The 57,545-nt window shown below is 41.4% G+C and overlaps 1 protein-coding gene across 1 annotated transcript; it reads left to right on the top strand.

The window, feature by feature from the left end:
• The first annotated feature begins 11,406 nt into the window (after positions 1-11,406).
• CLVS2 (clavesin 2) lies at positions 11,407-56,300 on the top strand. Its single transcript, XM_082216163.1, has 5 exons — positions 11,407-12,798; positions 18,127-18,301; positions 38,366-38,476; positions 45,012-45,232; positions 49,327-56,300. Exons 1-5 carry the CDS (start codon positions 12,410-12,412, stop codon positions 49,412-49,414), a joined length of 984 nt encoding a protein of 327 aa, XP_082072289.1. The 5' UTR covers positions 11,407-12,409; the 3' UTR covers positions 49,415-56,300.
• Positions 56,301-57,545: the final 1,245 nt, after the last annotated feature.

Here is a 57,545-nt window from a genome sequence, read left to right as displayed (position 1 = left end):
GGGAACAGGGCAAAGAGCAGATGTGTAGTTTGGGGGAAATGGCTTCACAGGCCAAATTGGATCTCCTGGTATGCCCACAGCTATAGATGCCTCGCCCCTAGTGCAGATTCTGCGCTAGATGGACCAATGGTTTCACTCAATATAGGAAGGTTTCTATATGTCCGCATTTTACTTTCATACACACACACACACACGCACACACACACACACAAAAAAAATACACACAGAGTGAGGGGGGGGGAGTATTCGATCCCCTGCTAAATTTGCCCGTTTGCCCTCTGACGAAGAAATGACCAGTCTATAATTTTAATGGTAGGTTTATTGTAGCTGTGAGAGACAGAATAACAACAATATATATGGAGTGTGTGTGCACGCACACATTTTTCCATGTATAAGACGCCCCCCTATTTTGGGGGACTCAAATTTAAGAAAATGGGGGAGATCTATCCGTGTATAAGATGCTCCCAAATTTTGGACATTATTTTTTTGGGGGGAAAACCTAGTCTTATACATGGAAAAATACGGTAATTCTTTTCTACAACAACATCAAGCTCATCCCCAAGTACATGTGTTTAATATCAAGACACCAGAATCAAACCATATTATGGTTTAAAATTCAAAACCACACATGCATAGAGTATTATTCTTAAAATTCATTGTTGGCAAACTGTGTTTTCTTTGTGTTTCACTCTAAGAATCAGGAATGCAGCTGCAGTTGTAAACTATGGAATGGTTGCAGGATTATGGGGAGAGAAGAGAAATATTAACTGGGTGCTTCACAACCTAAGTAAAACACATGACCACATAAAAAGAAGCATTAAGGCCAAAGTCTAAAATTACCTTGCTCTATCACTGATCAAGGCAGTAAGTCGTTTTCAAGGGAATACTTAAATTGTGTTGGTTTAAGCAAACTGACTGATGTTTTCACGTTCTAAAATACGGGGCTTATCTAGGCTGCCACCTTGCGGAACACATTAATCTCTTTTACATGTGGCTTTAATGTGTGTCTCATTTGTAAGATCTGCACAGGGCACAGCTGGTTAGAAGTGTAGTCCCTAATGAGTGTAGCCATAGCTCAGTGGGAGAGCATCTGAACGGCATGCAGAGTCCCCGGTTAAGTCCCTGACACAGCCAGGTAAGGCTGGGAAATATGCTTGCCTGAAATTCTAGAATGCCACCGTCAGTCAATGCAGACAAAACTGATTAGGTGTGATTCCTGTGTACATTACCAGGGTGTTTGTGTGTTGGACTAGATTACCCTTTCGGACCCTTCCAACTCTACAATTCTGTGAGCTAGATTGGAGGATTGGTGGCCAAGTTCTAATCCATTATGTGCAAAAACAGGAAGAAATAACAATGTGTGTACTTGCCACTCTGAGTACTTAGCTGACGCACAAGTGATGAGCTCTGACAATGCCTATAGACAACACATTTATCGAGAAGTTATCCTTATTTTATTTGCACATAGCTTATTTGGAGGTTAGACCATACCTGAGCTTTATTGAGCATTCACTCTGATTTGTTTGATGGGAGGTTACAGTATAGGACCGTAAGCATTCATCTTGATTTGCTTGCATGGTGTTTATACGTCCGTCCGTCCCACACTCTTCAATGCATTTTCAATGTACAGTGGTACTTCGGGTTACATACGCTTCAGGTTACATGTGCTTCAGGTTACAGACTCCGCTAAATTCATCATGCGAAAGGCTGGGCTGGATGAATCCCAAGCCGGAATTAAGATTGCCGGAAGAAATATCAACAACCTCAGATATGCAGATGACACAACCTTGATGGCAGAAAGTGAAGAGGAATTAAAGAACCTTTTAATGAGGGTGAAAGAGGAGAGCGCAAAATATGGTCTGAAGCTCAACATCAAAAAAACGAAGATCATGGCCACTGGGCCCATCACCTCCTGGCAAATAGATGGGGAAGAAATGGAGGCAGTGAGAGATTTTACTTTCTTGGGCTCCATGATCAGTGCAGATGGTGACAGCAGTCACGAAATTAAAAGACGCCTGCTCCTTGGGAGAAAGGCGATGGCAAACCTAGACAACATCTTAAAAAGCAGAGACATCACCTTGCCAACAAAGGTCCGTATAGTAAAAGCCATGGTTTTCCCAGTAGTGATGTATGGAAGTGAGAGCTGGACCATAAAGAAGGCTGATCGCCGAAGAATTGATGCTTTTGAATTATGGTGCTGGAGAAGACTCTTGAGAGTCCCATGGACTGCAAGAAGATCAAACCTCTCCATTCTGAAGGAAATCAGCCCTGAGTGCTCACTGGAAGGACAGATCGTGAAACTGAGGCTCCAATACTTTGGCCACCTCATGAGAAGAGAGGACTCCCTGGAAAAGACCCTGATGTTGGGAAAGATGGAGGGCACAAGGAGAAGGGGACGACAGAGAATGAGATGGTTGGATGGTGTTCTTGAAGCTACTAGCTTGAGTTTGATCAAACTGCGGGAGGCAGTGGAGGACAGAAGTGCCTGGCGTGCTCTGGTCCATGGGGTCACGAAGAGTCGGACACGACTAAACGACTAAACAACAACCCAGAAATAGTACCTTGGGTTAAGAACTTTGCTTCATGATGAGAACAGAAATTGTGCTCCGGCGGCATGGCAACAGCAGGAGGCCCCATTAGCTAAAGTGGTGCTTCAGGTTAAGAACAGTTTCAGGTTAAGAACGGACCTCCAGAACGAATTAAGTACTTAACCTAAGGTACCACTGTACTTCCCAGTCAGTTTCCGAACAGCAAAAGTAATTGTTGCACTAGGGCAGCAGAGTGCTTTAATTCACTCCAGTTATGCAAACCTATACATCCTGATTTGTTCTCAAATTCCTCCTGCAAAATACTGAGCCTGGTGATGCCCTTAAGGATATTGTGAATTTTATTAAACTGCTCCATGCTACCCCAATCTCTGACCAGCACAAGATTCCACGGGTACCAGACACTGACACAGAATTCCAGCAGAAACCAGCCTTGGCTCACTTTCTCTGCCTTTGCAGCCTGCAGCTTTTGCATCCAGCTTCTAGCTCAGACCACTCAACTCTGGCCTTTTGTCTTTCTAACTAACAGACAGTTGAGGGATGGAGGCTCACCTATTTGCCCACAAAGCCACCCCCTTTGTTCCCTTAAAGACTTATCTTTAGTGGGCCATTACCCGACTGGCTTGGCTATTCCAGCAATGGAATCCATGCTGGATCCCGGAATTAGAAGTGTGGTTCAGGCACACAACTCATAACAATACATTTTGTGGGCTTTATTTTCATCTTGCAGTAATTATTATTTTATGGCAAGCTGATTACTTACATTAAAAGGTGTAAATACTTCCCCTCCTCTTTTTCCTAGAAAATGAATAGGTGATCAAGGGGGAAAGAGTAAGAAATCACGAGTCCTGGGACCACTGCATTTTCAGTCATGATTCCTGAGACAGCTTCTGAACTGACTTACAAGAACAAAGTCATGTAGAGAACAGCACTGCAAAAACAGTGGCTTGGTTTTATTCTCCAGTATATTGTTTAATTTTATTTCTGGCTTGCATGCGTGATGACATATTGCTTCTTCCCCACTTTTAATGCTCCAAACACGGGAAAGAATAATCAGTACTTTTAATTGCTGAATTTAAAAACATCCAGATAACAAATGCCCCCTACTTATATAACATTTTGCAACTTCAAAGTGGTACGCAGATCTTAACTCATTAATCTCAAAATATCAGTGTGAGGAAGTTAATTAAATATTACTGTGCATATTTTAGAGATAGGGAAATGGATTTCAGGAGACCGGTAAGAGCCTCCAGCAAGGTCACAAAGCTATAATTCACAAAACTGCATCAACTGGAGTCCTTAAATTTGAGGTGTTGGGCAGTGAAAGCGCTCGTTCAGCTTCAACAGAGCAGAAATAGGTTTGTATTACAATTGGCGGAGACTAGTCCATTAGGGCAAATGAGGCACTACCCAACCAGTCTTAGTCTGCCCTCAATCAGCCTCTACCTGCCCACTTTCTTATTTATTACCTCCAGTCCAGGGAGTGGCCTTGGATTCTTCCTCCTTAGTCTCACTGTTGCCCATGTAGGGAGGAGGTCAGGGACAAAACCAGAATTAGTTGGCTCTGCCTGTCATTGGGTCTGGCACCACCTACTGTTGGCCTCCCAGCCTCCCACCCCACCAGTCCCAATGGTACTAGCCACCACTGATTGTACCAGCCAACGCAATAGGCTTTGCTTACCAAATTGGGCCGAGGAAAAGGCAACAATCCCCTTGCAATCAAAGAACTGTCACTGAATTTCTCGTTACAGATGGGTAGCCATGTTGGTCTGCCATAGTCAAAATAAAAAAATTCCTTCCTGTAGCACCTTAAAGACCAACTAAGTTAGTTCTTGGTATAAGCTTTCGTGTGCATGCACACTTCTTCTAACTTAGTTGGTCTTTAAGGTGCTACAGGAAGGAATTTTTTTATTTTGACTGAATTTCTCGAAATACTTGTTGTTGTTTTTAAAAAAGACACCAAGAATTGTGCTTGCTGCGGAGATCTGGGCTTCCAGAGTTTCGTGGGACACTATTTAACTGGCCATGGGTAGTGAAAAAGATAACTGTGGGCCAGGTAGCACACAGAAGGTGACCCATGTGAGGTTATAACATGAGGTCCCCTGAGACCTTGCATTCCTGAATACACAAGAGAACACAATTTCCTTTCAATGGCAAAAGATGTGTCTAAGCATATGAAAACATGCTGACAATGTTCCAATTTCCTGTCTTGCATTGCAAGAAGATGGCTTTACTGAAACTAATGTCAAACTGAAGAAAAGCATGTGAGTATGGGATTACCCTAGATATTTCCAGAAATTGTTCATAAAATGGAATGCTAAACCTAATACTGCAGAAAACTAGAATTGGATCAAAGGGAGGAGGGATTTAGGCTATGCTTGCAACAACAGATGAAAATGTGAACAATATTGTTCAAGCTAAAAGAACAGTTCAGGGCAACTCATTGCTAACAAAGGTAGAAACTGAATTTAGTCTTAAGAGTCTCTCTCTCTCTCTGGTGTTCTTTAGATCTACAAATTACAAGTATCATTTGGGATACATCGTCATTCTAATACTTTTTTTGAGGTACCTTCTGTGTGCTAAGCATGGATAAATCCCTTGGTTGTGACTGAGGAACCAAACTAGTTAATTCCAAACTATGAGTGCAATTATATGTACAGTGGTACTGCGGGTTACATATGCTTCAGGTTACATACACTTCAGGTTACAGACTCTGCTAACCCAGAAATATTACCTCAGGTTAAGAACTTTGCTTCAGGGTGAGAACAGAAATCATGCTTCGGCGGCGCGGCGTCAGCAGGACGCCCCATTAGCTAAAGTGGTGCTTCAGGTTAAGAACAGTTTCAGGTTAAGAACGGACCTCCTGAATGAATTAAGTAATGAATTAACCCGAGGTACCACTGTACTAGATATGACAACAGAGGAGATTGGGATTTGTCCTAAATCCTAGACTAGGGGTCAGCAAACTTTTTCATCAGGGGGCCAGTCCACTGTCCCTCAGACCTTGTGGGGGGGGCCAGACTATATTTTTAAAAAATAATAATGAACAAATTCCTATGCCCCACAAATAACCCAGAGATGCATTTTAAATGAAAGGACACATTCTATTCATGTAAAAACATACTGATTCCCAGACTGTCCGCAGGCCAGATTTAGAAGGTGATTGGGCCGGATCCAGCCCCCGGGCCTTAGTTTGCCTACCCATGTCCTAGGCCACCACCAGTGTAACATTACACCAGCCAACAAAAGATGTGGTAAGTCATAACTCTTTGGAACACGGAAGCTGCCTCATAGGGAGTCAGACCATTGACCCAGCTAGCTCAGTATTGTCTCCACTGACAGGCAGCACCTCTTTGGGGTTTCAGACTGGGGTCTCAGTCCTCCTGGAGACGCTGGGGATTGAACCTTGGAATTTCTGCATGCAAAGCAGATGCACTACCACTGAGCCTCAGCCCTCTCCTACTCTACGGAGAACCACCACCTGGTGTTCTGCAGACCCCCCGCTAAGCCAGGAACCTCTTTGCAAAGCCAGGCTTTCTCCTATATACCATGGGTAGGCAAAGTAAGGCCCGGGGGCCAGATTCAGCCCAATCACCTTCTAAATCCGGCCTGCGGATGGTGCAGGAATCAGCGTGTTTTTACATGAGTAGAATGTGTCCTTTTATTTAAAATGCATTTCTGGGTTATTTGTGAGGCATAGGAATTCGTTCATCCCCCCCCCCAATATAGTCCGGCTCCCCACAAGGTCTAACGGACAGTGGACCAGCCCCCTGCTGAAAAAGTTTGCTGACCCCTGCATTGCACAACCCCCAATATGTCTAGACCTGCCAGCATAACCGAGTATCCTCTCAAACAATATTTTAGAACAGGTGCTATTTTTCCATGTGTTTACTGGTGATGCATCGCAATGAATAATAGAGAAGCCAGCAGGCAGAGGGGCACCTCTGGCGCACTTTCCTCACCAGCAGCGCAAAACATAAATCAAATATTGATAGAGCTTTAGTTTTCAGTTTCACTTTCCACAACTGCAAAGTTCAATAGTTTCTCATTGTGCCTTTCAGCAAGATGTCAATACTGTATTACTAGAGGGCGGGAGGGAATTCCCAATTAACCTCTCTGAAAGCCTCTTCTACCCTAGAGCAGCCTCCATCCCCATAGCAAACTGTAGATGGTGCTGAGCCCCAACTTCCACCAGCTGCAGCTAAAGGTTGACTGCGGTGGGACTTGTAGTCCAAAACAGCTGCCTGAGAGCATTCATTTCCAAGCTAACTGCAACGAATGAACATTTCCTTTTTTGTTTAACACACACGGTGTTTTTATTCCCGCTTTCCTTGTGTAATATTTGGACTGTAACATTTGCTGTTATTCAGTGGAAACTTCACCGACTTTGTTAATATGGAATTAGGCCCATGGATTTTAGGCTAGTTAGCCTAATTGTTGTTGTTGTTGTTTAGTTGTTTAGTCATGTCCGACTCTTTGTGACCCCATGGACCAGAGCATGCCAGGCACTCCTGTCTTCCACTGCCTCCCACAGTTTGGTCAAACTCATGCTGGTAGCTTCAAGAACAGAGTCCAACCATCTCGTCCTCTGTCGTCCCCTTCTCATTGTGCCCTCCATCTTTCCCAACATCAGGGTCTTTTCCAGGGAGTCTTCTCTTCTCATGAGGTGTCCAAAGTATTGGAGCCTCAGCTTCACGATCTGTCCTTCCAGTGAGCACTCAGGGCTGATTTCCTTAAGAATGGATACGTTTGATCTTCTTGCAGTCCATGGGACTCTCAAGAGTCTCCTCCAGCACCATAATTCAAAAGCATCAATTCTTCGGTGATTAGCCTTCTTTATGGTCCAGCTCTCACTTCCATACATCACTACTGGCTAATATTGGACTCAATAAGGATTTTAAAGCTAAAATCACAAACTTACAGAATGGCATTTGCCAGCCTGGTAGTCTCATAGCCATGCGGGGGAAATTTTTTTATTTGTGGGGGAGGGGGGAATGAGGATCATGGCTGGGGATGGGAATGGATAACCATCCTCTCCCCATGTGCTGCAGTCCCAATAACAATCCCTCTTCCCACACCTGTAATTAAGTAAAGATGAAAACCAGCTGCATGGTATACACTAAGTATACCTTGTATAGTTAGCTTAAGAGGAGTTATCACAGAGGTGTACAAAATTATGCATGGTAGAGAATTTTTTCTTTCTCTCTCATAACAGAAGAACTTGCTGTTTATAATTTTATAAAGTTCAGAGACAAAACTGTCTTGCAATTCTTAAACTTGATGTTTAACTTGATCAGTTGATTTTCATATTTCTGGGTGGTTAGAGAACTGCAGGAGATGATTCTGACTCCAAAACAACCTTGTTATCAGCACTGCTCTGGGTGAAGAGATGCAGCAGCAAATATAAGGTAATTCTGAGTGGAAATATAGCCAAACAAATTGTACAAATCATCTAGTCAGACTGAGTCATCACATGCAGCCAACTTACTCTTGTGGTTCAGAATAACATAATAAGAATGTTTGCACATATAAAAGAATCAACCTTAAGAAATCAGATTCTGAGTGTGTGTGTGTGTGTGTGTGTGTGTGTGTAGGAGTCTTGCAAACAGAAATTAAAATTATATATCACTTCTATTCCTCCTTTTTTGCCATGCATGCCAAATCAGCAAATCAAGTAATGTTTACAGTGCTTCAGTTCTATAATTTAATGAAAGTCCTTGAGAATATCACATAAAGACTGGCATATTCTTTGGTTTCTTAATTCCATCTAGACCTTTTCTATGCACATACAGTGCATTTGGAGGAGCTTTGGGATCTGTCTTAGAAGGGGGAAAGGAATAAATATTCAATAAGTGAATTTTTGCTATGAAACTCATTCAAGTGATTAATCAAAATGATATGCTGAGACTCCCTGTTTATGGCTTCATATTTCAAGGGACAGAGTTAAATATCATGAAACAGTTTAGCATCTTGGCCACCAGACACAGAAATGACAGGCAGCTGCATCTGAATTATATTGCAGATGCACATGTAAAGGTCAGAGAAACCTGGTGACATTTGGAGATACATATTTACTGGAGACTATTTCCTTTGATACAGAACTAACATGTGTCCAGATTGAAAAACCTATTTGTTGTCTTATCCCACGATATAGGGGTTTCAGAAGGTGCAGATTCATCACACACACACACACACACACACACTCTTCTTATTTGTAGACAATATAGCATTTCTATAGATACTATGAACAGGTTGTTAGCAAAATGTGTTCTTCAAATTATTGGATTTGTCTGGGAAAGTGTGTATCTGCAATAAAAGTGGGAAAACCTGTTGGTACTAACAATCCCACATGGATGCTTTGAAAAATGTGCATGTGTGAAGAGCACCCGTCCCACAATAAACATCTGCCTGGAAACATCCTCCTGTGACAAGCCCTCAGTCTTCTTTGTGTACACAAAGTCTTGGTTTAGTAGCCGTATATCCATGTAAGAGAAAAACTGTACGTTGGGTATATACAGTATACAATCACAGGGATTTATGGAGTAGAAAGATGTGAATACTGTGAAGAACCCCTCAGGTGACATGCATCGCCTATGCACAGAAACACTGTCTGGTACCTTGTCAGGTGTACCTCACTGGAGGTTGGGGAACTATTGCCAAGGATGGGCAGATTTTGACCCTACAGTGAGTGCCCTGGAGTGTGTTACTTCTTCCCTGTAAGAGTTATTGGCAGATAACTAAAATGGGATAAATGAGTGAAATCCGGAACAACCATGCCAATATTATTGTAAGAAAGTAAGAAGAGCCTTGCTGCATCAGGCTAATAGCCCATCTAGTCCAGCATCCTGTTCTCACAAAGGTCAACCAGATGTCAGTGGGAAGCTTGCCCAAAGGAAGTGAGTTCAGCTGTGGCAGCAGAACACAGCCATTGTGACTAGTAGCCACTGGTGTCCACAAGCTTTGCGTGTGCCATTTCAAAAGATGTCTTTTTGCTGCCAAAAAATTATGACATGGTAAGAATGATTCAAGGAATACAGATGAGAGTCGCATCATCTGCTGTCAACTGCTGCTCACCTTTTTATGATCAAACCGATAACCTGATCCCTCCCTTGCCATTTATCACATATTACTGGAAGTTACTGAAGCAAAACCTTATTTAATAAGATGGAAGCACTACTGAAAACATTTTCTTATAGGGAAGATAAATCCATGGGAGAATACACACCGCTTTAGGCCAATTTCCAGTTATTGGTTTGGCTATGGCAGTCATGTTTATAGGATATAAAGCCACTTTTTCAGTATACAAAGATCTATGCAACAATCATCACGTACAGAGTCAAGGGCAACTATAGCATCATCTAGATTTCCCCCTCAAGTGGAGATTGAACTGTACCTGTCAATCAATGATCATCATATGGTTGGACACAACATGTTCAGCTGTGATTTGACACCTTGTAAGAAACCCCGCCCCCACAGTCCCCCGTGATGTGATGTGGTGGGTGCTGTTGTGACACCATGATGTCCCGGCATCGCATGTGTGAGCATTGTGCCTCCCTCCCTAAGCCGGATAGAAGCTTCCTGGCCTTTGGGAAGGAGGTCCACACTTTAATACTCTAATTGACCAGGAACATTTAGGGGACAAGCCTAAATATGTGCCTGGCCTAGAGAACCAAGAAACACTTCCAGGCACTTCCCACTACAGTACTTCCTATATAGCATCGAGCCCATTTTCCTGCCCTTGCCCTCGGGGTCGTGTCCTTTGACCTACATAGCTACGAATAATCTATCCTATATTTGGGGGCCTCGGGCCCCAGTTAGCGCCCCAAAGCAACCGCCCGAAGCAACTCATCCTGCGCCACTTTGCGCACAAAAGCGCAACAGGCAAGGCGCATTGGGGCGCAGGGGGCTTTCTTTTTCGGGTGCGTGTGTTTGTGATCTGGATTCTACGTTTCCGATTCCGAGCGTAGATCGGGGAGGGTTGGCCAAGCAGGTGCCGAGAGCGAGGCATGATGCGGGGCGGCTGGTGGGGCTGGGCTCTTCTTGGGAAAACGCCCCTCCTCCCCGCGCCCTTCCTTCAGCTTCCTCCTCCCAGCCAACAAAACCGAAGACTAGCGAGCGAGAGGAAGGGTCGTGCTGGGTAATAACAATGCGCGCGCGGGGGGCGGGGGCTGCATCGGGAGCCACTTGCCGCGGCGACAGCAGCAGCAGCAGCAGCGACGGCTGCCGCCCAGGGAGCCTTGATTGACGTCGACCTGCTCGCGAAGCGGCGCATCGAGCGCCAGGCAGAGCCAAACAGCAGCCGAAGCCACCGGCTGGCTCGCGCCAGAGGAGCACAAAGAGGCGGCAGCTCCATCTTTCCCAGCGGCAGCGAATCCGAAGAGGATCGCCGCCCGCCTCCGCGCCCTGTCTGCGGCCAGACGGCGCCGGCATCTGGGCAGGAGGGCGAGGAGGAGCAGGAGACCCACATGGGCATGTCCTTGGCTCGTCTGACCGCGCTCCTCGCCACTGCTTCCCATCGCAGGGAGCTGCCGTAGCTGATGGATGCCGGAAGGTGCCGCATTGCCTTGTGTGGCTTTGCAGCCTGCTTTGCTGGTGCGGATTACTTGGCTGTTCCCTTTTCGCCCCGGATGCCTTTCTCCTGGCGGATGGCTGTTCTGTTGCGAGGCGACTGAATCCTCTCTTGTCCTGCGACTCTGTCTGTCCTCGCGGGGAGCGGGGCGGGTGGTGGGGAGGAAAGGACCTGGAAGATATTTTTACCCCCTGCCTGAGAAGACCTGGGAGCGAGCGAGAGGGACATGCGACAGTCTTGCTGGTAGTGGATGAGATCACTGTGTACGTAGGAGGGGAACTGGGGTGGGTGGGGGGAGGGCGAATCCATCCCAAGCTCCATGGGCTAAAAGGGGTGGGGTGGGGGTGCAAATAAGAACCTCGGGTTTTTGTTTTTATTTTTTTTAAGAAGCACCCTTCAGCAGACCAGTTGCATGCCCTTAGCACCCTGTCACGCACTGACTTCTAAATCCACGAGGATCTGAGTTTCTTATTTTGCGGGAGGGAGGAAGTCCCTGGTGGAAACATTGCATTGCCACCTGATTTATTGATACAGCTCTTCTTTCTATCTCCATTGCACCAGTACCAAGGGTGAGATCACTGGTTTGCACAGAGGAGTGAGGTGGGAATATCTGAAGACAGTGGTGGTGGGGGGAGGGGGAGGAGAGAGATATCCAGTACTGATCGCCCCCAGCTTGGGGAAAGTCACAGTACAGCGGCTGTTTGGCCTTCCTCTCTGCCATCATGTTGCTTTAACAGTACCTGCTGATCAGGGAATCTGGTGATCCAGCCAACATGACTAGTTAACCCAAAGGACAATATTGTGTGGGAGGGAAGCAGGGAGCACCATTGCCGGAGCCAGGCTATAAAGAATACCAGCTCCATCTACTTGGGCCGTGCCAAAGCCATTATTTCTGTCAATCAACAAGCAATTGCAGTGGAAGGATAGCAATTGGGGGTTCGGTTATATGCAAGGTATAGTTATACTGCAGCTTCGAGCTGTTAGTGGGTGTGGGAAGGGTGGGCATTTGAGGGCGAGGAAGAAAAGCAGCAGCTGAGTGGAGTTACTGTGAACGGGCCACCGTGAGATGGAAAGGGGAAACAGGAGCTGAGCGGGTTGTGCACACTGCACGACATCAGGGTATTTGCTTCGGAGAGATTCATGCTGTGAGGCAAAGGAGCACCAAACTTGTCGGTTCTGGAAAGGGAAATAAGGAACCCCCCCTCTCTTTTTTTGGAAAGAAGAAGAACAGACTTTGTGGCATTAGGGGCTGTCTCCCTTTTTACTTAAGAGGAGTATTGGACAGAGTGGCACAATGACTCATTTGCAGGCAGGCCTGTCCCCAAAGACGCTGGAGAAAGCCCGGCTAGAACTGAACGAAAACCCAGACACCCTGCACCAGGACATCCAGGAGGTGCGGGACATGGTCATCACCCGGCCAGACATTGGCTTTCTCCGCACGGACGACGCGTTCATTCTCCGCTTCCTTCGGGCCAGGAAGTTCCAGCATTTCGAGGCGTTTCGCTTGTTGGCCCAATACTTTGAGTACCGCCAGCAGAACCTCGATATGTTCAAGAGCTTCAAAGCCACAGACCCAGGCATCAAGCAGGCACTCAAGGATGGCTTCCCAGGAGGACTGGCTAACCTTGATCACTACGGCAGGAAGATCCTGGTTCTGTTTGCTGCCAACTGGGACCAAAGCAGGTAAACATAAGAGTTTTGGTTGTGGGCAGCTGGGGTCAGGTGAGACACTTGCCATCGTGCTGCAATCTAGAAATGTCACCTCATCATAGCAAATTGAAATCCCGTTTTGCCCCAGTGATGAAATGATGATAATATTCCTTTCCCAGCCAGCAGAATGCTGGGCGTAAGGCATCTTGTTTTGTCCTGAGTTCTCCGTGTGGCAAATTGCAGTTTTGATGATCTGATCCAGATGTCCTGTCATAGTGGGGTGGTTTGATAGGTGTCCTTCAAATTCTTTCCAAACACAGAGCTCAGAGACAGGGAGAATCAACATTCTTAGGTTCACATTTGCATTGGGCCAGGTTGGGCCATAAAATGTAGGAGAGGGGAACAGATAAATGGAAACTTGTTCTTTTTCTTGGGATACTGTGGATCTTGGATCCTTCACTTGGAGGGCTGTCGGCTATGGCATTGTAGAGATCCTGCTCAGTAGGGGAAAAGGGATGGTCTTGATATCTTTCTGTGACAAGAGCTGTGATGCCTGTAAAGGAGCAAAAGTGTTGGCCGTTTGTCCTGACACTGACATATTTATCCAATGCAGTTTTGCCTGCTTCTGTGAAATAAGCAGTCACCTGGGACACAAACAGAGGATGACATTCAGGAGTGCTTATTTGCATGTCAACCATAGTCTCCTAGGTCCTGGTCCTACACTATTCAACCCATAATTACTCATAATTTGCCCCAGTTTGGAGGTAATTTTTAAAGTGTTTCCCTCTGGTCATCTCCCATGTTGTAGCAGCAAAGCCTGAACTTCTGCATCAACATGGGTTGCCCAGAAGATAGAGGTACTTCTTAAGACAACATTCCACTTCTCTTGGTGTCTGCATGATGGAAATTACCCATTGTGATATATAATTTCAGATGATACCAATGAAATGTGGGAGCCAATCATAGTGGGGCAGAAAATTTGAACTCTGACTTGTTAATTCTACCACTTTGGTTCAGTGGAAGATGATGGAACTCAGCTGAGATAAGTGCTGCACACATGCTGATAAAGCACTCTGTCACAATGTTATTGAGCCCACAAGGAGCACCCTATGCACTTGATCCAACCCTCTTGCAGGTACCTTGGAAAAGCAAGGACTTTATCTCGGAGGCAAACTCCATGACTCCTGCCAGTAAATCTATTTATCCTAAAATTTATCAGATGCCTTTCCAGGCAATGAACATGAGTTGCTTAAAATGTAGTGAAATGATAATGCAAATGCAAAAGCAGAGTAGTCCTAAAAATATCTTGTAGCAGGAAATTGAACATTCATCCCTAAAGAAATGCCTTTATTCTCATAAAATCCTGCAAGGCTCCATCAAGTCTCCAGAGCATGCAGACTTCCTGGCCCAGGCTGGTCCCAGTTTCCATTGGTGTGTGTGAGCACAGGCAAGGGACCAGCTGGATTCTCTGATGTGTTGGGGATGGATGTACTTTAGGGCAATGATGGGGAATCTGTGACCCTCTAAATGTTGCTGTACTGTACTCCCATCATCCCTGACAAGTGGCCACACTGTTTTGGGTTGATGGACCCTGGAGTCAAACAACATCTGTAGGGTCACAGGTTTCCCACTCCTCCTCTACAGTTAAAAGGGGATTGGCTATCAGGTCTAGCCAAGGCCTTTGCCCAAGGTTTTGGAGGGCAGGAATTACTAGGCATAAACAACCTTGAGTTACATGTTCTGTGCTGCGATTGTTCTCGTTTGCTCATTCTCTCATGTATATACTGAATGGATGGAGAAGGGAACAGACTTAGTGTGTGGCTCCATCTTCAACAGGAACAGTAAAACAACAAAATAGGCCTTATTATGGCATATGTTTTCATTGACAACAGCTGTATTAATCAGATGCAGGAACTGAACTGAGACGGTAGGAGGCATGAGGTGAAGTGTAGTAGAAAATAAATCATACTAACCTAGTTCTGAATTTTCATTCAAACCCTTCCATTTATCAAACTAACACATGTAATACAAATGATTGTACATAGAGGAGAGTGAACAATACATATCTTGTCAAAATGACAACAGAAACACAAGGAAGCCATATTTGCTTATAAGCACTTTGGGCGGGAGGCAGTTACACCCAGGAGTTGATGTTAAACACTGCCACCATCACAAGGTGATGGGGGGGGGGGTTAATTAAAAAGGTAAAGATGACATCATCAGGATGCTGGATTCTGTAGTGTCAGTTTTGAGCTTTTCCTGCAATTGCACATAACCATGAAATAGGCACAGCCCTGGTTAAAACCTGCTGAAGCATAATTTGTAAATTACCGGTAAGCCTTTCCAAAAGGAAATTCTACTCTGTCAATAGTTTATCATTTACGCTGGTACAACCCCATGCTGTATCAGTGTGAAAATAACAATAGCACAATCCTATATATCTTTGCTCAGAAGGAAGCCCATTTTGTGCATGTTGGGGATTACTCTCAGGTAAGTGTGCATAAGATTGCAGCCTCAGTATGTGCATTTACTTTTAAATATGTTTTGAGAGTTGGCAACGGTAAGAGTTAATTTTGCTTATAGCACACAAGTGCTACAACCACTTTACAGATGCGTAATTGTGTCTCTTTTCTTAAGGCATACAACATTTTAGAAATGGGATAAACAGTGGTTTTCTAACAGCATGCATAAATAGGGGGCATTAAGCACAGTTAAATTAATCATGGATCTCAGATTATCTTTAGAAATTAGTTATACACTACTGAGTACATAAATGTGACCCATGAGACACTATAAGAAAACTAAGTTTCAGTGAAGGCAGCTGGATATAAAACAGAATTTAATTTACTGGCATTCTAATGCAAATTTTCTCTATGTTACTGAAAGGCAATAGTTCCTAATTTGCTTTTTCAGCTCTTGACATTCTTTACTATTTACCGTATTTGAGAAAACTTGAGGATGGAGAAGGAAGAGGTTACTCTTACTTAAATTGTGTCTAATTTTGACTTACAGACACCCTACAGTGGCCTTTGGGAAATTACGCATAACTTCATATGTGGCAACATACATACTGCTTACTCTTAATCACTTGTTAAGCCATTGAAATGAGTTGGGTAAATATTTTATAGGCACTCCCAAAGTCAGCATGTTTGAATTAGCTCTGAAACAAACTCTGGGGCTGGGGGATCCTGAAGCATATTCTCCAAACTCAGTTTGTACACAGAAATCTGAATGCATGTTGACCCAGTCCTCCCCGCTCCACACACAGTCCTCTCATGGATAGTTTTTGATGTGGTGGTAGTTGTAAAAGCACTTCATTTCCTTCAGTGAGATTTACAGGATTGCAAATTTAAGTGTCCTTCAGAACTGAGCACTTGGGAATTTTTCAGAATTCAAACTCTGAAATGTTGGCAAATTTCAAATTTGAGCAAAACTTTGTTTCAGCTCTACTTCAAACATAACATTTAAGTCCTTAAGGTCTATTTCAGAATGGAGCATGTGTTGTGTTTCATCACTCAGGAGAATACGTTAATGTAATCTGTCACGAGCCTGTGATGAAACTTCAAGTTTACATTCATCCGCCTTACTGTGCTGTCAGCATAAATAACAATAAGGATGAGGTGAAATGTTGGATATTGCAAGTCTAGGGTGAATTTATGCAAATTGTTCCTTCTGTGGGAAGACTTCAATGCAGATGTCTTTCATCATAATTTGCTTGATGCTGCTGCTTTGAAAACAAAAGCTTACAATTTGTGATTCCTACAATGTATCATGAGGCTAATGGTTCAGATGTCTTAGCCAAGTCTGGAATCAAGACCTGGTATCCTAACACCAGTTGCTGGGTTTGTCGGCTGCCATTTACACTTTCCAGGACATTCTGGACTAACATAATGTTGGGCACTTCGGAGCATTGCTAGAAATTTAAATGCCAGCTCTCAACCATCCTTGCGACTGCCCATCCATTTTCAGATATGCCTGAGGGATCCAGCAACATGAGAAGGGAGACACAGAAGGCATTTTGCTCATGCATCTTCAAACCTAGCTTTGGCCCTGGTTTATCACTGAGCTTTTTTTTTTTTTTTTAATAAAAAATTGCTGCCTTAAATTGTGTCCTGTAGTGGATATTATTATTCATCAGTGGTGGTGCAAAATGAAGCTTCCTTATCTCAATGCCATGTAAGGCAAGGAGAAGGCCACTTAAGAAAACCAAGGTATCCCACAGAGATTGCATATTGACTGCTATTTTTAAGTACTTTTAATAGGTCTTTCTGGATGAACAGGTTCTTTAAATGCTCCGTTCTTTTTAAAGTTAATGGCTGCAAACCTGAAAACAGTTATGCTTCAAGAATCCAATTGAATTCTATGAGCTTTAAGCAACTCAACAGGGAGCAGGACTGCAGCCAATATTGCTACTCTTTCTTGCTAGCTAGCTAATGAAAATTCCACAGTAGGTAAATCATGGAGAGGCATAGAGAAACATACTGAAGGAACATAGCTCAGTGGTAGCGCACACACTTTGCATGCAAAGAATTCCAGATTCAATCCCTGGCATCTCCAAGTAGGTTGGGAAAGATTCCTTCCCCAAATCCTTGAGAACCACTGCCAGTCAGTATGGATGAGAAAGGGATGGGAAACCTCTGGATATTGTTTGCACCATCCCTGATAGTTGGCCAGCTGGCTGTGGCTGATGGGAGCAAAGTCCAATTGCATCTGGGGAGCCCTGGTTTCCAGACCCTTGAACCTAGTACTAAGCTAGGCCAATGGTCTGACTAGGTGTAAACACCTTCCTATGTGGATGAGGCTCAATGAGCCTGAACAAAGTGCTGGGCTTGCAGACTCTCCCCTCTCTTCCCCCTCTGCCTCCTCTGAAACTGGAGTAAGGAATTATGCTAAGTTTAGTTTCATATTTAAAAATTCTTGCCTTAGTGTTATGTACCAGCCAGGAATCCTAATTTAAAATACGGTATATTCTAGCCAGTTTACAAGAAGCCAACTTCAAAGCTTGGGCTATTATTAAGCTAGGCAAAGTTTGTTGCAAGCCAAGTAAAACTAAGATCAGACTCTTTAAAACTGAAACTATAAACTAAGAAGGGGGTTGGCAGTGTACAAACCTGACACTTCACTCGGACTCATTGAGACTCAGCCACATAGTTTCATGTTTCATACAAATACTGCTGTGTTGCAGTGTCACCCCAATCTTAAAGGTTTGTGTATTTATCTGACCACGTATAGTGAAACTGTGATTGCCATACTTTATCATGTGCAAAATGGATACTTTGACAGCAGATTGCAAATAATATCTTTTCTTCTAGCATCGGAATATTTTTAGCTAGCTTAATACCATCTTGTCTTTGTTGGCAGGTACACACTGGTGGATATTTTGCGTGCCATACTTCTTTCCTTAGAAGCCATGATTGAGGATCCTGAACTTCAAGTAAATGGATTTGTTTTGATTATAGACTGGAGCAACTTCACTTTCAAACAGGCTTCTAAACTGACACCAAGTATGCTTCGATTAGCCATAGAAGGCCTTCAGGTAAAAACTTTTTTAAAGCATTACTCGTATATCTCCTAATCTTCCCTCCTCCTCATCCCAACCCCCTGCCCCCAGTTGGTGTGGTTCCATGCTAAAAACAGAACAAGAAGAATATAAATTCAAACAATCCAGTAATTGAAATGTTAGGATATATATTCATTTCTCTCAGTTTGTGACCTAACTGAAGAATAATCAAGTGGTTGTTTATTTTACGGCTGAGAAACTGAGTCTCATATTTGATGGTTGCCTCAAATCAATCAGCTCTAAATTATTATTGAGGGAAGAGAAATAACAAAAACTCCCAAAGGAGGCAGAGTTGGATTCCTGATGTATGTTGTGTGTTGTCCAGCCAAAGCATGTCCAGCCAGCCATGTCCAGGATGTTGTGTGTTGTCCAGCCAAAGCAAGTTCCTCTTCAATAGTGGTATTAACTTTGGGATTCCCAAATGTGGAGTATAAGTTCATTCCCTATGAACTTATTTGGAGTCTTCCCTCTGTGTTGTGTCTGTCTCACCTTCACCTGGGGCACATACTACTTTGGATTGCAGCAGTTGACCTGTTGTGGGTGGGGAAGAGCATCTAAATGCAGGGAGGTGGAGTCAGTGGTGAAGCTTCAAGCTCCGGCGGGGGGGGGGGCAGAGAACAGGTGGGGGCGTGGCTGGCGTGCATCCTAGGGGTGTGGCATGCCATCCTGGGGGCGTGGCATGCCGCCTGTGGGGGTGTGTTGCCCAGCGTGGGGGGGAGGCCAGCCGCGATGGCCCCTCACCAGGATTGTTCCTCCGGAGGCGGTGCGCTCCCCCCGCACCCCTGTTCTTCTGCCAGTGGGTGGAGTAGATGGCATTTTGGCCTCTTCCTTCTGTAACTCATGTTTTTTCACTGATATCTTTTCTAATAATACAGAATAAGTTGGTTGTACTAGTTGCTATGTATCACATGTAAGAAAACTGAAATTAACAACCCCCCCCAACAAACCTATAATGTAATAGATGTGCTATATTAGGTTTCTGGTGTGTTGTGAGGAGAGAGACAGAACACATAACTGGATATCCATGCTTGTATTGAATGATTGCAGAATTAATTTTACACTAGCCACACTTTGGCCACCGCAGGACTATGGAGATGCATTTCTGAGATAGTGAAGATCTTACTTTCAGTATGCAAAATGTCATTCCTATGCAAACTTCCCACCTTGTCTGTTTCTAAGCATTGCTCAGCACATGAGTTGAGTGTGTCTGTGTATTGCACAGCCCTGCCAGCTGCCACCATGGCCTTGAGTAATGCACAGTGGCCCTGTTTCATGTGGTGAATAAATGCTTCACAGCATTTATTTGGGAGGTAGGAAATTTGCTACTGGGACATTGACCACTGTGGTGAAAGTAATGTCTAGATTGGCTAAAACATATCTTCATGTCCTCAGGACAGAGTTCTGAGGTGGCCTCAGTAGTTCACAAACCACATGGAGAGCTTATTGTTTGTAGTTTCAGGCTATACAGTAAACTGGCTGTCACCACACACCCAATTCTCTCAATTTTCTACCATGTTTAGGAGTAGGGTGATTCTTGGCCTGAGGGCAACAGAAAATGAGTTCATTAGTGTGGTTAGAGGCACCACAGCACAATGTTTTCAGAGGCCACTATGCAGTAAATGGTTGTGTGATTCAACCCTGTATCTTGAGAGTTTGCTGATACCTTAATGCTTAATGGAGGTTGCTGTGAGCTTTTTCTTAGCCATTAACTACATACTTGATTAAAGTTATCTATAGGTTAAAGTGCTTCTCTTGCAATGTTAAATCATTGAATCATGGTACATAAGTGCTTTATGTTGTATTTAATAAATGCAAAACTATCTTCATTAAAGCAAATGTTTATCTAAGAGGGAACTGAATTTTTATATCCAAATATTGAGGTTTTTTGCCTCATTTCTTACTGCAGTCGGTTCTGCTTTTACTCGAGGAAATGCTTTCATTCCCTTACATTTCAAGCTCTGAAATGTTTTTATGACTCCTATAAAGCAAATGAGCAACCATCTCTATGAGCTTTTATGTGCTCTGATATTGCAGTCAATTTTAGCAGGGCCTGCCAGAATTTTCATCGTTCTTCTGTAGAGTTATGATCTAAGGCCACTTTCCCATGTCGATTCTACGCCCAATATATATCAGGCTAATGAAATGGATTCACATGTCCCTGGACTTGACACAAGACTGTTAGATAAATGCCAGGTTGGTTGAAGAAATGAACATTTCTTTAGGGCTGGGGCAAAAATGACTCATTTCTCACCCTCACCCTGAGTACAGAAAGTCACTTTCCATTTCTGGAAACTTTAGACACACTTATTTGTTCTTCTGGACACCATTTTCCTGCTTCTGTGCCCGCTCTAGTCCTCTTCAGGTCTTCTAGCTTCTGCATAGAAGAACATAGGAGCAGGGCTGCACTCAGTAGCCCTGCCTCTAACATGATGCAAACTGAGAAGCCAGTCTGCTGACATTCACACACACAGAGAGTAGATGTCTGTGGGAAAAGTGCCCCCCATGCATACAGCTGGATGTACAAACATCTACAGATGTTCTCACTGTTTGCACAGATGTTGGGAGAGGGCCTTCCCAGAACACATGATATTAGGAGGGAGATACTACTTGGTCTGTTCCTGCTCCTGTGTCACTGCATGAATGAGCTAGAATGCCTGAAGGGGGCTACTGTATTTTGCCCTGTTTGCCCACCCGGTTGTTTAATCTGGTTGGTGGTGGTAAGCCATGTGACATCGCCATAGTATTCTGACATGATGATGCCACAGACACATTGAAACAAAATCACCCGAGCCCATAAGTTTAAATGACATTGTGAGAAAATCAGAAAGGAAATAGTGTTCTGGAAACAACCAGAAGACCGAAAGGAACAGCATGGAAACAATGGAAATGTTCAGTTGGAACTTATCCGCAGTTGGAACTTAAATCTGCCTCTTATGTATGTTGTTTTCCTCTTCCATTCCACATGAGCTGTGGTTACTCTTCCCTTGAAAATGCCCACCCTTGGAGTAGATAAAGACATCCCACAGATTTTTCAAACAAAAACTAATCTAAGGAGGTAGACTTAATTATAGAGCAATCCATTACATGTCTACTCAGAAGAAGTTAGTCCCATTGTGTTTACTGTGGCTTGTTCCCAGATAAGTGGCTATAGGATTGCAGCCTTCAGTGCCCTTCTCCTGACACCTCACATGTGGATTTGTTTGGGGGTATTATACTTCCTTGAGATACATTGGAATTTGGCTTGGGGGCCGTCAGTTGTTCTACAAATCATCTGTTTGTTTATGTTCCTATTTATCAATGTTAAAGCATTCTTGTACACTGCAATATTAATTTAGCAGCACCCACCAAAACATTTTAAGGAACCATTCAGGACTCATGATGACTGCCCTGAATGGGCTAAAGTGTTGTGTTGGGAGGCCACTTGCTGAATCTGAATGAAAACCTTCAGGTGACAGTCAGAAAAAAAGAACATTTATAAACTGGTTCCTTTCCTTTTCTTGTCATATGATGTGCACATCAGAAACTGGTCTATCTGAGTTACAAAGCAGGTTAAAAAAGGACAGATGGGAGATACTGAAAAAGGAGCATAACCAATAAGTACACACGGCGTACTTGCTGTCTTGATAAACAGCTACGCTATTTAATCAGTGGAATTGTATTTGCTTTGGCTTACAAGACTTTGCCGAGATCACATGGCAGCTGAGGAAGAAAAAAAAACCTAGCACTCTAGTAAATTAATTGCTTTTATAGAAAAAGAAAAAGAAAAAGAAAAAAGAGATGGGTGGATGGGCTACTCCAATAGACTAGCACAGGCTGTTTAACACTAAGTACACCTGTATACCAAATCAGCCTGCTTAAAGATAGCCAACATTTTGTACTCCAGACGTTGCACTACAACTCCCATTATCTCTGATTGTTGTCCATATTGGCTGGGGCTGATGGGAGTTGGAGTCCATCTGGAGGTCACCAAATTGCCAGTCATTGTTCAGCAGTGACCAGATGGTGTTGGGTGGAGAGCAGTCTACAATAGCTCCTTAAGCTGCAGTTCTAACCCCACTGACCTGGAAGTGAGGTCCGTTGAGGACTTCTGATTGTGCACATGAGGACTGAACTGTTATTCCAAAAAATGGTTGGAATGCATACTGAGTGATTCTTTGGTGACCTTTTTTCCTGCAAGGTACAGAAGCACCTTGGTTGTGTGAGAGAGTTAATGGATAAATACATGGATATGAGTCCTCCAGGATGCCCTTTTGTCTTGTCTCACTTTCTGGACCCACATGCATGATTTCCCTCTGGATGTCATTAGGCAATATTTAGTCCACCTCTACCTGATTACGTTGTATGGATGACATTTGAATTCCAGAAACAGTTCATGAGTTGAAAAATAATTTAATACAAGTGAAATAGTAGAGTTTGGTGCTCTTCTTTGAAGGACAGCTTCTTGTTTCATGGTTCTTCATTTTCATTGCTTAGCTCAGAAAAATCTTGCTCTTGGTGTAGAATGGTAAGCAGTGTCATTAATCTGATCAATTTTGGTAGTCGAGCTGCATAGAAAGCCAGATTCTGAGTGTTGTGATAAAGAAATGTGGGGATTTGAACCCTGTTCTCTCGAAAACAACAGGCATGTTGGTCAGAGGTGAAGACTGAGGGCCACATTTTCTTCTAGGCTGTCTTATACCAGTGCTGGGCAAGGTGAGAAGTCAACGTGAATAGATGCAAGAGGTCAAGTGTTGGGCTTACGCTATGCTCAGTGCTATGGAGCTTGTAGAGTTGAGTCAGTATGGGAAAACTCATTCATTGTGTCTCCTTCTGCATCATAGGGATTATAATAAAGTGCATTTTCATGTAAAAACCTACCACAAGACTCTGAAGCAGTGCTTTTGTAAAAAAAGAAAGAAAAGTGTATCAAATTGTATTGAAGCTTTGTAGGTAACCTGGATTGGAAGTGTGGCGGCTCTACTGTTGAAACAAAAATCACACTGGAGCTTGTTTGTTTGTAGCAAATAGTTTTCAAATAGTGTAAAAGTCTTAAGCACTTACTGCTGCCTGAGCAGGGGACAATGAAGCCAGACAGATCTGATGTTGAGGAGTTCCACATTGTTGCAGTGGTCGTTACACAGGATTGGGCTCCCAAATCCCCTCTTGCCCAGCTCCCCTGCCTTCAGGGGTTGGTGAAGGAGGTCTTCTTGTCTGCACAGTGGTACCTCAAGTTACAAACGCTTTGGGTTACAAACTCCGCTAACCCGGAAGTAGTTACCTCGGGTTGCAAACTTTGCCCCAGGATGAGAATAGAAATCGCGCGCCGGCAGTATGCTGGCAGCGGGAGGCCCCATTAGCGAAAGTGCGCCTCAGGTTAAGAATGGTTTCGGGTTAAGAACGGACCTCTGGAACAAATTAAGTTTGTAACCCGAGGTACCACTGTATTATTAATGCACCCAACGGCTAACAAGCCTAGTGTTTAAAAATATGTCCCTGTTTCCTTTCCCCTTTTAATGTTATTACATGTAATTGGCTTTCACACATCGCTGAGCATTTCCAAGGAAGTCTGCTAATTAATTAAAGCAAAAATTACTTAATAGGGATCCTTTTAAGAACATACAGCTCTTCCTTGCATGAAAATATTGTGATGTTAATTAACACTTCCATAATTTCACACGCATAGGAGAAGCTCTGTGTGTCATGGCGCTTCCTGTTGTCAGTATAACCGAGTGAAGAACAGGGACTTGACACCATGATCCCTGTTCCCCCCTGCCCCACACTTCCAACACCCTAGCTACTGGGAATACTAGAATTTTCTTCCTGTTCTCAGGAACCTTTTTCAGCCCAAGGGCCACATTCCCTTCCATGCAACCTTCCGGGGGCTACATGCCAGTGGTGGGCAGGGCCAGGGGCAAAAGTGGGCAGAGCAACAAATGGGAATGTGATTTTTGTTTCTTCACACACTTGCACACCCCTCCCTATCCTGCAACCAGGCGAGCAAGAAGTGTTCCAGCTGCAGAAAACAGGGCACTCAAAGAGGATACAAAAGCATAGCCAGTAAGGGGTGTGGCATGGGAACAAGGGTGTGGCCTGGAAAGAATCCCAAGGGCCAGACAGAGAGGCTTGGAGGGCCACATTTGGCCCCTGGGCCTGAAGTTCCCCATCATCCCTGATCTGCTTCCATATTCCCCTTTCCTGCATACAAGCATAATAACTTATCCCCACTTCTCCTCTCTCTCAGTGCTGAGTGCTTGGCATCTCCCACAGGGCCAGTATTTAGTAGTTATATTCCCAGGGACTGATGGGTTATTTGAGAATTGTCCAGCATCATACTGATTCCTAGGTACCTCTGTGCATCTTGACAAGATTCATTTATACTTCCCCCTCACCCCTGACACCTGCTTTCCCGCCATTATGTTGTCCAGATAAGTTTGATATTGGAAAGCCTCCTTAGAGAATAGCATTCAGCATGGTGCTTTGGTTCACGGATGGCTGGGACAAGGGGGCAGCCAGGCCTGTTCTGTGCTCTCTCTCTTTCTCCTTCAACTGGTTTTGCTGAGCTTACTGGCTTGTCGCTCACATTATGTCACAGAATCAAAGGATAGAGATGAGCTAGGAGGTCAACACACTGAATGGATTTCTGTGAAGGTAGCAGTGTAGTAAAAGGTGTTTGTGTGCATGATCTATCTATCTATCTATCATCTATCTATATCTATCATCTATATCTATCTATCTATATCTATCTATCTATCTATCTATCTATCTATCTATATCTATCTATCATCTATCTATCTATCATCTCTATCTATCTATCATCTATCTATCATCTATCTATCATCTATCTATCATCTATCTATCTATCTATCATCTATCTATCTATCATCTATCTATCTATCTATCTATCTATCTATCTATCTATCTGTCTGTCTGTCTATCTATTATCTATCTATCTATCTATCATCTATCTATCTATCATCATCATCTATCTATCATCTATCTATCTATCATCTATCTATCTGTCTGTCTGTCTGTCTATCTATCTATTATCTATTATCTATCTATCATCTATCTATCTATCTATCATCTATCTATCATCTATCTATCATCTATCTATCTATCTATCATCTATCTATCATCTATCTATCTATCATCTATCTATCTATCTATCTACCTATCATCTATCTATCTCAAATGGAAAGGATAGTCAGAGTGCCACATAATTAACATGTCTGTGTCAAGGTGATATTTAACTATTTGAGGCAAAGTAAAATGAGGGGGAGAGAAAAGGATATCCACTTCTGGTTGCCATCCTTCTAATAGAGCAATCCTAACTGAACACAATGGGATTTTCTTCTGAGCAAACATGCATAGAATTGCACACTGTGGATGTGTAAATAAATCATGTGATAGGACTACTTTTAAAAAAAAAAATCACTTCAAATGAGGGAAGGGAAAATAGGGGATGTTCTAGGTGTTATAAATTGATCGTGGGTGGACTCTCCAGACAGAATCATTGTTTTTTACATCTTTGTTTGGAAACACATGTTGGGGGGGGACTTGCTCTCTTTAAGGGCAAATTTAATGTTACACAAAGGCAGAAGGCAAATGCCAGAAGTTCTTTTAAAAATTATTATTATTCCATCTCTTTGGAAGTATCCTACAGCGAAACTAGAGAAATGCTAATGCTGCAATTTAAATTTGAGTCACAGAAAATGTATTAAAAAAATAGAGCAAGTTTGTTTTTAAGAAGCTAAGCTTTCCAGTGTTGTCATTTGGTGAAGTCCTTTCTGGGATCTGCTGCAACAGATTAAAAACCAAAACCAAAGTAGGCACAGTGGTACAATACTGCAGCTCTTCATTTGTATGCTGACAGATGGGAGAATGTATTGTTCATGCCTGAGAGGGACAAGGAAGGGCTGTCTGAGTTTGCACTTACAGTAGCTTTCTCTACATTTTGAGCCTTTTTTGTGTAAATATAGTTCTATCTATTCCCCAAAATGATTTTGTAAAAGGCTGGCATAGGCAATGGGAAATAATCTGTATTTTATCTCAGCTATTCAATTTGTATTCATGTTTGTCTAAGGTAAACCTTCATTGCTTTTACTTGCTGGGTTTTGATATGATAAGGTATATAATTTTGAAAAGGGTTCCTGCATCTTTATCTTTGTCCAGTGACAACCTATCATCAAACACATCCATCCATGAACTCCCATTTCTTTTCAAGTCTATTGAATGGAAAGGGAAGTAATCATCACTCTTGTCAATGAGCAATTAATTACTATTGCTTGTTCTCCTGTAATGGCATAAAAAACCATGCTTATGACATTAACGGCTGTTATTCAAGCCAGGCTAATTAGCAGTTCTGGTCTAAGGTAATGTTGAGTTGCAACGAAAATCATGTCAGAGTAATGCTGGAAATATTGTCAGTTATCAGCATAGTTCTCTGTATACTTGGGTGCCAAGCAGTTCCTCGCTTAAGCTGACAGTTACCATGGTGAGCCTTGATCAGTTAGTATGCAAACATGCATTAAATTGTGGTACAGGAGAATAAACACAGATCTTAGATGCTTAAAGTGGGAGACGAATAGTTGTGAACTATGTGAACAAAACTGCTCCATTTATTTTCTTTATTTCTAACTCATAATGTTTCCAAAGGGCAGCCAGTAGGTTCTTAAGATACATTAGAAAACTTGAAAATAGACAATTAAAAAAAGTAATCTGCCATTCAAACAACCCCCTGCTCTTTCCTGACTGCTAAATGACTGATCAAATTAGGCTTCATGTTGGTTCTAGAGCAGATTTTGGTTGGATTTTCTTAGCCATCTGAAGAAAAAGAGTCACCTAATGAACTTTCCACAATTGGATTTGCTGCTCTGGGGGCACCACACAGAGACCTCTCTCAATTGACAGTAAAGTTTGTAACCAATTGTAGGGAAGGAAATGATTTTTTAATTTTTTTTAGTTCCTCCAAATCAAGCAAGCAAGCAGGTCAGAATTGTTGTAGCTTTGACCTAAAAGGCAACGTTCAGGCATATTGATTTCTAAAAAGAAAAACTGGAATCTGGAGAAAATGAGTGATAGGTTTCAAAGTTTGGTTTGATTTTCTTTGAAAAATACGAAGGACGGCAACATTCAATTTGTTCTGTTAGGGTTTATAGATGGGGGCTTGGCCTGCTGTCAGAAACTATGCAGCAATCAGACAATGCACTATTGGGGTTTTATTGCTATTTTCCTCTTCTGCTTTTCAGGAAATGGGGAGGAGGAGGACAGGTACACTGAATTGTTTTCTGGCCTGTTGGCAACCTTACTACAATTACATGGTGGGGGTGGTTGCAGATTAGCCAGTCGAATAGATTGCAGATGGACTTGGTGGAGCAGAAATTATATAAATCTGTAGCAGGGAAATGACTTTGTAGAGCTATGACTTCAGTGCTTAAGAAGCTGAGCAGAAATGTAGTGGTAGCAACAGAATCCAGGAAATATGCATAGATTAGGTGACACCTGGAAATAAGATTTCATTGTTGAGAAAATAGCTAAGGGTTGTATCCAATGCTACAGCTGCACTTGCTCAACAGACCTCGGCTTGTACAACAGAATCTTCCTGTCGTCCCTCTCCTCTGCATTTCCTTTCCTCTCAAAATCTTCTCCAGAGCGTAGGCAGACCCTTCAGAACCTGTTTTGGGGGCACACAGAGAGAGGAGAGAAAGAGAGAGTCCTGTTGTGCAAAGAGAACTATGCATGTTCAGCACTGGACACAATTCTTAAGTACTTGCTTGTTGTTTTAGAGTACAACCGTATGCATACCTACTCATAAGTAAGGCCTTTTATATTCAGTCGGGCTTGCTTCCAGGTAAAAGTCTTCGGCTACAATCCTGTACCCCACTGCTTCTTTTTCTGAGAATATATTTATTTGTTGGTGCTGTTAAACATAGGTGGTTGTACAACAACTCAGCATTTTATTGTTTCCCTCTAATATCCATTCACCTCGAAACATGGCCATGAAGGACACAATAAATCCCTCTTTTTCCTCCATAGGAATGATGGATTTTCTTTTGCTTTCACTCACATTATGATGACAAAAAGCCTCAATAATTTTTATTGCTTTGTGTAGGAGAGTAGCACTGAAGGAAACCTTTATGTAAGTGTAACAGAAGAATTATTTAATGACCGTATTATTTATTTACTAATATCTTGTGGACCCAGTCTAAGCTTTCAGCTCTTAGACTCTGCGTTCAAATGTTATGATTCCTACAAGAGGGTTTTTCTGTGTGTGACATATATATGATGTAGTTTATATAAGGGCATGTTAACCTGTCAGCATCCTCAATTTAACAACTGCTGCTTTGAAAAACGACATAGTTTTTAAAGAGCTATATATCTACATTTATTTCTGTGAATAAAAACAAGCTGAAGGAGCTTTGTTCTATCCAGTATTTAGTTCTATTTTTGAGTTGCAGAACCCATTCAAAGACCTGTTGAGGTATTCTGTGTGTGGACACACACACAAACACATGAGACACACAGAGAGAGAACTTTGTGTACAAATTACTGAGTATAATTATTATAAATTATGTTTATATTTATACTTTTTGTTCTGCCACAGGACACTTTTTATATGCATGTTATATGCATTATGAAAACCATCCATGTCCATTTGGGGATGAACACTTTTAAGCCCAGATATTGGTGCTTTTGGTCAACCCCCACCCATATCTGTATAAAACCTTCATGATTAGAGTAAATTTAAAACTTGTCTAAATGCAAGATATTTCAATCCTCTTTAGTTCCAGTACAGACATCCAAATGAGGATGGTAATTATTTTCAAAAATCATTAAGAATCCATAGAGTCATTGCTTTCAGATATGGTGCCAAGACAATGTTTAGGCTTGGCAGTCTCCAAACATTTCCTCAGAGCTTCTTTGTTCATACAATATCTAGCAGTCATGTTTGCACCACCTACACTAATGCTGCAATGGGGGTTTCCTGCAGGAAACATATATAGCAGGGATGAGGAAGCTGTGGTGCTCCAGATATCGGTGGTCTACTGCTGCAGTCACCTGTGATCATTGTTTGAGGCTGGCGGGAGTTGGAGTCAACACCTGGAAGGTCACAGGTTCCTTGTCCAAGATACATAGTGTGCAGGGCAGGTGTGCATCTCTAAATATTAAAGAACACACATTAGGAAGCCATGATTTGATCTTGCTCCCTTACACACGTCCACCATGCTCATTCAATTCATCCATCCAATCAACCTATTCAAGCCCTGAACAGGGTTCAAGATGATCACCATTAGATCTATGTGAGCTGGCATGTAGCATTAGCCTGAGGTTCTTTCATGTCAGTTACTTTGTGACTTTCATCAAACTTAACAAATTGAAATGACAACAACTGAGAAAACCTGAAAATTTTGTTTATTGATTGACCACTGGGCTTTCCACAACTACTCTTTGGGTGTCTCCAAGCGATAGATTTGTCCCTTAAAAAACTTGCCCTCACTAATGGGCAATATATTAATGTGATTAGATTTTCCTGTGATGGTCTGATTTGTGAATGAAGTTTCCAAAGCCAAGCAATCCTATGATAATGAACAGTGCATGACGCTCATATTGTGTGAATGAGCTTGAAGAAACTAAACATAATTAAGTGAACGTTCAGCATCTGGAATAGTTCAGGGTGAATTCATACTTGCACTTTCCAACAGCAGTAAATTAGTCCAGCATTAAAGTACCTTACTCTGGACTTTCCACACAGCCAAATCAGTAGGGAGCTGGCTAGCAATATAGACAGTAATGAGGTGAAACATAACATTGTTGGAGTTACTGCTGGAATAAAGTGGTGCTGTTTGATTGCATAGATGCAAACACACAACCCTTGGTGCTTTTCCACCTTTCCTTCCAAACAAGTTTCAGTATATATTTCCACAATAGAGGGTGATTTCTTTTGAATGTCAGAAGAGCTATATGGTGTGCATTTGTTAATATTTATTATTTATCAGGCATTTAGACAGTAGATTGGAACAGCTACTAATCTCTGTAATTCTGTATTTAAACAGCAGGCGATAACAGCTCCAGAACAACCATTAAAACCTGTCTAATCAATAGTGTGCAACTTTCTGAATGTTTACTGATTTAAAGCCAATAAACTGCTGGGACAGCATTCTGTGCATTTTAAATTCAGGCGTGCAGCTGCAGATACGATCTTCAGACAAAATCTGTGCTGTTCAAATTGCTGTCAGCAGTTAGAATGGGCCACTCTGAATGCATCAGGGAGTTCAGTGTGCCAGGAAAGTTGTTGCAGGATCACTAGGCTAATGGACATGGCCTGTTTGTGTCTTCTGGGCATGCAGTTACCATCCAGCAGCCTTTAGATATCAGTCTGTCTTAGTTCTGTGATTGGTGCATTTCAGCACCTCCAGGGCTCTGGACAGAGCAAGCATGGCTTGGAGTCAATAAGTGACTGCTGAAAATGAGCAGAATGCTTGTGAATTCTAGTAAACAGTTTCTACAAATCTTCCCCAAACCTAGACCCTTATATCTATTTCTTCTGGAATTTGAATGAGGGCAAGAAATTCTGAGTAAACTTCCTTCCTTGTGGGGCCCAGATTGATTCATGGAATTTCAGTTTTTGTCCATCTAATGGTTAGACTAAGGATGCTAACATCATTAAGATTATAGACTCATGTAGCTGGAAGAGAATGAATCACCCCAGGACAGTACTTTCACCAGCTCTCTATAATTCAGCCTTGTTGATCAAGGTGACAGCATGTCACATATAGGGGAAAAGGTGAAAATAAACGTGGCCGGAAATAATGCTAGCTTATCACATCTTTTGTGCACAGGCCATGGAATATGGTAGATTTCAATCAACTTGACCTTTCTGAAGATTTCAAAAGAAGTACGCATATCTGGGGCATAGCCAGCATTTCACTTCAATTTATTAATTGTGATAAGTCACTGCTGAATTTACAGTTCTTGACCCATTGTTCATTCCATTAAGCAAATGCAACCATTCCTAGTTGCCGTAAAAAAAGAAAGGAAAAAAGTACACAGCAGGTTTTCTTACAACTCCAGGATGCAAAGAAAGATTACTTTGTTTATGTGAAGCTAAGGGAGGAATTTTAGACCAAAGAAAATAGCTCAAGCTGGAATCTAAGCTGAATTTTAAAGATACTTTTTGAGGGTTACTTTTCCAAAAATTTCAATCCAAAACTATTGAGAGCCTTTTAGAATTTTGTTACTGGTTTTAACAAGGTGCCACAGAATGCTGTATGATCTCATTCTACTTCAGTTTTAGATGCGTCATGGAAGTAGAAATGTGTTGCGCTGTTGCTTCTTAGAAGAAGCCTAGACAAGGGACATTATTTTTTAATTCTATTAAATCAGAACATTGCATTGTTTTGAATTGCCAACATTAAGTGGAGTAAAAAGATAATACTGCATTTGCAGCTTACAGTGCACTTTTGCTGAAACTACTTCTAGATATGCCCCTACAAGCTGGAGGATAGTTCTTGTACTGTGTACTTGGCAAACATTAGTTTGACAGTAAATTATTTCAGGAAACTCCAGCAGTAGGTAGCTTTTGTTTCTCCTTGGATATTTGAAAGGGATGGCTCAAGTGAGTTGGGAGTGGATCAGTACCCTGTACAATTGCTAGTAGATACTACTAGCATCAATTCTTTACTAAGTATGGTGTGCAGAATTGCAACCATAAATGGATTTTATGTGCCTTCGGTGCAGAAGGGAAATATTAACTTTATACAGTCCTTATTCTGTCACCTTAAATTTATATCAAATGACTAATAAACACCAAATAAAACATGTCAATTTACTCAAGTCTTGATAGTTTGGGGCAAAAATATATATCACTGCTTTAAATCCCCCTTTATATAAGAAGACAGTTTCAGCCAACATTGCCTTAGATTCAGCACTTTGTCTGGCATTTGCTCTGAATACACCCTGCTGCCGCCAACCATGTGACCTTGCACCTGTTATTGACTCACTCAAGTGTTTGATTGCTGGCTCCTTTTGTCTGTGTATCTGTACAGAGGTGTGAAAATGACTTTTTTTGTGACATGATCTCTAGGCTGTCTCAGCACCTGCATCCTCTGTCAATGGCAGATCGGCATAAGCAGAGTCAATTTGCATCAAGCAAGAGCAGTTTTGATTGTGCCTCTGCTTGTCATATGGCCTCACTGACGGAGGCTGCCTGCAGCTGGTGAGAATATGCCTCTTTTCTCCAAGGGCGGCTCTTGACTGCTCAGTGAAAAGATGGCAATTCTCATTCTGGGATTAAAGCCTCATCCCCTGGGAATGCTGATGCCGCAGATGCCATTTATTTAAGAGGAGCTTGAGCTCGCAGATCCCTTTAAGGAGCACTCTGGTGCAAATCTTTTTGTTGCACACTTGGCATTGATCTAGCTCCGGTAATGTTATTTATTTTAAGGCATTCTGTGCCATCTTCCTGTCAGACATGACATTCAAGGCAGCTTATAGTTTCATAAAAGCAGAATGAATTTTTCAAAAAGCAACAACCCTGAAAACCACTGTAAGAACAGAGGGTCATGCCTAGCATGGGCATGCACACAGGATGTGTCGGGTGTGCAGTAGCAACTGGAAGGCACCATTTATCTATTTATATACTGTGCCTCAGCCCTGCGTGTTTAGCAAAATACATACCAGCTCCATTCACATTCGGATGTTCATCTGTGCCCCACTGAAATGATGTGCATCTCCTATCCAGAACCACCCCTTTAACTGCCTGGAGATCATGTCACAATTTTTATGTAGGGTGGCGTAGAGATTAGGACTAGATGTTGCATTTTTTGTTTGCCTTTCCCATTAATGATACTGCTTTAAACAGCTGCTCCTAGATTCTTATCTGATGCTTCCAATTTATTTTGTGGCCTGAAGTATTTGCTCTGTTCTCCTTCTCCTCAGCATCTGCAGTTTTGCTGTAATTCATTATCTGGGTTGTATCCAACTAAGTCATACTCACATAGACCCACTGAAATGAATGCACTTACATTAATCATGCCCACTGACTTCAATGGGTCTTCCCTTATCTCACCAAATTCACAGCATTTCCTTGACTTCTGCCACCTCTTACCATTTCTTGCATCGTCTTTGGGGTATTAACTTTTCTTACTTCAGAACCAAGAGAAAAATTCTAAGGAACTTCATAAAGAAAGCACAAATGTTCTTCCATCTTGAAATGGATGGAATGCCCCTAGCTTTTGTCTTCTAGCAGGTCAGTCGAAGATAGTTGCCCTTGCAGATCCTGAAGAGCTTCAGCTGTCATCTCCAACACCTCATTTATCTGAGCACTTCTTTCAACTGACATCATGCTTTCTGTGATGATCGGGTTGGCTTGCTCTCCTAATACAGACGTTGCTTCTCTGCTAACTCTGCTCTTTGTCCTGGACTCTGATGGCTCCCCACCCCCAGTAATAGACTCCCCAGTCCTCCCTGCCCCTGAGCCTACTCGCTTGATGTCATTGGCAGGCTGGATGCAAAGGAGTGGTGGGAGGTACCAGCTGGGGAACCTCCAAGGGAACCCACAGGGGAAGAAGGCTCAGAGCCAGGGGATTGGTGGTGGGACAAAAATGGTCACTGTTGCATGCTGACAGCTTCTAGGGGCCACAGATGAGAGCTGAGTAGAGACCAAGGCAGACAAACTACCCCAGAAGGAGCATGGCATGTACCTCCACCAGAGGTACTACCCCTACCCCATAAACCCCTGCAATATTATCTTACATACTCTGTCCTGGAGTCTATTGGGTGTTTCCCTCCTTGCAGAAGCAATACTGCTTTCACTGCTGAGAGCAAAATCTGCAGAGACTTGTGCTTCCTATTTATCTCTCTGTAAACAAGTGAGGTTCCTGTCTTGCTGCTCTTACTTCCTGCCAAGTGTCATCCTGGCCTTTATGCCCATTCATAATTGCCTCTTTGGCGAGTATCGCAGCGAACAATGATTTTGGTAGATGCCTTCTGTGGGGGTTCTCTTAGCTTGCTCTGAAGGGCTTTCCCAAGGGTTGCCCCCTCTTATATGGTTTCTTGCCACTTCATGTTGCTCTTGCCTCTAAGCAGAACCGTTTTTCTCATCTGTTGTATTTACTTTAAAATGATTCCCAGAAAGCTTAGCCCTTCAATTATCAGGGCTTGGGGGGCATTCCTTTGGTTGGGTCCTCAGGCTACCAGCCTTTGCCAACTTGTAGTGATGGGAGTTCTCACCCAAAACATGCAGAGGGCATCAGGTTTGTGAACCTTGAGCTGACGAGCTTTTTCTTATAAAAGGAGACACATGAAAGGCATACCCACAGAAACATCAGGAGGTGTGGATAAATCTAGTTAGTTTATTCAGAAGACTTCATTTTGAACAAAGGTGAGGTTAAAAAAATTAGCAGTTTTTTTATGCAGATCTATCAATATCATGAAGCACACGAATCAGCTTTCCAACTTATAAAATCTCATTCATCAGTAATGAAATGTGTGATCCATAGCTAATGAAATGTGTAGCAACAGCTGTACACCTGAGGGGATTGTAGAACAGGAACAGATCTGACACCTCCAACTAAACTCCTAGATTCTGGATTTTTCCATTTCTTTCATTGATATGTTCCCCTCCCCTGCCAGTCGGAAGGCATCAGCTGTATGTTATGTCATTCTAGGGTCATGTCAACCACAGATCAACTTTATATTGTAAAATAACAGGGGGAGAAGTGTGCTCTCATCCTGGGAATATGCAGTGACGAGCTATACGGCATTTTAGCTTGGGGATTTAGTGGACCCGTATTTAAAAGTTCACGCAGCTGAATGAGAGTTTCTGATTTGGAACTGCAATGCGCACAGGAACGTAACTCCAGAGAAATGATCTGTTGGTCAGTTTCATGAGTCATCATCGTGGATTCCTCAAGCCGTCTCTGAGTTGAAAACAATTCGGGAACACTGCTGGAGTCTACACCGTCATCATCACCAGTGTGATTTTGTATCCACAGCTTTTAGTATCGATAGAAAACAGAAAATCCAATAAACTAGCCATTAAGCTGCCATAGGAACAAAAGATACAGGTACTCCGGGTTTTATTCAAAGTACCACATTGCTTTCAGGAGAAAGGAAAAGAAAAACCACATGTGAAAATTAGCACTTGTAGACTGATGACCCTTACTGCATCAAACAGCTGATTCTGCTGTTTTATACTCTCACCAGGTAGCTTTTCCTGTTTTGCTGACCATGCATTCTGCAACTCAGATGTTCTGTAGGGAGAGAGAGAGAGAGAGAGAGGTGGATGATTCAAGAAGATAATAAAAGTCACATTTTAAACTTCTGCTGAAAATAAAAAAGCAAGACATTCCTAGGAATCAAGGAAAATTTCACATTTAAGTGTGTCTGCTCCACATTTAGAAAGTGGGTGAAGGGTTTATATATGAGGGCTCCCATGTGAGGAAGGGCAATATATAATGAAATCATGAAATCATCATCAGAAGATGTTGAGCTGAAAAGGAAACATTTGAATCTCTTAGCAGGAAGTTTAGGAAAAAGTTCATTGTTCCTTTGCACAATGACTTGTATAATTTCCTTAAGAGCTAGCGAAGTACAACTAGAATATTGCATGCAGATGTGGTAAATAAGGTTCTAATCTTTTACACACAATATAATTTGTTCTGCACCTGCAAGGAATAGATCTTTTAGTGTATATTTGTATATAATAGATATTCATGTATACTGTATTTGATATCTATGTATACATGTTTTTAGTATATTTGCGTATGATAGCTCTTTATATATATTCGTTTAAAAGTCTGTTAATTTTATTTATATTTTGATAATTTTATGTCTACTTGTTTTTGAAGTCTGTTGATTTTACCAGTGTTTTACTTAAGAGACACAAGGCATTCTTTTTTTATTAACCGGTCAACAAATCTTGCTTTTAAAATAATCCCACTTTGCCAGGAACAACACTACCTCTTAGTCTGGTCTACCTCACTGTGTTGTTGTGAAAATAAATCAGACTTTTTTTACACACACTGATGTGGTTATTATAGTGGTAGCCTAAACATCTTCATTTGGATGTAAGACCCACTGAGTTTAATGCAGCTTCCTCCTGATTAGTTTAGGATTGCAGTCTTGCTAGGAGAATGTGACATAAATAAATAAAGTTTAATAGCATATCCCAGGAGTTGCACATAGCAGTAATGTATGGAAATGCACATTGGGTTGAGGGGCAGTATATAGTCGTGTCTCCCCACTTATGTGGGGGTTACGTTCCCAGGTACCATGCAGAATTGTGTATAGTGCGAACACCATCTGAAAAGCCTGTAAACACCCTCTAAACTCCTGAAAACTATTGAAAAAGCCTTTAAAAACCAGCAGCACTTACCAGACTGGCATGAATGGTGGCAAAGATGTCTGTTAGCCTTCCTCATCACTGGAGGACGATGTGAAAATAATGACAAAGGGGGTAGACCCCAGTACCCCAAAGTGGGATTGCAGTTGCAAAGGTTCCTGGGATTGCTAGCTGTTTTCTTGCTGTTTTCAGGCTGTTTTTGCCCTTTCCATGCCTTTTTTTGCAGTTTAAACCTATTTATTTACTTATTTCCTGGCTTTGCATGTATTTGCTGTTGCACGTAAGTCAAACATGTGTCGGGGTGTGTGTGCCTGTACTGAAGCGTAAATCTTTAAATAACTGAATTTATTACTTGGAACCTGCCAGAAAGGATATTCTTGATCATCAAAGCTCTGCTGAAACTTACGAAATCACAGCATTTCTCTTGCTGCTTAAAATTAATACAAAAACTACAATATGTTGACAGAAGGATGTGCTTTAAGTGATAACTTGGAAAGATGTTGTAGACAGAGTCTATGATTCTACAGAGAGGGTGGATAATTGTGTGCACAGGGAGAGGTGTATACATGGCCTGAGAGAAAAAAAAGTGAGAGGGATAGATGGACTGGAACGTAGATAGAAAGGTTCACCTAGGTTACGTTTTCAAGATTTTCTTTTTTCTTTTGCAACAATGAGGCCTTGGAACTTGCATTTTAATATGAAAACCCAACATTCCAGGGTTTTAACAAAATCATTAGAAACCTGCCTCTCTGTACACAGATTCTGTGAGCTGCCAAGTAATGCAGCAGAGTCAAGTATTGCTTGTAAAATTGGTTTGCACGGTTACATTTTCAATTCTTTCATGTTTCTTTAATAGCCGCCTGTAGAGAAACAGCCAAAACCAATTTAGAAAGCAGTTCAGCAGAGAAGCTTTCTCCCTACATTTCTTATAGAAAAATCTCTCTGAGTGTGCAGCATAGACAGAGGTTCATAAATATTCTACAGTCACATTTAAAGAATACATAATGTAGTTTCAGCTTTATGATGTATTGTGAGTACTGAGTAAGTATTTACCTGTAAATCCCTCATCTCTTTTAATAATCTATAACATAGGAAAGCAAATATATAATTGTTAGACCGAGGAATGGGACAAACTACTGTGTTAATTTATTGAAACATTTATAGGTTCCCCCTCCCCAATCAAAGACTCACAAGGCAGCTAACAACATATATAAAACAAGAATAGTGTTCATTCATAAAAGATAAACGAAAGTGAATTTGGGTACATGGATGGGGAAAACAACTTTAGATGGCAAATCTTGTATCTAGAATGAACATATTTGAACTGCTACCTAGCAGGCCAAATTGCCATCTCTTTATCTGAAAGATTGAGAAAGAGTTACTGACAGGAAATTGGGCATCTTGGTTATTGCTATCCTGAAATGAAAAATTGGAATTCCATTCTTTAAATATCACCTTACTTTTGTTCTTTGCCTTTTATGTTTAAAACAACGTGGCTACATTTTAGGATAAAGAATTCAAATGCCTTGCATTAAATGACTTAGGTGTGATAATTGCCAATAGAATATTGGATTTGGAGTGAAAAGGTCTGGATTCAGATTCGCATTCAAGCATGATTGCACTAGCCGAAATCTCAGCCAAACCTACTGTACAAGGTTGTGTGAGGGTACACTTTGCGATGAGTCCACTAACCATCTTTTATATATATTATATCCTAGGACAGTTTTCCAGCTCGCTTCGGAGGAATTCATTTTGTAAATCAACCATGGTACATCCATGCCCTCTATACAGTTATACGGCCATTTTTGAAGGAAAAGACAAGGAAAAGGGTATTTTTCTCTTGTTTGTTTGCATGGTTTTGCAAAATTGTTCTTTGTTTCTAGATTGATCACTTTGATTGGCAAACAACACAAGCAGCAGAGGCAGTGCCCCTGGTATTGAAATAAATTCCTTATGAAACACATTCACTCATTCTAAAACTATGTTTGTTTCATCATGCAATGCGCCAATGGGGAATGGCTTCTGTTGTTCTCTTAAGAGTTTTAACTTCCAAGATATTAGGAAGCTTTGCAAAATCGTAATTCAGTAATCATATTTTTTAAAGAGTAAGAACAATTGTAAATATATTTTATGTAAGAGATGAAACATTGATACTAATAGACTTTAGCATCCAGATGATAACAGAGACTAAATAAATTCACCTTCAAACACTGTTCCTTGATCAATCAAAGCTAGCCCCGATTTTATAAGTTTTACAGTGCTTTAAAATGTTCTGAACCTAATGCATTAAGCATAGTTTAAAAATGTTGTGTGTAAGTTAATAAAGAAGCTGTCATGAAATGGGACATAATCAAATTGCCTGTGTTTTAATTTATGGGGAGGTACATTTTCACAAATCTTGGTTATGTTGGGTGCAGCTGCATAATGCTATAAGTAGCCAAAATGTGAAGCATTGGAGTAAAATACTCCCAGGAAGCATCCCATCAATAACTGGACTATAGTATTTGTACCAGCTGATACTTCTGTTTTTTTTTTATAATAATTTTTATTACATTTTTCCAAATTACAAAAAGAACAGAAGGAAAAGCAGAATAGAAGAAAAAAAGGAAAAAGAACAGAAAATCACATCCATTTCAACAGCTTATTTCAAATTTCCATTGGACTTCCCCACATCTCCCGCATAATGCATTCTTGATAATAAAGTCATCAGCAAATTATACCCTTATTTCGTGTGTTTCTTTATATTTTCAGTTGCAATTTAAGTTTAGATCTCTTATTCTCCATTTACTCTAAAAATATCATTTTTACCCATTTAAACTTTGATTCTTTCACAAATGTTAGCAATTTCATAGATAATTAAATTTCATTGCTGGGGCTAACGTTCCAAATCATACGACGTCTTATGTTTCATACAGCTTATAATACTTTTGCAAATAGTCTTTAAATTTTTTCCAGTCCTCCTCCATTGCCTCTTCTCCCAGGTCTCGGATTCTTGCAGTCATCTCGGCCAGTTCCATGTAGTTCATCAATTGCGTCTGCCACTCCTCCAGTGTGGGCAAATCTTGGGTCTTCCAATGCTTGGCGATAAGAATTCTTGCTGCAGTTGTAGCATACATAAAAAAAGTTCTATCCTTTTTTAACACCTTCTGGCCGACAATGCCCAGAAGGAAGGCCTCTGGTTTCTTGGGAAAGGTGTACTTAAACACCTTTTTTAACTCGTTATAGATCATTTCCCAAAAGGCCTTCAATCTTGGACAAGTCCACCAGAGGTGAAAGAATGTCCCTTCAGCCTCCTTGCATTTCCAACATTTATTATCAGACAAATGGTATATCTTAGCGAGCTTGACTGGGGTCATGTACCACCTGTATACCATTTTCATAATGTTTTCTTTCAAGGCATTACATGCCGTAAACTTCATACCGGTGGTCCATAACCTTTCCCAGTCCTCAGACATAATATTGTAACCAATGTCTTGAGCCCATTTTATCATGGCTGATTTAACTGTTTCATCCTGAGTGTTCCATTTAAGCAGCAAGTTGTACATTCTTGATATTACCTTGGTCTTTGGTTCTAACAACTCTGTCTCAAGTTTCGATTTTTCCACCTGGAATCCTATTTTTTTATCTAGCTTAAAAACCTCATTAATTTGGGCATAATGTAGCCAATTTTGCACCTTATCCTTTAATTTTTCAAAGCTCTGCAACCTCCAATTACCTCCAATGTTTTCTATTATTTCCCAATATTTCGGCCAATATGCCTCCATATTGGATGTTTTCCGAGCTTTGGCCTCTATTGGTGAAATCCACCTCGGGGTTTTACTTTCCAATAAGTCTTTGTATTTTTTCCAGACCATAAATATTGCTTTTCTGACAATATGGTTTTTAAACATTCCATGTGTTTTCCCCTTGTCATACCACAAATACGCATGCCAACCTAACGAATTATTAAAGCCTTCCAGATCTAGGACATCAGTGTTTTCCAATAAAATCCAATCTTTCATCCAGCAGAAGGCCGCAGCTTCATAGTATAACCTTAAGTCCGGCAGGGCAAACCCCCCTCTCTCCTTTGCATCAGTTAGTATTTTAAACTTTATTCGGGGCTTTTTGCCCTGCCAGACAAATTTAGAAATGTCCTTCTGCCACTTTCCGAAACAATCCACTCTGTCCACAATCTGCAAGGCCTGGAACAAAAACAACATTTTTGGCAAAACGTTCATTTTTATAGCTGCAATTCGGCCTAACAAGGATAGTTTCAATCTTGACCAAATTTCTAGATCTTTTTTAACTTCTGACCAACATTTTTCATAATTATCTTTAAATAAATTCAAATTCTTGGAGGACAGATTGACCCCCAGGTATTTCACTTTTTTAACAATGTTTAGTTCTGTTTCCTTCTGAAACCCCTCTGTTTCAGTAACCGTCAAGTTTTTCCCTAACACCTTAGTTTTTTGTTTGTTCAGCTTAAAGCCCGCCACCCGACCAAATTTCTGAATCAATTCCAAAACTCTTTTTGTACTAGGTTCTGGCTCCTGTAATGTTAAAACCAAGTCATCTGCAAATACTTTCAGTTTATATTGTTTCGCTCCGACCCGTATTCCTTGTACCTGCCGATCCTCCCTTATCATATTCAGCAAAACCTCCAGGACTGAAATAAACAACAGAGGGGATAGGGGGCACCCCTGGCGTGTTCCTTTTTCAATATGAAGTTCTTCTGTCACCACATTGTTCACTATCAACTTAGCTTTTTGTTCTGAATAGATTGCCTCTATTCCATTCTCAAACCCCCTTCCCACTCCCATCCCTTCCAAGTTTTTCTTCATAAATTTCCAAGAAATGTTGTCAAAGGCCTTCTCCGCATCAATAAAAATTAACACTGCTTTGGTGTTAATATTTGTTTGTAAAAGTTCCAAAATATCGATAATGTTCCTGGTATTATCATACAAATGTCTACCTGGGAGAAAGCCTGCTTGGTCCTTATGGATCACTTCATTTAGTACTTTTTTAAATCTGTTAGCCAAAACATCCGCAAATATTTTGTAATCCACGTTTAGGAGTGAGATGGGGCGGTAGTTCTTGAGTTGAGTCTTTTCAGTTTCCACTTTAGGTATCAATGTGATGAATGCTTCTTTCCACGTATCTGGTGCCCTCCCTCCCCCCATAATCTGGTTGCAAACCTCCATTAATGGTTGTATCAAATAGTCTTTTAAAATCCTGTAGTACTTGGAGGTGAGTCCATCAGGGCCCGGAGATTTGCCTAGTTGCATATTCTGAATGGCATCCTCGATTTCCTGTTGTGTTATTTTACAATTCAAGATTGATCTCTTCTCTTGAGATAATTTTGGTAGGCCGTTATCTTTCAAGAATTGTTCTATCTCAGTTGCTTCCTCGGATTCTTGTGTGTACAGTTTTTTAAAGTATTTCTGGAAACACCTTCTAATTTCTCCCGGTTTCTGAATGTTTTTCCCTTCAACTTCTAAGTTGGTGACATAATTTAATTTTTGTCTCTTTTTCAACTGCCAAGCGAGCAGTTTCCCACATTTGTTCGCAGATTCAAAAGATCTTTGTTTCATTTGTTTGATTTTCCATTCCACTTCTTGGTTAATCAATTTCGCATATTGTGACTGGTGAAATTTGATTTCTCTTAAAGTCTCTTTTGATTTTGGATTCACTCTTAATTTTTTCTCTCCATCACTTATCTTCTCCAATATCTTGTCTTTTTTACTATTCCAAAGTTTTTTCTTGATTGTATTCTGTTGTATCAGAAACCCTCTCATAACAGCTTTGCTTGCGTCCCAGATAATTCTTTTTTCCACCGAGGTGTTCAAGTTAATTTCAAAATAATCCTTTAAAGTTTTTTGGGCCTTCTTTACGATCTCTTGATCTCTTAACAGGTTGTCATTCATTTTCCATCTGAAGGAGTCGGCAGTAGTAAATCTCATTTCCATTTTCAAAGCGTTATGGTCGGAGCAAGTCTTTGGGCAGATTTCTATTTTTGTAGTCTTAGGTGCCAGCCCTCTAGTTGCCCAGATTTGGTCGATTCTTGTCCATGACAGGTGGGCCTCAGAAAAGAAAGTTCCTTCTTTACCTAGGGGGTTTCTCGTCCTCCATAAATCAATTAGGTCCATATTGTCAGTTAGTTCAAAGAAAGTTTTTGGTAGTCTTCCATCTTTAGTCAGATTCTGATTCTGTGACTTATCCATCAAAGTAGAGACGACCCCATTCATATCTCCCATCATAATGATGTTGGAATAGTCCAGATAGTCCAGTAGTGTCTCATGCAGCTTCTTATAAAATTCTGATTTCCCCTCATTTGGTGCATAGATTCCTAATATCAAAACTTTTTCTCCTTGGGTCGAAATTTCAATAGCCAGGATTCTTCCTTGTTCATCTTTCAGCCGAATTCACAATTTGTAATCCAATCTCAAATAAATCCTACTCATGAGTAGTTGATTTGTAATCCAATGTGAAGGAAGAAAGGTCGGCGCTCATCGGTAACAGCCGCGCGGCTTCACTCCCGCAGAAAGAGCGATGAATCCACAGCACCGCTTCCCCTCCGCGCTTCCGGAGCCCCTTACGGGGTCCCTTCTTCGTTTTGGGGGTCGCTCTCGGTGCCCGCCGGATCCCACGGCCACGAGCTCACTCTGCTCGTGGTTTAACTTAATGGGTCGTCGCTTCGCCGTAGCGAACAACCCTTTCCTGCGGAGCCCCTCTTTGCTGCGCAAAGAGGACCGCCATTACTCGTTTCGCGCCGCCTCCGGAAGTCCTGTACCAGCTGATACTTCTGAATATCATCTCTGCAGTTGATATTCAGAAGTATCAGCTGGTACAGAATACTATGTTGACTAGTCAAAGTTATAAAGTCATGAATGTCTCATGTTAACTTAACATTAGACAAAAATACGACACCTGTGTTTTAACATATGGTGATGTATATTTTCACAAGAGTCATAAATGGAAATCTGACCTGCTGGTTTAAAAGAGAAATGGTGGTTGGACTCTGGGGCATTGATTACTGCAGCACTCTGTGTTTTCATTGCCCATTTTCATCAGTCCAGAGTACCAATTTGTTTGATGTGGACACGAATCAAACTCCGGGAAAGTACACCAGCAGGAAAACCCACTCATACTGTATGTGTTAGGGCTTTTTTTCATCCTTTCCCCAAGAACAACTCTTGCACCACATTTATACGCTGCCTTTGAAATCCATAGGAGATTCAAAAGCAGCTTGAAATGACATGCTAAGTAGCACTATTCTTTGAAGGGAAAGAAAAGAAAGTTCCACTGTACAGGCTGGAGCCCTTGAGGGTACATGCAAAGGCTAGCTAGATGGCAGCTACTAACTATCTAGAAGCAAAATACGGTGTCCTGCTGTAGTCAGAGCAAGTGGAATTTGATGAAGGAAGAAGAAATAAATTCCATGACACACATCACAGATCCCGCTCAGTAGGATATTTAAAAAGACCCTGGCGGGGTGCTGTGGTTTATCTTAGATTTCTGACAAGCAGAGATGCTGCGTTATCCAACTCATTCTGGGTTTTTCTCTCCAAAAACACTGTAGTGTTTCTCGGTCATATGTCAATTTTTTTTTTTTAGTCTGGAAAATATGCTTGGGGATATTTGGGGGCACTTATGAACCTATGATTGCCTATTCTTTTAATATAAACACACACACACACACACACACACACACACACACACTGAAAAGCCATCTTGCTGGATATATTTGCATTCTCCCTTCAGCTTCTGCCACAAAGTGTCAGCTGCATGAAACTTATTCCGGCATGAGATGCACTGGAAGTGGTCCGAATTTTAAAATTCTGCCCAGCGGGTTTGTATCCAGTGCTGTGTGACTGGAAGTCCACTTGTACCAAGAAGTATTTTTGCAACCATTTGCTTGCACTAGCTACTTCAACCTAATTTTGGCAATCCTCCTTCCCTTTTGTACCCTCCTGCCCCACACCTCAGGCCATACTTGAGAATGCCTGCCCTTGGAGAAGCTTTTCAGTGGGCAGAAGAGGCTACAATGGGGAAGAGGTGTGTGAACTTTTAATTGCACTGGGTACAATCCAGTACGCATGATTTCTAATAAATTAGAAACCTTTAAGTGGTCCTAAAATTCAACATTCCTTAGAGTTTAGCAGAACATATACATACACATCACACACATACATTTATTAGCTAGGATCCATAGAATGAGATGCATGCACTAGTGGGATTTTTTCTTCTTCTTTTCCTCGTTGAACATCAGACATCCCCAACATAGCTGCTTTTTGAAAACCCTTCATGGATTTGCCTTGTGTCAGGAAAGACTGATATCCGCTGAAGGTGCTGGCTTGTAATGTCTTTGATTCATCCTTTTAACAGATATTTCTCCATGGAAATAACCTCAACAGCCTGCACCAGCTAATCCACCCTGAGATTCTGCCTTCTGAATTTGGTGGAATGCTGCCGCCTTACGATATGGGCACGTGGGCAAGAACGCTGCTTGATCACGAATACGACGACGACAGCGAATACAGTGCGGACTCGTACAACACTTCTGTAAAAGAAGTCGAAAAGGACCTGTCTCCCAAATCCATGAAGCGGTAAGTTAGTCTGGCCTGTTGAAGCAGAAAAGAAGGGTGTAGACAAAATGATACCCTCCAGATTTTTGGGTGGACTACAATTCCTGACCATTGACAATGCTTGGATAGGGCTGATGGGAGTCAGAGTCCACAAAGTTCTAAAGGGCATGTCAGTAGCTATCTCTCATGTAGTTGATTTTCTAGACTGAATGACTTCTGCTGAGGGCCAGGACAGTAACATATGATTTCCTAGGAACATAGGAAGCTGCCATGACTCAGTCATAGTGTTGGTCCCTTTAGCCCATCACTGTTGATACTGTCTGGCAGCAGGTTTCCAAACAGTATTCTTTATCCACTTGGAGATATCAGGAATTTTATCTGAGATTTTTGGCATGCAAAGCATGAGCTGTGGTGCTTCCCCTATGTAATTTAGCCATTCCATTAAACTGTAATGCATATTGATGCAGTAACATTCGTTGTTTTGTATTAATGCATTTTGAAGTGGAAAAAGAAAACTCCACTCAAGGCAGCTTGCAACATAGAACATTACATTTTCATTAATGATGTAAAATACAAAGAGAGAGGGTCAGCAGTTTTAAAAGATCGTAAAAATATTGTCTGCCTCATATAATAAAAGCCTGCCGGAACAGAAAGTAGTGATGAACAGGGACCAAATGCACTTCATTGATTTGATTGACTATGTATTTCTATGCAACCTTCCATTCAAAGGAGTCCCAACATGGCTTACCAACAATAAAGAACAGCCACAGCTATAGGCTACAATTACAATGTCTGGGCAATTTAGAGCTGACCCCACCAAGGCATATAACACCATTAACAAATCAACAATCACATGATCATAGGTAATTAGAAAACAATTATAAAACAGCAGCTAAAATACAGGCTAAACATTCACCCTCTGCACATACTGCCTCAATAATCATTTACTCTACTGATTGAAATACAAATACAAGAGGACATTGATTCAATAGAAATACCTACAAACAGAACCATACTGCAGCAAATGCCTTGTCTCCTACGCACTGATCACAAAGGGGTGTGTTTGTGGCAGCAGCCCCTCTATTGTTCCCCGAAGTCAAGCTCTCAGCAAGAGATTGGGATAAGCCCCCTCACAAGCAATCTCAATCCCAGCAACAAACAAAAGCAGTGATATCCTATTACAGATCTATAGGTGGGCTGTCCAGTAATTGGCAGCGGACACACCTCATCTCTCTTCCCAGTAGCCACAGCTCATCAGTGTCCAGGCTGCTAGAGCTGCCAGTGAACTGGGTGGGTGGATGGAATTAGTTCCCTTCCCCCCTTCCCTTTGCTCGTACTACCTGGTAGTCTGACAGCCAGTCAGAATTCTCTCCATCCACGTTTCATGCTCCAGCTGCTCACCACTAAGGAATTCCTCTTTTGCCCCACACAGCTGTGCTTCCACACTTAGCAGGGCACAGAGGATGGCCTCTCCTTCTGATCTAAGGGAGCAGGCGGGATGGTTTGAAGTTATTGCAAGTCATGGCACTTTCATACCAGCCCTGCAGAGTGTTGTGTGATTCCACATGTGGAGGACAACCCATTGGGACACAGATATCAGATATTATCATGGGGGAGCCAAGTGAATTCCCCCTTCAGGCATTATGCTGGAAGAACAAAAGCTATGGAATTGAAACACAAATCCAGCAAAGCAAGTCCAACGAGATATGCCCAGCTTGTCAGACATTGCTCATACAGCTGTGCAAGCCACGCTGTGTGCTACGGAGTTCAGAAATTTAGGTGCCAGAGAAATAACCTGTCAATAACAGGTTAGACAGTATTGTTAGGAACTACATATGTGACTACATTATTATGCTGAGATCTGAAGCCATCCAATTCTGCAACGTCAGTAACAAATATTAAATTACATTTGAAGGGAGGACTTTAGAGAAAAAACAGCCTTGCATTTCCAGTGACTGCAGTTTCTTTCGGATGAAAAAAATGTTAATGGAATGTAGCTGCATGAACTCTGAAGCTTTGTTCTCTGCTAGTTGACCAGCTTTGCTGAAGGAAACTGTCCTTGCTCAGTGATAATAGGGTGACATGTTTCCCTTTGTTTTGTCAGAAATATTAGTGCAGGCTGGTTGCCAGTCCATTTAAGTTCAAGTGCAAGGGGTGCCATGTGTCACTATCCCAAAGTATCTGTTTGAATCCTTTCTTCCTAAGCCCACAGCCTGAGCTCATCCACCCACTCATGTTTTTAATATCCTCCTTGGGCATTTCCAAGCCATCCACCAGAGATCTGCAAACAATTTGTTTCATTAGTCAAGTAGATTAAGCTTTTCTCTTGCACCTCGGCTAGTGGTCAAGTTAATCCCAAGAAGCTGGCGCATGTATTGCTTCAGCCAAGAATCACTCTGCTCCATGGCTTTGGGGTAAATACTGTTTTGGGTGCCTGCTAATGCTCCTCTTGAAAAGGCTAAGTAGGGCCTCTAGGTAGCATGCAGTGCCAGTTTCAGAGCATTATTAGCCAGATGGTGTGTTGGAAATATTTCACTGCCAGCAGCTTGCAGCTGGCAAGACTTTGTATGCAATCTAATCCCCTTTCCTCAGTAACAGGACGTTTTTACCTTACTGCTAGCACAAATGCATGGAAATCCTTGCTTGACTTCAGTAATAGCTAGTAAACCTATTTTTTCGTAAGATTCATTGAATTCAGATATGTGTGGTTTTTTAATCTGATATTTCTACAGTCAGTATTTTATTTTTATTTTTATTATTTATTGGATTTATATACTGTCCTTCATCCCAAGATCTCAGGGCGGTTTGTCCACTTTGATCCATAGCAGTTTCACTTCTACTAGGTAGCTCCCATCCTGTGAATTAAGTTGATGTCTCTGCCCTCGTTCAGGACACATGCCCCTATAGACATCTGTGCACTGTGTTCAGGAATAAGGCCTTTTGAAACACAAAAGACCGGAAGGGAATTTAGCTCAATTGTGCTTGGAATTACTTACTCGGAACACTGGCTCTTCTCTGCTGGAGGGCAGACTGCTGCCTATTTGGTAGAGATGCTTTTGCCCCACCTGGAACACGATACTTTTGCCCAGTTTTGGGTGATGTCCCCTCCTGGTGCAGCCCCAGACCACACAGGAGCCCACTGACCTGCTGGAGGGGCTTTGTGGGTACAGGGGGCTGCAGAGGAAGAGAAAGGTTGGTTGCTCAAGATGCCTTCTGCTTGCACCCACCAATGAATTCAATTCCGTTTGTATAACTAATATTTCTCACATTATTTCAACACCTGGCTTATTTCTGTATCCAAAAGGAGCAAATTGGATGTTGAAGTGAATTAAAAGAGGTTCGTTGATTTGTGCAAGATCAGAAGCCCTTAACTTCTATATGTTTTTTATCATGGAGTAAGTGATCATGTAAACTTGAGGGTACCCAACAGAGTGCTCCCCAAATGTTGCTGGACTCCAAGTCCCAGCATCTTCACCCATTGGCCATTCTAACTGGGGCTGATGGAAGTTGTAGTCCACATCTTGGTGATCCCTGATATAAAGAATTCAGTGTTCTCCTCTTTGGTGAGTGGATCAGTTTTATCAAGAGAATGACACATGGATGACCAAAAAATGTATTCTTTGTTAGTGTAAAATAATGATTGAAAGTGATTTATCTGTTAGCGTAGACAGAATTTGTATCTCAGGGTAGCATTCTGGGGTGACAAACTTCAAAAAAATACATTTTGAATCTGTCCTGAGAAAAGTTTTCCAGCTTTCTTTAGAGAAAGTATGGAGAATCTGTAGCCCTTTAGGAGTTGTTGGACTATAGCTGCCATCATCTGTGACTTAATAATGACAATTTTATTATTATTCGCCATGCTAGCAGCGTCTGATGAGAGTCGATTTCCAACAACATTTGGAGGGCTATAGGTTCCCCCACCCCTGATATAGTGTGTGGAGGAGAGGTGTACATCTTTAAATATTAAATATACACTGGTTGTAGGTATCACACCATATTTCCCAAGCGATTTTATGGATACTGGCTAGCTTTTAAAAAATAAATAAATAAGTGAAGTCTACTTTCATTTGTCTTAATATCAGGCTTTTCTTTAAAAAAAATACTTTTTTCCACAGGTCTCAGTCAGTTGTGGACCCTGGAGTGTTAAAGCGCATGGATAAAAATGAAGAAGAAAACATGCAGCCCTTGCTTTCTCTTGACTAACAGTGTCTGAGCATCGAACATGAATTGGGGTGGAAGGTATTGCCTTTCGGCAACAAGCAAACCATTGGGAGGAGAATGTGTACCAGCCGGAATCCTATTTTTCATGTTAATGTAGCATAACATAATGAGGCAGCAGGTTTTGCCAGTCAGCCTGGAACATGCGAGCCCTGGGCTGGAAAACAGGGTGGAAAGGAAGAAGATGAAAAGGAGCAAATATCAATAATATATTCTGTTAAGTGCCAACCTGTTTGTAAATAGAGTCTATTCCTTCTCTCTGCATTTGTAAGTAATGGTAGGGATGTAGTACAGGAAAGGGGAAAAAAGAGTGGCTATTAAAACATGCCAGTTGAATGCACTGTAAAAGAACAAAAAGCACTCTGAGAAAAAAGAAAGAAATCAGACCTAAGTAACATTCATCCTTTTTATACAAAGCCATATTACACCTTTCATATGGACTGCTTTATTCTGTTCAAACATTTTTTCTTTAAACGAGAAGATATAGGGTCCTGTAGACATCATTGTAACTGGTGTGATGTTACCTGTCAATCAGATTGTATTTCACAGACATTGCTGAGATTCATGATGGAAACTAGAAACCATATGAGAGAGAAAGAAAGAAATATGAGATGAAAGAAAGAAAGAAAGAAAGAAAGAAAGAAAGAAAGAAAGAAGGTATAGACACAGGGAGCCAAGCACCTTTCTTTGGCATATAAGACAACTGGTTTTTAATCTTTTAATACTAAGTTTGGGGTTTTGAGACCCATTTGGTTCCTGAGCATAAAGTGGGTCTCAAAGAAAGCATCTGCCTCTTATCCAGTCCCCATTTGAGAACTTGAATCCTTGACTGGATCATTTGTAGTAATGCTCAGCATTCCACACATAATACTCAGCAGCAACAGATTGATGCATTTCTAAACCTGAAGTCTGAATACATATCTATATATTTTTACCACTCTCTACATATAAAGTGTCATTGGTAGATAAGTATACGTAATCAAGGATTTATAAAAACAAATCATACCTATTTGGTGTGCTTAGAGTTTATTATAGATTGTATATTAAGACAATGTCATCGTTAACATAGTAAAAAATTAAGTACCGCATCCTACTTTGAGCAAGATTTAATTGTTATAAGTACGGTGTAGTACAATACCATGCTAAGGCCATCTTTTGTTTGTGATGTAATTGTGTAGATGAAACATGTGCCATATTAGACAGAAAACACATTTTTACCTCAAAAGACCAAACAGTCCCTAAAGTGGACTGAACACGGTCAGCTGTAGTTTAGGGGTATATATTCATCTTTGATGTGTGCTGATATGCTTGTGTATTTTCGCCGTACATCAAGACAAGAATGTACCCTACAACTATACAGATCTCTGTCATCAGAATTTAATATGTCACTTGAACAGGAATGACAAGATCTCTTTCTCGCAAAAAAACCAAAACGTTACTACTGAACTCTTAAGGGCTCTGAAGAAATATATTGGAATTAATTATTGGATATTTAAGATGCCTAAGATCAGGCTTAATGCTGCGACAGATTGTGTTCCTATTGAAAACCTTCAGTTTCAAGACAGTAGAATGACTTGTTTGTTTTAAATCACCTCCATACCATTCAGAGAAAACCTTCAGATAATTTTTGGGGAAAGAGGAATTAAAATACATTCTGCCTGTACTGTCTTTGTGTAATTCAGATACTCTGTTGAGACACCATATGCATGTCTGCTATCATTGATTTCCACTGCAAGCTAGTGTTAAAATGATGTGAGGCTGTAGTGTATTCTAGACCACTTAATGCACTGCTGGATGCTCAGTTAAGAGATTCTTATTTGGCTTAATTTTACTTTTCCTTATTTAAACTATGACAATAGTGTTCTTTGCAGGCTAGAGCATTATGCTTGGTTATATTATTGAAGCATTCATCATTCTAATAACATGGTAAATAAGCAACCTATCTATTAAGCAGGGAAACCTTCATGGTGGGAACACTATGATGAATGCATTAACCAAAATGGATCTGTTTTTGACAGGAATGGCTTGTAGTTAACAATACCTATGCTTATCACATCCAGAGATCTTAAGTTGAAGACTGTGGTCTTAAAACAATGACTGCCTATTGTATGATATCAATTGCCCTTGGGCCACCTTACTGAATAAACACTTAACAGGCAGCCATGGCCAATCTAGGCTATCTAGCATATGTGCCAGGACCAGCAACTGTATCTGGTTTGACCCTTGGTGGTAAGTAAGCAGCCTAATTTATCACAAGACTGCAGCCTCAGAGTTTTCCTAGAAATACAGCTGCAGCACCTTTAGCAACATCAGTAGTAAGAACATTGCATGTCTCTCCATGGGGCTCTACATCAGTTCCCATGGAGTAATTTGATTAGATATGTGTTCTTTCTCAATTGAAGCTCGGGTCTCTAACTTTAGAAGTTTCCTGTATAGCACTAATACCTTTTTGCATGGCTCCATAGGAATGAGCAAGCTGTTGAATGATTGGAATCCTTATGCTTCCAAACTGATAAGAGTTAGACAATTTGGAACAGAAAACATGCTAGGCAAAATGAAATGGTAATTTGTTCTTAGCTCTATAGTGGATAAGCTTAACTGCAGGTGCAGACATTTGTAGCAGTGCCAGACAAGAGGACTCTGTCTTGGTGCAGCACACAAAAAAAGAGTCTGGTGTTGAAAACAAAAATGAAACACACCTGTAGTTGGCACCTGTCTGTCTTGGGAGACAATGGACGAGGGTTCCTTTACTGGTGAGATCAAACTGTTGGCAGGTTGCAACACTTACTGTGGCTGTAGAGACTGATGCGGGAGAAACATTCTCTGTTGCAGCTGGGGCAGATGGTGACATCCAGTTGTTCTGTTGCAGATGCACCATGGTGTTTCTTCTCTCTGTGATCCTCCCAGAGATCATTTCTCCTATGCTATGGATACATGACTTGACTGCCTGCCTCCAGGCACTGCGGTCATCTGCAAGGGATTCCCATAGAGCGGGGTTCATGTTGCCAGACTTCATGTCATGCTCACAGACATCTTTATAGCACAGCGTTGGTCTGCCAATTGGCCTATGGAATCCAGTTAAGAGATCAGCTCACCTATTATGCAATTTCATCAAACCAGATTGGCAGCAACATATAATGCATGGCTCCAAAATTCTATGTGTGAAATGAATAATGGCATTTGTGGTACATCTTGAACTGTGTTGTGTACATAGATCTGGGTAGGTGGTGAATGAATGATCTTTCTGGTGGTTAGAGTCGGGAGATGTTGTGTCATATGGTATGTTAGTCGCTCCGAAGTCTTAAGATTTGAGATCTGCCAAATACATACAAGTTGATAGAGATAGGAAGCTCCAGGAGCCCTGGAATTATGCTACAGTCAGTTTCTCATTGTACAATAATATCCTGGCTGAGGCAGTAGAGAAAGAGCTAAGCAAAGGCTTTGTTGAGTGGGAGAGCCTGCTCACTTCATTATGGGCTACAGGAGCTATCCTTTCAGGACCATATGCATATTAGGGCACCATCTGTTTCCCTATAAATCCTTGTTCTCTGGCAAAAAGCTTTTATTCAGAAAGCCGAGGGTTTTTCTGAGGGGGGGGGGGATAAATGAATTCCAGCCTCAAATACTGTGTTTTGTATCACTAGGGCCTGTCCCCATGATTCCTTCCATATATATGCTGTCATGAAATGGATTATAGGTGGGTCTATTTCATAGGTTGAATCACTCTCATTTAGAGCAATAAAAAGATCTTTTTTCTTGCAGTGTCAGAACTAATTTGCCCAGAGTTAACATGTTCCATATTTAAGCTTCAGTCAAGTCAGCGGTGCTTAAGCCACAGTTGACAGTTTCTGAATGTACACAGACAGAACTGCTGCTGGTGTGACTGAGCATAGCTTTATTAATTCCACTTTACAAAAGCTGAATTTCATTAAGGCTGTTATCCTGGCCTCACTTACCTGGGAATAAACCCAGCTGAATTCAATAGGACTTACCTCTGAGTAGTCATGGTTAGAATTGCAGTGTAACTGACTTTTAACAGCACAATCCCATCCAGGTCTACTCATTGGATATTGGGTATAGAAAGTGGGTATAGGTTGGCATCTCTAAAGGTTCTTATTTTTGCAATCTTCATGAAACTTCATAAAGGAAAAATCAATCTTACCTCATGAAACCTCTGTATACTAAGTGGTTCGTTTTAGTTTTAGTTTTGCATTTGAATTCTTGTCTCTATGTGCAGTTTCTGAAATGCATCCCGATGTCTAATTCAGCTATTGCTGTAATGAACACTCAGATAGTCCTCTCAGGAGGTAACACCATGGTTTTACATAATTCAACCTCCATATTTTGCTGAAAATAAACTGATATGTTCCAAAGGAAGTACTCTTGCTGTACAAAATCGGGTCTTCAGAGAGCACCAGCAGATTCTAGGTGCACTGTATGTCCCATAGCCACAAATTAATTCAGCAGCAGATTTTCAGAGGTGGGTGAGGGAAATTAATAGCTTATTCCTAAGCAGGCTTCCTCCTTTTATGAATCCAAGAAGGCTTATGATGCCAGTAGAAAAAGTCCTTTAAATGAGAAAGCCAGCCCCTTTGATAGTGGTGATCTAAAGGAATATAGGACATGATAAAATCTTACTCAATTGAGCCATCCTTGGGTACAACCTCAGAAGCAGTTTAGGAACCTCCTGTATCTATTTTACATGTTTGCCTGAATTATAAACGAAAACATACTGAGAGCTAGATCCTTGGCAAAGTGATTGTTTTGAATATCACATCACGGAGCAGCCATGGTCTGGAGGTTCAGCACCTAAATCTCACATAAGAACACATGCTGCACATTTTTGTTACAGGACCAGCAATTTCACATTTGAGAGAACTCTTGGGGGGATTCCACACTGACCCAGTGAGTTGTTCATTTTATTTCTTAGTAAAGCCTACGACTTCATCTTTTGTCACCTCTGCCTCAGATGCTGACTCCCTTCTCGAGAAAGTTAGTTCAGGCACAGGGATGTGCCTTACATCTCCCACAGTTAAAACAGATGCAAACAATTCATTCAGATTCTCTACGGTCTCCTTTTCCTATTTTAGCAGGCCTTTGACTCCTTTGCTGTCTAAACATCCAATTACCTCTCTGCTCCTGGTGTTTTTCTTCTTGGGGATTGTTGGGTTTAGCATTTTCAACAACATGCTTCTTAAATTATTTTCCTCCCATCCATTATTGTCTACTTGCATTTCTTTTGCCAAAGTTTGCATTCCTTTTTGTTCTCATTTCGACAACATTTCCATTTTACTTCCTTGACTGCTTGTTACCCATTCTGGCATCCTCTTGGTCTTGGTGGTACCTTTTTCAGTTCTAGCTAAACTTCTATTATTGTGGTTTTTAATAACCCCAAGCATTATGGAGAGAATGGTAGATTTCTGCCCCTCAGGGCACAGTTGGGACCTCTGCCATGGCAATGATTCCACCCCCGCAGTGGTGGTCCCCAGCAGATATGCAAATGTGCCATCCTGCCGCCACACCCTCCATCAACATTGGTCACCACCAATATGTGGGTGGCAGCTGTGTTAGGGACTGTAGCTCTATTGGGTTGTGACTGTTAAATCTCAGTGCAAATCATGACTTCGTTGCCATTGTTTTTATTACCACATCTAGTTTATGTGTAGCAAAGGGTTTACTAAACCCCTTGAAACAAGGTCACATTTCAGCCTAAGTTAAGTACATGCTTACTGTCCTGAATGAAATATCTGAATTTTGACTGGCTCATGCCAAATCTCAGTAAAAAGACAGGCTTCTAAGAATACCTTTTGGTTTGTTGCCATCAACAGGCTTCTAAGATTTGTTAGAAGATTATGAGACCAGAGGCAGAAACTACAGCCAGGCAGTTTTGTGGTTTTATTTTGGATTAGATGCTTGATAGCAACTGATATGGCATTAACATGGATGACAATATTAAGCATAAGTATGTTAACATGAAATCAAGCTAATGAGATGTCATTTCTTTTAAAGCTTTGAGATGTACTGTAAAGTGCCATATTAATGTGTATAGTAGTGCCTGTTAGATATATAAAGATGCACAAAGCATTGCTTATCATATTGTGCTGGCATTATATCAAGATTTTTGTTGTTGTTTGTGTCACCGTTCTTCAGGTGAAAAATAGAAACTGAGGCCTATGCATGCAGATTTCAGATCTGTATTCTTTGCCAATTAATGTTTGAGGCTGGTGGAAAAAGTCAAGCTGGTAACTTCCCAATTCTTTTCCTGAAATTGCTCCACGTGGTCCGATTGAGAATTAACAACACCCTAGAAAATTGTAGGAAACATTAATCATTGGCCCATCACATAAGGATGGTGGAAACGTCATCACAAAAAAGGGAAAATGCACCTCAGGGTAACTGTTCTGTCGAAAAATGGTGCAAATCAGGCAAATGTTTTCACAGAGGAAATGTTGGATGACTTGTCCATACTCTTAGTTGAGCACTGCTAGTCTGTAGTGATTAGAAGATTACTAATAGCACTGGCATTTGTGCTATTTTTATATACACATCTAACATTATGTCTTTTGGTCTCTGTGTGATGTGCAGCACAATCCTTCATATACCTTACTAAAAAGTAAGCTTCGGTGAACTCAATGGGGCTTACTCTCCCAAGTAAGTGGATATGGGATTGCAGTCAGAAGCACCTTTCACAGTCACTCTCTTTTGTGTTTTATGTCTGTGCTACCTGTTCATGTGACATTTTTGACTAGGATGGGGTTAAGAATGGAAAGCGAATGATGCCAACAATTTACAATGGCTTTGTGTAGACCATATTGCAGCCAAGTTACCTAGAGCTGTACATGCTGGATTGGAAAGAGAAAGAATGATCTTTTTTTAAAAAAGGAAACACTGGACGGTTAATTCAGAGAGGGAAATGGAACTGATTATTTTCCAGTGTTATTAAAAGCCAGCCAGTTTTCAGATGAGGCAGCGACCACATTCCCATGTTCGTTTTTGACGAGAAAGTTACCACATAATGACATTACCTTTTCAATTTCACCTGGTGACTGTTCTTATAAAATGCACCTCCACATGGTGCCAGGTGGTATTTATCACATTAGGAAATGCTTGAGGCCTGCCAGGTGCCCCGAGGCGATATTAAATAGCAGGCACATTTATAAGAATGACCCTCCCTATGAAACTGACAGGGTAAAATTGTATTGTGATTGAATCTGGGAATTGGACCAAATCCATGTTCCTAATGAGAGTTCTGCTGAGAGAGATCTTTTTTCTTGTTCACTGTACTGACTGGGAAGAACGTATATTTATTGTACTACATTTGTGCCAAAACTGATCAGTATTAAGTACATGGAATAGAATGTTTCATATTCATTTATTCGCGCAAGACTCTTTGAAAAGTTGTAACAAACCTTTTCACTGTTTATATAAACAATATATATTTGAACAAAAATAAACAACTGAAGCTAATTAGTAAGGATGGCTTCAATTTTGTCAAAATAAAGCTTTGATGAAAAAAATGGCTCAGGACATCTTGATTTTGTCTTAATTTTCATGGCTTTTTCCTTTTCTGACAGTACTGAGAATCAACAGTTTTAAGAAAAAGTAGTAACCTTCTGATATGTTGCTTAGATGATATTAAATATAAACATCAGCAAATTTTTGAATTATTTTTGATCCAAACTCAATTTTTTGACTGGACCTTATTATATTTTAAAAAGTTGTTTGCATATCATAAATCTGAATTGCCTTCCTTCTAGAAGGAGCTCAGGGCAATGTACAATAAAAATCCCACAAGAACAGAAGAACATATCAAATGAACAAACCATATACAAATAACTATACATTCCCTGGAGAAAGGGGAAAGAAGGCAGCATGTGATGTGCAAAAGGAAGAAGAGATTTTGGGGCTTAAAAAAAAATACTGCAGTGTTCTGCCTTGTCTAGGAACTATAGAACGAACTCTGCCTCCCTAGAAGGTGAAGCTATGGCAAACCTGTTGCTGTCTGTTGTCTTTGAGGATGGCTTTGCTGGATCAAATCAGAGTCCACCTGGTCAAGCATTCACAAACAGAGCACATTGGAAATAAATACCATCTTCAGTTGTGTGTCTCCAGCCAC

This window comes from Podarcis vaucheri, assembly GCF_965113315.1.
Source record: "Podarcis vaucheri genome assembly, chromosome: 3".
NCBI lineage: Eukaryota > Metazoa > Chordata > Lepidosauria > Squamata > Lacertidae > Podarcis > Podarcis vaucheri.
Note: the sequence above shows the minus strand (reverse complement) of the source record. Positions and strands in the feature narration are given on the sequence as shown.

Excerpts from the sequence above, each read along its gene's own strand:
- CLVS2 (XM_082216163.1), top strand. The coding sequence starts at position 12,410 with ATGACTCATTTGCAGGCAGGCCTGTCCCCAAAGACGCTGGAGAAAGCC. Across the intron at positions 12,799-18,126 it reads GCCAACTGGGACCAAAGCAG|GTACACACTGGTGGATATTT; the intron begins GTAAACATAAGA and ends CTTTGTTGGCAG. Across the intron at positions 45,233-49,326 it reads TCTCCCAAATCCATGAAGCG|GTCTCAGTCAGTTGTGGACC; the intron begins GTAAGTTAGTCT and ends TTTTTTCCACAG.